A 72,089-nucleotide genomic window follows, 5' to 3' on the forward strand; every position below is an offset into this window, starting at 1 on the left:
CAATTATCAAATGCATAATAAAAGTAAAGAAATGAGCTCCCTGACCTATGGCTCAGGAACATCTTAAAGTTTGGGGAAACTTTCATGGCATGACAAACTAGAGCAGGGAGAATCAGCAGCAGATTTAAGAGAGAGACAAACATCCATGTTAGCATTTCAATGGCCACCAGAGGATCCACCTGAAGTCACAGACACGAACATAACATCCTTCCTCTGAGGACTTCATAGACTGATTACAACCACCTTTGCTGGGAAGTGAAGACAGGGAGATAACAAAAAGTTGGCAATATGACATTTTCATGTCTAGATAAAACTCTTTTTTTTTTTTTTTTTTTTTAAATTTTGTTTTCCTTTGTTTCCTTTTGTGTGTGTGTGATTATTGGAGGATCTTGCTGGCAACTCCTCACCCCATGAACTGTGGTCTGTGGACCATGCTATCACTACAGGAAATTAATGACATTTTAGAGGTGAGAACTGAGAGGCAGGAAAGCTGGGGCCTAGCTAGCTCACCACAGGCATTGTAAAGGAGGGCATGTTTTGAAACAGGAAAGCTTAAGCATCAACATGGATGTTAAGTTTGGCATTGAAAAAGAGTTTGGGTTGGCTGACACCAGTAACTGTGAGCTACCGTGAACTTGTGAATACAGATGGCACTGGATGTCAGAGTATGAGCCCTGCTCTGTCGCCTCATGGTATCCTCAGCTCTGATTTGGGTATGCAGACTTTTTATGGGGGAGTTGGATGTCCTTTTGAGTGACAATGGAAATAAGGTTCGTATGTGCAAGTGCCTATCCAGCTTCTCTAGCCAAAAACAAATACTGCTAAGGGGCTACAGAAACATGCCCACCTACTTGAGGATCATGAACTGACACCTCTTCTTGGAATGAGTTACCTGTTACATCATGCAACATTAAAGTGAAGGGATTTTTCTATCTCTTCTTTCATAGAGATCTTGCCCCACAAAGAGTACAGGGGCTGTTTTAAGGAATTGAAGAGGAATTTGCCTGTCCCAAGAGGCCATGGATGAATCTTGAATGAGGAAATGTTGCTGAAACTCCATTTTATTTTAATCAAAGCTCTTCATCAAGTCTCATGAAACCAAGCCATTCTCTGAGGCTCATCAGGCACTACAGACCATCAGCATAAAGCCATATACACTGCAAAGGTGTTGGAATTGCATATTTGGTTATGTAAAATAAGTACCCCCTATTTTGTGTGCTGTGGTATCACCTTGGAGCATGGAAGAGACGAGACTAATCCATCTCTGTCAAGTTTTAAAGGAACTAATATCAAAATCACTGAATGTAGATGGCTGCCAAGGTTATTTCTGTCTTTCCTGTTGCTGGAATGATGATAGGCAGTTTTGGTTGTTTAGTATGATTACATTAATCCTCGAATGGAGGACCTTCAAAAGGTTTCTATCTATATACACAAGAGAAACTTCATTCCTGGAAGGTTGAAAAGTGAGGCTGGAACAGAAAGACCTACCTGCAGAGCTGCACACTGGAGCATGTCTATCTCCTGCCAGAAGTGGCTTTCACAAAAGAAAGAAAAAAAAGTCACATCAAAGACTCTCAGGATAGAAGAGCAGAAAACATCACCAAGTGTGACTCTCTGCAAAACACAGTGTTTGTTTGACATTATCCTTCTTTTGCTCAGAAGTGGGTTTTGGTTTTGTTGTTGTTTGGTTTGTTAAAAATAAAAATAATAATAAAAAATAATGAAACCCACACAATAAATAGGCAAAAGTCTATTCAAGACCCTTTTAGCTTTCCTTGTGTTCTTTTTAGGATTTGGACTTGATGCGCCTTGTGGCTTCTTTCCAACTTGGAATATTCTATGGTTCTGTGACTTTCATTCCACCCAAGCCTTCGCTGTAGGCTACAACTGTAAAATGGGTGCTGTGATTAATGGGGCTTTCTCCCACCTCTCCTGAGGAAGAAGATGATTAATTGGAGCAAGGTAGAGGGCCTCCTTGGATTTGATTAATACACACATTTTCTCAGCTGGTATTCAGACCCACCTCAGGTGTTCAAACCACCTTTGTCACAACAGCTATGCAATATAAGCTAGCTAAACCCCTAGGCTGTCACCTTTTTTGCTGTGCGAATTAGTTTGGTCTCCAGGGGCCAACAAGGAATCTTAGAAAACCACATACTCAAAGGCCTCACAGGCTATCGAGTAAAGCAACTCATAGACCTGAGCTGTTTCTTCAGATTTTGCATCCATCTGCTATTGACTTTTGATGGATGACCCTTCAGGAGTCAGGCAGGTGAGCATCTGAGGGGGTAGGGAAACAGAAATGTATCTTTTTACCCTTGGGTTTGAATCTGGCCAAGAAATCTGACCCTAAAATGGTCCAGTATAATCCTAAACTCTTTTCAGTCCTGGTTAGTCCTGAGTGAAATTCCCCATACAAATCCCACCATAGGGCTGAGATGGATGAAGAAAGGGAGTGATTCATCTGGGTGGGCTCTGTGCCTCAGGGCCTGGGCTTCCAGAAACAGGACATCATAGTCAGGAAGAAAAACTGTGCTCTTTGCTGATGTATATGAAGACAGGTTGGACAGATCAATGTCACCAGTCATGGCAGAGTCTGAACTCCCACTGCATAATATTCTGGGCTCTTTGGGAAAATTTATTTATAACTTATCCTGGACTCCATCTGTCTTGCTGACTTACTGCAAACCCAGCTTGGAAATCTGGAAAGGATACCTCTGGAAGCTATTTTTTTTCTGATCCCTATGGTAGATTGAAACCCCAGCCCTGGGGAAGGCCAACACTGAAGGCATCATAATATTTTTGTTTTAAAACCAAGGCAGAGAAATTACAATTTTTTAGTTTAAATTCCTGCACAGCACAGGCCAGAGAACGTCATTTGGTAATTTCTGTGGTTGAACCTTGTCCTTGAACAACTGTCCATTTTCAAGCATTGGACCTTCTAAACACTTTTCCTTCTGGTCTGACATTTTACTTGCTTTGTGGAGGGCCAGAAATGGCTAGTTTAGTGTTTGGGCATGCAACACATTGGAGGAAACTTGATTCCATTGACTTCTGCGGTTAGTTTGTTTAGAAGAAATCTACTCACCCTTTTTTGAGTCATCATTTTGACAAATATTTGACCTCTGAAGTACTTCATCTTCTGGATTTGACCTGTGACTAACTGATTTTTGCAGTTAACTGGAAGCTCTAAATAAATAAGGAAATAGTTTTGGATCTACTGAGACACAACGTATTTCAAAATATATGGTAAATCAAAATTGAAAAAATATTTTATTTCAGGTCTCATGGACACCCAAATTTTGAATTTGGGTGCATTTAAAGCTTTAGTTCAGAATGGGAAGAAAATTTAAAACATTTCATTAGAAATATTGAAGTGAAATATCCTGATTGCTTCAAAATATATTTTAATGTACCTCTTTGGGACAAAATAATGGTGAAACTGGAACAATTTCATCAATATTTCACTGATGCCAAAACTGTAGGAAGACTTCAGGTTGCTTCTGACAACAATTTCAGCCAAAAGTGCCTGTGCCTGGCAGCTGCCACAGGGAAACGGCATTACAATATGGGACTCTTCTTGAGCAAGCTCAGAAATATCACCTGGCTTTCATTATTTTATTTTTGTGCCAGCCACGAAATCTGTCTATTTCTGTGCACAATTATGCAATCCCAAAGTGCAAGTCTAAAGGCTCTGGGCTTTATGCTACCGGGCCTGTTAGTGAAGAGAGGTTAAGCATTTCCAGAGTTGCAGATCTCCCTGGCTATGTCTTCAGGCAGAGGAAAATTTCACTTCTTTTTCCCATGGCCTGAGATGAGGCACGGAAAGCAAACTTCATCCAGTTTCCCGGAGTTCATTTTCATCACTTTCAGGACAGAAAGTGATAATGTCCAGTTATGCCAGTGAAGGCAGAAATTCATCCGACCACAATGACCCATAAAACTCCACTACTAACAGTGACCATTTCCAAAACAATGTTACAGAACATCAACTGTATCCCTTATGGTGGCTCGTTTGAATATCTCCATGTTATTTTTGAGTAAAAGGCAAATGACACTTTCTGGCGGAGCACCAGGCTGACCTTTCCTGGAAAGGTGACCCTAGGCAGTGCCGCTGACATTTGCAAAGAACAAACCACCGAAAATCCTGTGGTGAGAGAAGATGAAACAACACTGATTGCTTCTGAAGTTCCCCTCAACTACCTGAGGCCCTTTCCTGTGACAAAAGACTCGTCACCTGTTCACATTGCCTTTATTTTGTCGTTTTTCCCTCCAGATCTGCAGAAAATAGAGAAAGCTTGAAAAACAAGAGTCTGGGGAGGGTGGTGGTGGTGAAATTCTGCCTACATGTCACCTCATTTCTCTTTACTCTTTTTTTTTTTTTTTTTTTTTTTCATTTCTTTTCTCTTCTTTTATGTCAAACACAAAACCTGTAGTGCTTACTTTGTTTGTTTTTTAGGCAAAAGTGCCACCAGAAAAGAAAAGATTTCCAGGTGTGGCTCTCTCTAACTCTGTGGAACCCCATTAATAGAAATCCCTGAACAATCCCCCCACAAAAGATGTGTGCTTGTTTGTTTGTGTTCATTGTACCTAAAAGGAAAACTTTGTTCACACCTAGTTTAACCTGACATGACCACAATTAAGCAAAATACTTGGGAAAAGCACTTTGTTTTAGGCAATGTTCGTTCCTGCCCACTGCCTGCGGGGCAATACAGTGCTTCAAGACCAAGCCCTTGCCCATAATTGCCCTGACAGATGTTTTTCACTCTTGTCCCTTAGATGCAGATGAGGAAAGGCCAGTTAGCCTCTTCCCACAGCTTTTTCTCGGTGGCATTCTCCTCTGAATACCTCTTCTCAGGCCCTCTCTGTCTTGTGGCATTATCCAACATGACTGGGAATTGCTCGACACAACAGGATTATGCAACAGGTAGTTGGCTTTACTCAGAATAAGGATATAAATGGTATCAGAAAAGACATGTAGGCTGTGCCTGGAAAAACAAATGAGATTTTGATTTCAAGAGCACTCAAGAGAATAGGTGGCATGAAAGCCAGTCAGGTGGCTGTGATCGCATCAATACTTTTCCTTATATAAAAGCACTGATAGATGCAAACATTTTCATGAAATTTGGTAAGTGAATATCTGTGAGAACTCTCCTCTGTTTAATCAAATGGGAACTGGCCTGTGGATTCCCAGTTTAGAAGACCAGCACCTAGACATTTATAGGTACAGAAAGACATCCATTCCCTCCACCCTCCTCCTCCCAACCACAGCCTGAAACTCAGTGAAAATAACTTTCTCTCCTTTTTCTTGTGTGTGATCTGACAGAGTTATAAGAAGACAAGGAACGTCTGAAATGCATATTTTTAGGAAAATCTGCTTTCAGTGAAACCATATTTTAACCTAGAAGTCTCCTGAGAGAATGATGGAGATCTTGCCTCATATTAATCTACAGCTTCTTCCCAGAGCTGATCAGGACCTTTCCTCTCCCCTCTCCTGCTCTCCTCACTGGTCCTTTCAGTCTCCACCAATTTCTTGCTGCAACCACCAATTAGGCTCAGATGTTTATCAGCTGTTTAATTAAAATTAAAGTTAAAAAAACGGTAAAATAGTTCATGCCCAGCTCAGAAACCACTGCTCTTTCTCTATTAATATCATATCTCTTTCTTTCCCTTCCTTCCCTGGACAACAGTTTTGCAGGAGATCTCCACCAGCCTGAAGCTTGTTCAGACAGCTTGAACCATGACAGCAGAGCAGCCCTTTTCAGAGAGAAGCAGAAAGTGCTGAAGCAGCAGGGCTTGCTCTTGGAGTTCAGTCCAGCTTGCCAGAAAGCAAAACAAGAGAGGAACATGCACACACACACACACACACACACACACACACACACAAAAAAAAAAAAAAAAAAAAAAAAAGGAGAGAGAAAGGGAGAAAAATGCAGCTTCTGTCTCTGGTGCTGACTCTGCCCACAGTGCAAAGAGCACAGACACAACAAATATCGCTACGAGCCCCTCAGAGAAGGATTTTTGCAAACGCTGTGTCTTTGAAGGTGTTGCTTTTAGCTGCCCTTTCTAACCGTGGGCTTGCAGCCATTCTGCAAAGGGTGCTAGCGTAGCCAGGCAAGCTGTGCACTGCGGGAGACGGAGGGGGAGAGAGCAGAAAAAACAAGTTAGGATGGAGAGAGCTGCACTGGGTATGAGAGCAAGAAGCCCTTTTCCATGTGTGGGACAGTTCTCAGAGCTCAGCAGAAGATTTCAGAGGTGGGTCCTCAGGGGTGGCTGATCCTGCCCATGATGGTCCATGTATGTCCCATGACACACCAAGGTGGGCAATGCAGAGCACAGGCTTTTTAGGGGCAAACAGGGGCAAATATTTATCTTGGTTTGGGCTTTTGGTCTTCCTGAGCCTCTGTCCTATCTAAAATAAGGAGGGCAGCCCCCTGAGGGCAGCACCTTGATGGCACCAAGAGCTCTCTCCCATGCATTGAGCTGTATCTGAGACCTCGACTAGGAAGAGGAGAAGGATGCTGGGATGCTCAGCTGTTGTCTGCGTTGGCAGATCAGCACTGGTACAAAAAACCATACGTCTGTCAACACTTCACTATTCTCAGGGTTGGGCCTTCCTGACTGCCTCAGAAATGAAAGGAGGTGCATGTCAAAACACGGGGCTCAGCCCTGGGGCCACAGCTGCCACAGCTGTGCTAGCCCAGGGCCAGACACCAGCACGAGGACACGACCGCATTCTGGGCGAGCCCTGCTTGCTTTTACTGCCCCTCCCGACCCTCTTCTCACCAGACCTGAAATGCTGAACCTGTGCACGTGGCTCAGGGGTTTGAAGAGCTGCCAAAAGGAAGCAATACCTGGCACGGGCATGCTGCAAACTGTGATGTGTCTGGAGCCCTGCCGGCTGCCAAGCTACTGAGTGAAATGCTTGCAGCAAGAAGTTGGCACTCTCAAAAGAGTGTGGCTGTGCAATGCTAGGTCTGCTGGACAGGCTGCTCTGGCTCTGCTCTCAGGTCCGGTCACTTGGCCAGATTTTCCTGCCTTCAACATGTGAAAGCCTCAAATATCTGAGTGCTGAGTCCTTTGGGACATGCCTTAGCCTGACACCATCTCACACGCAAAAGTAGGTAACAGAGAAGAATGTTCAAGTCCTGCAGCAGCTCAGTGGACCTGATGATGAACTACAGACCCGTGTATCCTCTGGTGTCCCATGGACCAGGATGCTAGCTGCGTTTTACAAGCTTTGCAGGTCTCTTCTTCCTGTGTATCCCCACTGCATGTGAGTCCAAACCTCACAGCAAGAGATGGGCAGACTCCTCTGACACCTGCCACTGCACCCAGACCCACCCTGGTGAACTGGGCAATCCCAAACCTCACCACTGGCATGCAGCATCTCAGCACTGGGAGCCAAGAGCTGCTCGGGTTGCAATTCCCCCGACAAAACCATCACTCAGTTCCAAAGCAATAAAGCAACAATTGCATATTTAGAAATGATTATTGAAAGCAGATTTATTAAGAATTAACGAGAGTAGTGTGGGAGTGATAAAAACACTTGCTAATCTTTGGGTTGGGCTGGTTTTGATAATCATCTAGAATTTGAAATAGCAGCACAGCAAAATCCTTATCTTATAAATCTGATGCAAGGTTTAATATGACAGTTATCATATGTTTATATATCAACGGATTATTAGAAACATATTCATTGAAAATTAACCATGTAATAGATTGTTATCTGTGACACTGCTTGCTTAAATAAATACACATGTTTTCACAACCAATTGAGAGTCTATTTGAAATGAGAGCTTGCTTTATTATTGTAATCTTTTTTGCAATGTTGTAGAGTGCATTTGTTTGCTCCCCATTCCTGACATAACAGAGATGTTTTTCATTCCTAAGCTGTATATGCTTAGCCAGCACTTAATCATAATAACAATAATAATAATAATGCATTTGATTTTTATGGCACCCACCAGCCACAGCTCTCCGGCTGTTTCACAAACAAGAATCCCAATGCCCAGAGAGCACTAAAACATCCATCAGAAAAAAAGCCAAGCAGAGTTCAAAATAAAATGCAGCCTATGTAATTAAAGCAAAATAACAACGCGTGCTTAGGATGATAAGTTTTCCAAGTCTCTTCTGAAAGCAAAACAAGGCTCTGTTTTGTGGTGATCCAGCTGAGAGGCAGAGGGAGATGGGGGGAATTCAGCCTCCACAGGAGGAGTGCCTGCCCATCTCAGTGTGGGATGACTTGGGTGCAAGACAAACTGGCTTGGCACAGCTGTCCCCTTTGGTCTTATCTATATTTTATTGAGGGAGGCCAAATCCCTGAGAAGTTAAATGCACTGGCCAGAATTGCTAAGGAAGCAGTAGTGCTTTAAGTCATATGTGATGTTTTCTACTCCCTCGTCCTTGCAGTGGGAGTGCTGGGACCACCATGGGCTCTCTAAATGCAAGAGGAGGAACCCTAATCTTTGTGGATTAGGAAGAACTGTAATCTTTGTGGATTAGGAAGACTCCTAACCTTTTTTCAAGGTCAGGTTGGATGGGGCTTTGAGCAACTTGATTTAGAGGGAGGTGTCCCGGCCCATGGCAGGGTGTGTGTGTGGTTTTAGATGATCTTTAAGGTGCCTTCCAGCCCAAACCATTCTGTGATTCTATGGCTCCAAGATTGTGCTGTTGCACCATCAGCCATGAGGAACCAGCAGATGAGCAGGCAATCCTTGCCCATTATCTCCCATCCCTGCCCTCATCTTCGCCTCACTCCAATACCTCTCCCTGCTCCACACTTCACCCACACTGAAAGAGAGCATAAAAAACAGCATAAAAACTATCCATACTGAAAGAAAGCATAAAAATGCCCTCTCTCTCTTTGTTATATCTGTTAGCCTTAGTTATCGGAGTCTCCTGACAACTGTGCCAGAACTGGCTGCTGAGTTTTCCCTCCTTTCTCACTGACAGAGTGGAATAAACACTAATGAAAGAGACTCTTCCAATCTTTTTCCAAGAAGGAGTCTTGAGCAGCCAGCTCGGACTAACACACCTAATAGAGTGACACCTAAACTCAGAGCTCCCTGCTAACAAGCCACTCACTGCTATTTCCCCATCTTCTAGTTGTTGTACAATCTGTTGCTTGGCAAAATACCCGATATTTCAAAGCTCCTGCTGTTAACTTTTTCCATGGGTAAAATCTGTTTTCCTGATTTGTTCCTAGCATCTCTGCCAGTTCTGGATCCATGCTGCTACTTTTCCTCTCACCTGAGTCTTGGGGTCCTTCCCCTTCCATCTCTATGCCACTAAACAACTGATCCCAGCTAAAATTTCTAGATGTGGCAAACAAGAATTTATTCCATGCTTGTATTTTTGAGTGTGTGACATGCACAAGGCTGGCCAGACCCAGGTTTAAGGTGAAATTATTGGCAGATCTACAGTAGTTGACATAAAAATCCTACACCACAAATTTCCACTGGAACTGGTGTAAATCAAGTGTTAGCTAGAAGAACCTCCTCTGCTTGGCTCACCCTTACCCACCTAGCTGGGAATCACTAGAAATAGCAGAAAATCTTCCACTCATCTTATCCACCCACCCATTCTCCTTTATCCTTCTATTTATTCATCCATTTCTTTTTTCCCCTCCAACAATGAGAGTTCTCTCTTTCTTCACCAGCCCCAGGGATTCAATTCAGTTTCTTCAGCATAGGCATAAACTAGCACCAGATAGGCCCTGAAATACCTGAGATATGCACAGGACCCCAACACCTGAGCCATGCAAGACGTGTGCCCTCCTGGAACGGCCACCAAAGGACAGGTGGGGTGTCCTACAGCACCTCAAACAGCACCAGACACAGGTTCAAGGAACTGAATCGAGTTGCAGCCATCCATTTAGCTTGCCACGAAGTGCCTCGCTCACAGCAGGCTTGTGAGCTTCGATGACTCAAGGTGGAGTTGAGTCTTCTGGGAGCTATCCTCGGTGAGTGAACCCTGGCTTGCTTTTCAAAAGCTGTTTGTGATGTTTCCCTCCGTGCAGGCCAGCGCAGTGATGATCAACACGTTGCGTGGCAAGCTCAAGGAGGCTTAGCTTGGAGACAGCCTGGGCAGGAGCTTGTTCCAGACTTGTCCACAGGCACAAAAAAACAGATGGAAAAGAAAGAGATAAATTGTTTCCTGGAAACACTTGAATGGTTGTAGTCCTGCCCTTTGAAAAGTGCAAGTAATTAGCAGCTTAGCACGGGATCCTAGGTTAATTGGCCTGGATTGGGTCACTGTTCCCCCATCCTCCTCACATGTGTCACCTCCTTCTCACCCTGCAAGAGGGTGGAGAAAGGAGAGAGCAATGACCATCATGAACATGCACCATTAGCAGAAGGGTCTTAGAGTGAATGGGAGGACACCTGAGCTGGGGGGCAGCAGGATTTGCCCCCAGTTGAGCCAGAAAGCAGCAGTGAGGTTGCTGGTCTGGGGAGGCCAAGAAGAAATGGAAGGGAAAAAGAGATAAAGGCCAGGAATGGACTTTGCCCAGGTTGTGTTACAAGACCTTACAAATATTTGAAGTGTGCGAAATGCAGAGCAGGAAGAAGGGCCCTGATAGCAGGCACTGCTACTTGCAGATGTCCTCACCTCCTGCAGATCCTTCCCATGCACAGTGCGAGGGGGGTACGAGGTCAGCTCCTGGTGGCCAAGCAGCTAAGAATAGCAGGTGCCTGATAGCCCACGTTGGGCCTGCATTAGCAAACCACCTTTGCTGCAGGAGCATTAGTCACTTCGGTTTTACACCACCCCTACCAACGTAGTTGAGGACTGGAAAATAAGGGATTTACTGAGGTCGTATTGGCTGTTGATAGAAGAGCTAGGAATAAAATTGCGATAAACTATTTAAAACACACACATACACGTGTGCACACATTTGCCAGGGAAAGAGTACATGAAAACAGATGAATTAAGAAAATCTCTTTCTGAAAAGACCTCAAAAAGTATCCATCGCCTAGCAACATGTTGCTCTAATTCTTACTAATTGAAATCCTAAAAATAATCCTATAAACCCTTTATTTAGTAGAAAAGATTCCTTGGACCTAGATGAGATATGTTATTTTGAATTTGAACATATTGTAAGTACTTAAAATATTTTACAGCCATTTTTTTCCAACATTAAAAACATTAAAAACAAACAGGCATTTTGACTGGGAAAAATGGGTAAAATCTAAAATAGAAATATAGCAAAATATGATGATTTTTTTTTTTTTTTTTTTTTTTGGCAAAAACACTTTGACAACGCTCAGATGATTTTTACAGAACATTTTGGTGACTATTTTTTTTTAACTTTTTTCACCCTTCTCTAACACTAGGTTCATTCAAAAGATTTGACCATTTCACCAAGTCTAAACAAGATAGATCACAGGTCTCCCTAATCCAGTCCTGTGCCCTAAATTTAGCTTAAAATGACAAATGCTGTAGTTGGCAGTCCCCCAGACCATTTGATTTAGGGAAGATCATTGCATGAAAAATGGGTTGAAACCAAAGGAAAGAAAAGTGCAGGTTGTCTGTCAGGTAAATTATCCTGACAGTGCTATCTCCAAGGCATTGCCCTTGCAGAAGAGAGGGATTCATCGCTTATTCAGAGAGGATATATAAACTATGAATCAGGGATTGCAGTAGGGATCAGTCCTCCAGGAGCTGGGCTGTATTACCAAATGCCACGATGCAGCCTGCCCTGAAGAAATACCATCTGAAAGGATAGCAAGCTGGGACCAGCCACTGCTCAGATGACTTCACGTTCTGCAGGATCCCCTCTGAGAGCATCTCCTTGGGTTTGGCTGGATTTCTAGAAGGTGGGGGTCTCTTCCATGCATGCACCAAACTGGACAGTTCCCAGGGGCAGGAGACAAACTAATTCATGCTCACCTGCAGATTTAGCCATCCATCTGGGAAGATCTCCTTCGTTAGCCTTCAGAATAAAGTTATGCCCAGGATAGAGGGTGGGAGGAGGAAGGGGACAGTCCGGGCAGATGGATGCAGCCCAATTTCTCTGAAATGTAGCAGTGGTGATTTATTCAAGCTGGCGAGATGGCAGGGAGTTTCAGCCTGGGGGAGCCTGGGGCAATGAGTAAGCTTCAATTTCTGAAGGGTGGAGCTCTGATTTAATTTTTTTTTTTTTTATATTATGCAAAATTTAAAAGAGGAAAGAAACTGATTCATTCTTCCCAGCCCCGAGGAAGACATTCCTCAGGTTAACATTAGGTGTGTCAACTGGGAGCATGGTGTAATAGCAGTCAGAAGGCATGTGAGGGATGCAAACATCCATCCCCCAGAGAGCGATGCTCTCCAGGAGACATGAGCACTGCGGGGAGCTCCTGATCAGAACCACAGCTACAAAATCAAAGGATAACCCTGCCTTGAAGTGCTCACAGCCAAACTGAAGAGTGATGATGCGAGGAGGACCACCAGTTGTCCCAAGGAGTGGTGCACATGGGAAAATGCGAGCAGCAGTCAGCTGCCAGGTACTGGCCCCAAAATAGGCTCTTCTCTCAAGCGCTGCAGTCATCTGAGAGCCAAGAACTGTGTTTGACCTGTCACCGTGTTTATCCTGCCCTCCCCACTTGAAGCTGAAGGAGATCCCTGAAAGGGGAAAGTGGAAAGTGTTATTGTAGCCAGCCCCAGTTCACACCCTGCTTTGAAGGGAAAACACATTGTCTGTCTGCCAGCCAAGTTTCCTCCCTTCCTGGGACTGGCTGTGTTGGCAACACAAACAACAGCAACCAGACAGAGACCAAGAGCTTAAACAATGACCGTGGCTCTGGTGGATGGAAGGGCTTGATGGATTTTTGTGACAAAATGTGTGTTGATTTTTTTCTTCCCAATTTTTCTGACCCCTCTCTCCTTTTCTGAGAAAAAGGTCGTTTTGTAGGAACCTCAGCATGGGCACACCGGGTACCCCCACTGTGTCAGCTTCTCTTGCACAGGTGAGCTCTTCAAAACCTTCCTTTCAGCTGCCCAGGGAACAGGTTCCCTCACGTCTGGCCCAGCAGCAGTCCATTATCTCTTCGGCTATCTGATCTGAAGTCTTGTCCTGGTCTTGTCTTGGGTGGTGGCGGCAGGCAGGAGTGATGCTCTTTCAGCACTACACCGCAGCAGGAAGAGATGATCTTGTCTTGCCCATGGGTCTGGTCCCCAGGAGATCAGAGCTGTATTTCTGACTCTGTTATTGAATAAGTCATTTTGCCTCTCTTTCCATTTCTTCAAAGGTCAGGACGGCGTCCCTAAGTACCAGTGCAGTGACTAACAGAGCGGAGTCCTGATCTCAGCCTCCTGCTGCTGTGGCAATACAAGTAAGAGTAATGCCTCTGCTTTCCAACACCCTCCCACCATCCTGCATCAGCTCTGGCACTGTCACACCCTTCTAGTTGCCCTTCTTTCAAAAAGGGAATCACAGAGGAGGCTATTCAGTCATATTCTTTATGAGCCCCTAAAGCTGTTACCAATTTCCAAGTGGAGCTCATTTGCACCAGAGCCATCGTGGCAGCAAAGACACTGAAAAAACTCGGCATGCGCTCAAAAAGCGCCTGGCCAGTTGGTGATGTGAGTCATCTTCATGCTGAGATAGCTTTTAGGCATGCGAGATGGCAACCAAACGCTAAACCTTCCAGAATTGGACTGAAACTACCACTTCAAATTTGGTACAGAGTCCTGTGCACAGTAGTGTTGAGTTATTATTTCTGGGATTGGGGAGGAAGGAAGGATGCTGTGCTGTTCTTTACTTCATCACTGCTCTCGTGTGGAGATGCCTCTGCTCCCTTTCACTGCCCTTTTTCACCTATGAAATGAAGTCATGACTCTATTTAATGAACCATTTGCCGGTGTGTCTGTTCTAGACAAAACAGAACATGCCCTTGGTGGAGATTTTCCAGATCAAAGCGCAAATATTTGGATCCCGTCTCTGTTACCACCACCAATTTTTATGCCACTGTAGGAGGCAACAAGGCAACACATGCAAAGCCCTTCTTTGCTGAGGATTTCCATAAGGATTGTGGCAGAGCTGACCCAATAAATGTCCTTCATGTGCGTGGAAGATTGCAAGTGGAAAGCACTGCAAGGCACAGAGTGGTACAGCTCAGGAAAGGTGTCCAACATCTTCATGAGGGTTGGATCTGGAGCTGTGCAGGTGGCTGGAGCCATGCCTTCTGCCCTGCACCACTCACTGTGCGAGACATCAACATCCATTACGGGCAGCCAAACAGCTTGTCTGCTTTTTTTTCATGGACTTGCCATGCCTGGCCTGAGAGAAGGATTGTCAGACATGTCCCCCCCAAAAAAGAATCTCAATTTAAGAGTGAACAGCATTGGCAGTCTTCAAGAAGAAGACCAATGAGCCCAGCAAGACTCTGTCCTTGGTGTGCTCTAATACAGGGAGCTTCTCTGAACTCCAGACAGTCTGCCATGAAGAATGCTGCCCTGTCCCACCCCCCCGTTTGAAATAACCTATTCTCACCTCTATTGGTTGCTGGCATGTGAAGTATGCTGGGCCCCCAGTGCTCTTCTCTGCCTTCCCAGGGACAGCGAAGGATACAAAGGGCGTGATCTCAATGTTTCCTGTCCCGCTCAGAGTGATAGTGAGAGATTAGAGGTGGAAAGAACACCTATGAGGTCATCTCTGACATCCCTGGGGAGCAATCTGGGATTGTTCCCTTGCATTTTATTATCTGGTGCTCTGTCCAGCTCAGCAGTAACATGACTCAAGCCACGGCTCTTCCCAGTGCTTCCCTAGGGGAGCTGAGTCGCAACCTTGTGTTTCTTACTGTCAGGAAACATTTCCTGAGATTCAGCCTGAATTTTCCTTTCCTTAAGCTCATTCTATTTACACCTATTCTCAGACCTCACCTTGGACAACCTCCCCTCCTCAGTGCTCAAACCCTTTTTGGGCTTTGTAGTTCTGAATGCAGTTGTGAGTTTAGTTTTGCTGCAGCTCCAGTTCATCTTGGGTAGCCCAAATTTCAATATCCAAGAGCTTCAGGCCCATCAGTGCCTTTCTCATTACAGCACTGTTAGAAAACACAAGCTTCCTTAAGGCTCCCATCCTCCCAGGCAACTGGGAAGCCAAAAGCCAAATGTCTTTTGATATCTATAAATGACCATTAATGCCCCAAAGTACCCTGGTTTTGATGAAAGAGCTGTGCACATCAGCTGCAGATAAAACACCTGACTAAGAGAATTCTCTGCTAATTGGGATCACCTGTTAATTGGGATCAACCTGCCTAGAAATGGGTCTCTTTGGTTTTGCTGTGGATGTGGCCTGCTTAATGCTCTTCTGTGTGTTGGTAGCAGCTGCAGGTTGGCTGACCCTTTTCTGCCTCCATACAGCAACCGTGAGAGGAAAAAGGAGTCAAGGGCAGGCTGCTCATCTGGTGACAAAATGAATGGTCCATCTCCACTGATGGAACCCAGGAATGGTTTGTCCTCATGCTCTTTCTTAAATGCACAGATCTGCATATTGCGTCCTTCTAGTAATTTTGGAGCTCTGTCCTCATTGCTTGCTAAGGAGGATTTGCACATGGGACACACGAAATTGGTAGCTTTTCTTGAAATAAGAACGGAACACAGATTCAGATGACAGCAGATGACGAGAAACTGGTGGTAGTGGCTGACTCACCAGAGATCTGTGCCTCCCAGTACAAGATAGACATGGACTTACTGGAAAGAGTCCACCAGCCTGATCAGGGAGCTGGAGCATCTCTCCTATAAGGAGAGGCTGGGAAAGCTGGGATTGCTCAGCCTGGAGAAGAGGTCAGGGAGATCTCATCAATGCCTACAAATATGTGAAGGGAGGTGTGGAGGGGATGGAGCCAGGCTCTTGTCAGTGGTGCCCAGGGCCAGGACAAGAGTCACTGGGAACAAATTGGAACACAAGAGGTATCATCAAATATCAGGAAGCACTTCTTTACTGTGCAGGTAATGGAGCATTGGAAGTGGGTGTCCAGGGGGGATGTGGAGTCTCCCACCTCAGAGATCTTGAACAGCCAAACACTGGGAGCCATTTGGAAATCACTGGTCTCTGAGGGCTGGCAGGTAGAGACAGCTTTAGCAATAAATAAGTGGGACAAGTGCTTCAGCAGGTGGCAGGACCAGGAATACTAGAAAATTATAGGGGATGTTTGTGGTGTTATATTGCAGCTGGTCCTGTGCTAAGAACGCCACATGGCAGTGGTGTGGCAGCATCTTCTTTTCGTGCACAGGAGCAAAAGATTCCCTTTGCCAGGAGAGTCTTCAGATGGGATCCTTCAGTTAATGGGAGCAGCTATAAGAGGCTGAACTGAGAGCTCATTAAGCAGAAAATCTCAATTTTTACCTCTTGACGGCCCAAAATGTGGTCCTGTTGGTGCCTGGTCTGCACCTGGGGCTCCCACATACAAGGGCAATAATAATCAGTCTTACTGAGAATAGGAAGCATTGCCTTGGACTGACACCAGAGGCAGAAATGATAAAAATTCCCTGGGGAGAGCAGAGTCGCAGCAGCCCATGGCTTCAGTGATTCAGAAACGTTAGCCAGGAAAGTCCACACGTGCATGTGTGTGTGTGGATAGAGACCTTCATCAGCTCTCTGGAAGGTGCTTCTAGGGAAACATAAAAGAGTTTTTCCATGGGTGGACAGTGGTTTGAATGCAGAGAGTGCTGCTCTTCTGCATACCTCTATGTTTCTGGCAATTAGCGAAGGGGCCTTCCTTGCAGCCCTGATTGCAAAGTCAGCATGCCGTGAAGGACTCTGGCTGGCAAAGGCTGGGCGTTCCCTGGGCAAACAATGTCCAGCCAGGCTCTCCTGATTACTTCTGATTACTCCAGGGATGCTCATACATTGCCACATTAGGAACAGTTGCTTCATTGTTGGGGAAGCACATGGGCAGCTGTACCAAAATGCTTGCAGGATGGACAAGCTCACAGGGAACACTGAGTTTAGCAGAGTGCTCCGAGCACTTGTAGAGCACTGTGTGCACTCAGCAAGAAAACTGACTCTGGCTGGATTAATGGGCATGCAAGGCAGTGGGGAATATAAACTTGCAAGAGGGCTCAGGAGGTCACCTAGAACATGTCCTCACTCCAAGGGAGGAACAACTACATAATCCTTAACTGATTTTTACCAAATCTGTTGGAAATGACCTCCAGGAATCTCTCTGAATCCATGCTGTGTAGCTCTCTGCTTTGCTGCCCTGTCTAATTAGGAAGCATTTCTTGCCAGCTTGTTTTACTCTTGCTGCAGTTGAAGCCCAGGACTTCTTGTCGGGCACTTATGGATTTGGAGAATGGGTGCTTCCTTCTCCATCTGTAACAGCATTTTATGGGACAGTTCTCATAACATCGCCTCTCCTTGCCTTTATTTTCTTAAAGCTAAAAAAAAAAAAAACACAACACTATTCTTGTGGTTTGTCTCCCCAAGCCATGATTTCTAAACCTCTGAATCTGCTTGACTCCTGGCCAGTCTCCAGTTGGTCCATGGCTTTCTTACAGTGCAGCACCCAAGCCTAGACACGGATATTATTTCCAGTGCAGAACAAAACATGATTATGGTATTATCTTAAAGGCTACCTTATTGTTTACAGACCGAGTATGGAGTTTGCATGCTTTAACATTACAAAATTGTTGACTCGAGTTCAGCTTATGACCTTCATGATTTCCCTAGGTTCCCTTCTGCAGCAGTGCTGCCAAGCCAGACCTCCAAGTTTTTCTGTACGTGGAGAAGTGATTATCCACATTCCTGTTCGTATCCAATTGCATTTGTTTAGTTTTTTCCTCAACATTTTTTCTCCAGTTTGACAAACTCATGTTGTATTCTAAATTTGCATTCCCACATACTTACAGTCTTGAATAACTTCGTTTAGTAAGGCTGGTCTGTTTGCTAACGATGATCATCCTGGTCATTAATGGAAATACTGAATAGCCTCAGACACGGGGCAGCCCTTTGCACAGCGCTGCTCCACACATCCTCCTGGCAGGACCGCGAACCAGTGCTAATTGTGTTCCAAGAACACTCTTCCAAATACTTCTTGAAACCTGCTATCTCACAGTTATGTCATTTGGACCATTTTCTCCACTTTGTTTACAAGAATGTCATGCGCAACAATGCAAAACACAGTGCTAAAGCAGTGATGTGAGCTTTTTTGTATACGGGGCCCATTAGTCTATCAGCAACAGAAATTGGACTGAGATAGCTTGCTCTAGATACATCCGTGTTGGCTGGCAGGCAGCAACTACTTGTCTTCTCTGTTCACAAACTGTTCATTTACTTGCCTGTCCAAGATTTTTTCCAGGAAGTAAAGTGAAATTGGTGGAGCCTTGACAACTGCTCATTGATATATGATGCGCAGGTAGGCGGCGTCTTTGGCATTCCTAGCATGCTACCTGAAATGACACAGAAAATGATGTAACTCCTCAGAAATCAGGAGATGAAAGAAAGAGAAACTGAAAAGAAAGAAAGAGAGGAAGAGAGAAAGTCTGAGAGAAACAAATATGCCTCTTATTTCTTTAAAAAAATAGAGGTGAAGGGGGGTTGAAGCAATTACTACATAGATAATAAAAACAGTCTTCTGGAGCAGCTGAACAAATAAAAGGGGATTTCTAAGGATTTATGTCTCATTTGATTAACTTTTTAATAGAGTTATTGTAAAATGATCTGTCATTTCTGCATGGATCTGTAACATTTCCTTTCTCTGTCTGTACTGGTCTTCCTTCTGCATGGGCCTTCAACGAAAATCACATGGGATGGCGTATATGAGAGCAGAAATTTCCTGCTGACATCCAGGGCAAACAAATTTACGTGTATGAACAAATTTGTGATTGCATGAACTTCACTTCTGGCCATTTATTCCTATAAAACTCATAGGATCTTAATTATCCTAGGTACCTCTTCCCGTGGATAGTGTGTCATTGAAGTCTGGTGACGTTTTCTAACAAAAAAATAAATAAACACACAACCCCCTGCAGTGTAACCAGAAACTGTGTAATTGCAAAAGCCTTATTTACAATGATTTATATGGTAGTATCAGACCTCTCATAACTTTCTTATTGTTTTAAACACTGCTGAAGGCTATCAGACCTCCACAACAGCAGCTGGCTTGCAACTTTGCTGGATAATTTGGACTCTGCTTCATTAATGGAGCAAACTCTCAGCTACAGGATGCTGAGAGTCCTTTGCTCCTGGGTGAGTGTGCAGGGATGCCACGGAGCACAGCACTTCCCAGAAGCAAGCCTTTGCCAATCTTGATACCCCATGGCTGCAGTTCAAGGATACACAGCTAAATCAGGCCTTTGAATGTGAAAATGAATAGACTTCTGCAGCCAACCTCTGTGTTGTGATTGCCATGCGCACCCTGAAAACTGGGGAATACTCTGGGTTAAGGTTTTTATTTAAACATGGTTTTCTTGGCTTTGAACACTCTTGGTGTACTGAAGCTACCCCAACTATTCTCATATCCTTAAATTTTTGGCTTTGCCCTGACTTTGAGGCAACACAACAGGCAACTTGACTCAAAGTGAAAGCAATTAAGCTGTCATTAAAAAAAAATGTGGGAGTGAACTTTACACTGATCCTGTGCTATGAGGTCCTCTGATATAACATAAGCTGCTCAGGGATTTTGGGCTGCTGTTTGCATGTATTGCTACCAGCTGTGAATCCTCAGGTGGAACTGAAGCACCTGGGCCTAAGTCCCTTTCCTCCCGTTTCCTAGTGCCATCATCTCATCATTTCATCTGCAACCTGCAGCCAGCTCTGTCACCAAACTGCCACCAATGTCTTCTCATTCTTCCCCTACTCGTTCCAAAGCAGGCTGCTGGATATAAGCTCTGAGGCTTAAGGAAGCGTGGTGACAATCTGCAGCTCATGGGTCCTCCCAGATTTCACGTGAGGGATGTGTTTATGAAGGAAAATGAGTCAAAACTGTGTTTCCTTGGCTTTGCTTTTGGGGTAGTGCTCGGAGGATGTTTTGATGTGAATACAAAAACAAACCAAGCTTAGTAAAGCTGAGGAAACCTGGTGGCTGAGTTTGGGAAGGTGCCCAGGGACTAAGTTGCAGACAACATTCTTCATTCTTCTGCATTCAAGGGATTTATGCTCCCTTGTTTGCTGCCATGTGAAAGAAACATGACTTACTCATGTTCTCTATCAAGTTTCCTGAATTCCTCTTAGAGTTTCCAGGAAACGAGACAACTCAGATAGCTAAGCAACCTCACGTGTCCTTCCACAGCTCAGGCTGTAAGGTCGCTTGGTGCTTCATGGAAGTTACGTGACTTGTTTCAAAGCACTCCTGTAAAGAGAAAGTCTCCGTCACCAACGAGCCTGTTGCATGGGCCAGCAATGGGATCTCTCTTTTTAAGTCTTGATGGGAGGAAGGGTATGTGAGAGAGAAGGAGGGAACGCTATGAAGTGCATACTTACTGATTCACCAATGCTGCTCAGGGATTTTGAGTGAAATGTATCAGTTTACTGCAGAGACTCAGTAGCCTGTGTTGTCTGGGTGATTAATGGTGGTTTTTAAACCACCTGCTCTCAAGTGCCCAAACTCTTTAGGCCTCCTTTGCTTGAATCCTGAATTCTGCTTCTGGGAAATGCCTGGAGGTGCTAGCTCTGGCTTGATATGACTGGATATCCTGAAGGTTATTTCCTTCCTAAGCCCTGCTATCTTGCCTCTCTCTAACAGCAATACAAAAATATTTTCCTCACTTAGATCCTCTCCTCAAGGCTATTTTGGGCTTTCATAAAAAATAATAAATCCTAATTACTGTATTTGTGTGCAATACAACCTAATAATTTTGTTTGCATTTTGTATTCTTTAGGAAAAAAATAAAATTAAAAAAACCTCCCAGATGAAGTGGATTATCCTTTCCTCCATCCTTTGAGCAGAGGTGTGTCCCATCTACCCAGAAAACCCAGATCCACAAATGAAAACAGAGCACTTTCAGTTACTAGGGTTTACATCTTTTGCCTAGGTTAGTGGCTTGCAGGAAATAAATGCTGAGGGTCTTGGATTTGTCCTTGCTGGCAGCGTATGATTAGACTGGCAGAATGGATGGTAGCATCTGCTGCCAAGACTTCTTCCAAATCCATGAACCAGACATACAAGACCTTCCCCTCCTGTATGTTGTTGACTTCTTTGTCCAGTTCAACAAAATGTGACTCATAAGGGGAAAATCACTCCTTCTCCCCAAGAGACTCTTTTACAGTCTGACAGTTTGTCTCACCATTGAGAAACATTTCCTGGTAATTCCACTGAAAGTTTCCTCTGCTTCGTTTTGGCTCATGTCTCCTAGATAACAATCTCACGTTTATATATAGTGTTGGAGCATTAAAATCCCACCTGACCAGCAGGGTGAGTGCCATTGAATAGTACTGAGATCCTGTAGAAAGACCCCCTCCCTTCCTGCTGTATCAGAGGAACATGTAAGAATAAGGACCTCAGTACCCCTTTTGAAAAAAAAAAAAAAAAAAAAAAAAAAACAAGAAATTAAATTCATTGTAGATTATACCTTCCCTTTGTACTTATGGCTTGCTCATGGCTTATGCCTGTGCTCACTGTTGGAGTGAAGCAGCTGTGCTCTGCTAACATTATGCAGGAATCTAGAGCAAGTTAAAAAAAAATAATTAAAATATTTTTAAAAAGTTTTATATCCCACAGGAATTACTGGTGGGAAGTAGGGCGAAATGTGACATCGATTCAAGGAAAAAGATCATGTTGAGGAAGGCCATTTCCTGTAACTGGCAAAGTATTTCACAGCATTGTCCTTTCTGGTATTGATTATGCATACATTTCTTTGAAGCATTATGCTGCTTTGATTGGAATGACCTTCATTTCTTTTATACTCCATAAGCAGAAAACCAAGAACAAATATGAAATACAACCAATGCCCCCTTCAAGACCATCACCTGTATTGCAAAATTGGATGAGCAGGCTCAGGACTGTAAAATTTGTTTTGTTAGAGGTGGAAAGAGGGACAGGATAGCTTTGGTTTGGGGTTTCTTTGCTTCCTGGCTTCCTTTTGGCTTCTAAGAAAAGTCATCCAAAAGACTGTTCAACAGAACTTGAATCCACCCTGGATTAAGCCGAAGTGCAAACTTTCATTTTGGTTCAATGAAGCAAAACAAAACTGTCTGATTCAGAAATGTCAAAACATTATGTTTTTCTCTGAAGTACTTCAGAGCCAACATGTTTCCCCTCTTTTCCATGAAAAAGTTAAATATTTGCATACAGAGCATATTTCTGTGTAATCTCACATACAAAAGGAGTAAAAGTTTAAATTTTGTCATAACAAAATTTCTTACAGGATAGGAGTTCCTGATTTTGTCCACAGTTGAAACAAACCTTATGATTTCCATACTAATTAATCACCTTCCTTCTAGAAAAGAAAACCTGGTGCTAAAAAAGTAGAGTGACTTTTCCCAAATTCTCAAGATTGGACCTACTTTTTGACTGTGTCAGTTATCTTAGGACTAAAAGCAAAGTCTTTACCTTCTAATGCAATACAAATATATCAATAATGGCTAAAAGCAGTAAGAGAATCCCAGAACATCCCTCCTCTTCTCAAGCCTCTAGTCTAAAGCGATACTGAGCTTTGTCACCCAGATCTCAGTATCTGTTGTTGCTCAGTGACAGCTGGAGGCCCTGGGGACACACATTTGATATCTGGATCCCCAGATATCCCCAATCCAACAGTATATGGCATCTCAACAGGACCAAAGAGTGTCATTAATTCACCAAGAGTAGGACAGGGACTTCAAAATTAGATTCTTATGCACATCACCTTGAATATACATTCAGACAAGACTGACGAAGCTTTTCAAAGCCATGGGTTGGGGCTACCAGTTTGAAGTTACTTGCTTGGATCATAGCAGTTCCAGCAGAGTAAGCTTTTGTTCTGCCTCATGAGAAGGACTGTAAATAGTGTATATATTGTCCTTTCAAATGAGAAGAGTGGTGGCTCATGGATCGCAATGTCTGGACACATGCTGGTAGAATAGAAAGCATTCAGAAGCTATCAGGTTTATTTTTTTAATTTCCTGCCAGCAGTGTTCATCTCTCCCTCTTCACTCCAGTCCTGGAGCAAAGCCTTTGGAGAAGAGGTTGGTTTGTTGGATGGAAACATAGTCAATTGGTTCTGCGAGACTGCACAGGAAGAGTGGTTAAATCTGTGGGAGGTCAAGATAATATGAGGTCAAGATAATATAGCAGAAGCAAGAGTATACAGTGACAGCATCTAATTTGGTTTCACAGTTTTCTAAATAAGTTTTGATGGCATTAGATTGTGTTCCTTGTGAGTTACTACATCCAGTGCCTTGTTGAGTCTACAATGGACTCCCATTCTCTAACCAGTGGCCGTTTTGGAACGTTTTAGACTCAGATACGGCTCAGTGCCCAGGAAAGATACAAATCATGACACCAGAACACAGCTGAGCCCCAGTGGAGTTGTCCCTCAGACAAGAACAAATCATGACTTCATCTTACATCTGTTGCCTTCCATTTGCAAACAACTCGTGCAGCATCATCCTAGAAGTACAGGCCTTACTCAAACCAGAAAAGAGCAAAGTTGGTTCCCTGAGTTCCTACCTGGGCTTGGAGGAGCTTCATTCCAGCAGTCACGGTCATTTGACCAGAAAAGTGTTATACTTCAAGTTATATTTGGGATAGTTCAGGAAATGCCATGCATTTCCGGTGAGAAAATAAATAAATAATAAATTAGAATATATCATTTTTCCCTTTTCTGAAATATTATTCTATCATCTCCCTCAGCATAGTAATTCAACAACACATTTTTACTTAAACAAAGTAAATCAGTAGTTTCTTCCTCTTTTTTTTTTTTTAATGCTACATTTATTTATTTATTTATTTATTCATTTATTTTTCTGCTACCTACAGAGCTATATCATTTGTGATTTTCTAAACCACATATCATCAGGCATGACTGTAAAAGGCGTTGGCGTCAGAAAGTTTGTTTCTTTCTACTCCTTGTGTCCCTTGCTTTGAGGCTATCTCTTGAGACAGAAGTGGTATTCTTTTGCCATCATCACTGAGTAAAACTTGGCTTTTTTTCTAACAACCAAGAAAATCTAGGCTTGGCTTCATTTCACCTTGACTCCTCCCATATAACCATAGGCAGTTAGTAGAGGGTCTGACATAAGGAACCTCACTGACCTTTGGTTGGGATTCAACTCATTGATCTTTTAAGCCAAGTTATTATAGTTGCGTATTTAAACTTCTTACTCCATGTCCTTAGGGTTCTAAGAAGTCCTTAGGGTTCACTGATGAACCACAGGAAATTCGTCTCAAAACAGATCACAATACCTTCTCTCAGCGAGACTGTTTTATTCAAACATATGAAACTGGGAGAGTGAAATTTGAATGTCCACACATGGCACTGGAATTACGTTAACTGGCATTTGACCTACGTACTGACACAGCTGTGATTCCTCGAGTTCTGTCTTGAAAGATCTGGTGACATTTCCTGACAATGAAATGAGGTCAGGAAATGGAATAGATGAGTATATTTTTGGCCATGTTTGGGACAGCAAGAAGAAAATGTAGTGATGATGAATGATGCACAGCTTCAGCCCAATTCCAGAGGGGCTGAATTGCCTGGGCTCTGTCCCAGACCATACCAGTTTCATGGATGTTGCATTCATGCACTTGGAAACCACTACCATAGTCTGGCACCTTGACAGTCTCTACCTCTGTCTCATGGGGTCAAGATACAAAAGAAATGCTAAGATTACATTCAACGTCTTCTTAAAGGCTCCCCTTATGACCAAATTTATACTGCATTTTGTACACCTCATCAGTTGGGAGATATGATGATAAACTGGACAATTGTAGCATGTGGCCTCAATATGACCACCTGCTAGTGGTTCATTCTGACATGAAAGGATGCCCCCAGTATCAAAATCATTATGTATGACTAAGCCACTGCAAATCTGACTTTGATGTAGTGGACTGTGGCTCGGTGTGTCAAGCCAGCGCGTTATAATTCCTGCGTAGTATCCCTGAGCTTCAGCAGGCGAACTGTAAGCATCTGTGAAACGCACTCCCATACCTCTTCAGGACACAGCTGGATATTGTAATGTTCTCAGATATTTGTTGCTCCGATCAGCGCTCAGCGCAGCACAGTGCTACCATGCCTGGACTGCTCTGTGTGTTTTCATGGTGCCGAGCTGCACTGTCAGATGGCTGTTTTGCTCACCAGTCTCCTTCCTCACCTGTTCCTCTGCACGCAGCTGGGACCCATTACAAAAGCTCTTGGTTGGAGGCCAGGAGCCTGTTCGGCATAGAGCTACAGACTCCTGGGCACATTGATTCCCAAGTGAGAGTTTTATTTGAAAAGCTCACAGCACTTCTGTGTTATTAGAAGCATTTTCCTGGCACGGTGCCCTTTATTCTTTATCCACTAGTGCTACTGAGGAGACGAGCTGTTAGTATAATATTAGCATCAAGCAACTCCTATTTTTTTTCACCAATGGGTCTCAAAACTGTTTCCAAATTATTTCATCATTCCCAGTTGACAGTTCAGGAAACTGAGGCAGAGAAATGAAAGGATTTATCAAATGTCTAATGCTCCTCCTGACAAGGAAACCTTGATCTTCAGTGCAGTAGCCTCTGTCTCCCCTCCCAGGTGTATGCATCTCCCAGCTTCACAGCTGTAGGTCTCATCACGATCTCAGCAGACTGCTTTGCTGTGAAAGAAGATAGAAGAGAGGCCCCATTGTGCTCTTATTAAACTCTATGTGCTGCTTCTGCTCTCAGTAAAGTGTTGGCTAAGGCAAGACCTGGTTGACAAGAGCTTTCTCTTTGCTCTCTAGCTAGCTGTAATACACCAGAGATGTGCAGACTTTATTTATTTATTTATTTATTTTTATGACAGATTTTGGGATGTTTTGTTATAAATGAGATGAAAGAAGCAATTAGCAATTCAGGGTTTGCACTGTCAGGGCTTTAGCTCTCCTCCAGGTCAACAGAGAAGGACTGGGTTGTATCAAGATAACTTTCTGTAGGCTCTGGATTTATCCCACCTCATTCAGTTCTTGTCCGCAATGCTTATATTGGTGTTTACTTCCCCTGGAGCCTCCTGATGGCCAGAGCAGAGGATAGGCACCTCCAAGGAACAATTTTGGTATTGGAAGACAGGGAGCACCTGGGACCAACAGAAAGCTGTTAGTAACATCATCTATTTTCTTATGTTTTCACCAGAACAAGGTCAGCCTAGATGTTTAGCTTCAGTTCTGATTTAATGCCAGTACACTGTCATTTTCTGTTTCTTCTGGAGAAAAATGTTAGGAGGGTACTCAAACCCTTCGCATGCTGTGGAAGGAGTTTGGGGACACTTTTTTTTTCCCTGTGTATAGCTTCTGCTATTGCTCTCTCCCTGAGCTGGATTGCTTACTGGTTAACAGGCTGTGGTGGAAGGAAGGCATGGGAGATGGAGCTTGTTCTCCTGGGTCCAGGCAAGCAGTGAGCAAAGCACATGAACACGCACGCTGTGTGTGGCCTCCAGCATCCTATTCTCCAGGAAGAGCGTGGCACAAGGTCCAAGCACGGGGCTCAGCACCAGGAAATTTGGAGTTCACGTTGACCGTGCTTTGGCCTTGGGTGAGCAGCTACAACGTGATTCCTTTCCATTTCCCCATCTGCAAAAAAGTATGAAAAATACTTACCCCATATGGAGGATTAAATGTTTAGGAGGGAATCCAAACTCCACTGAAGTCAATGGCAAGTGTCCCAGCATTTCACCAAGAAAAAAAAATTAAAGTGCTAAGTGTTCTGCAGCTTTGCATATGAAAGGGAAATTCTGTTTTGGAGAGTTTCAGCTACTGCCCAAAATATAAAAGCTCTGGTCACATCAGTCTATCTCCTTCTATCTTGAGAGCAATCTCTCTTCATCTTTCATTTCAGAGTTTGATGTGGACTTAAACCAAAACCACAAATCAGAACATTCCTGAACATTAGGACTGTTTGAACTTCAATCTGGATAGGCATTTGCAAATGTGCTTTATCTTTATAACACTAGCCAAGCAAAATCCCCCATCTGGGTGCTTTCGACGTGGGGAGGGTCTGCACGTAAATTTTGTAGTGTGAGTCCTAATCTAATCTCATCTCATTGATGCATTCTCCTGTTTGGTTCCTTATCTGTCTATCTGCCCAGAACATTAGTTTTAAATGTGCGATCTTCAGTCTTCTGAAGGGGGATAGGTAGGAAAGGTCTGTGGACTACTGCAAACTTTGAAAAATGTAACTAAAAACATGAAGTATTGCTAGAAAGAGGCTTGGATTTACTATATGTAGGTTTGTCCATCCACTGGGAAATTTTAGGGGGTCTCCAGATAATAATAATAAAGGTTATAAACCACTTGCCGAACACTTTTTTTTTTTTTTTTTCCCCCCATTATTTTATGGTTTAGTAACTAGTCAACATCACTAGCTTTCCCTGATTCCTATCTTGTTCGTGGGCATATAGTATCACCCAGTGGTAGAAACCAGCCTGATCAAAAATCCTGCCGACGCTATTCCTTGCAGCTGTACAGAAGGCCGGTGAAGTGACAGATCCGGCTTGAGAAATGTCAAAACCTTCAAAGCCTCTCTGGCTGAAACAACTCGATTTATTTATTTATTTGTTTAAATTATTATTATTTTTTAAAGTGAGGTAAGTGCAACAAAAAGGGAATTTGGCCTTCTGCCTCCCTAGGGTGTTCCAGCTGTAGCTACCTCTGTACCTCGCTCCCATCCATACCCTTTTACACTCACAAAAGCACATGCACACATTTGTGCATATGCATGCATGCACGAACATAGAAGCTCTGTTGTGTAATACACGGGGTAGGTCAAGCAGGAGGATATTTTGGTAGCCAGGGCTGGATGACAAGTTCTAACAAGCCCATCCACATGTGTTAAGATTAGAGTGCAGACATCAGCCATGACTCAACAGGATATGCTGGGCCAAAGCCAGGACCAGAATGCTGTTACTGGCCTTCTGAATCATTAGTGGAAAAAAAAAATAAAAAAAATTAAAAAAAAGAGAAAGAAAAGAGAGTCCTCTGTCGCCAGCATTCTCCATCTGTTTTTAACTTGGTGATGTCCTTTGGAAGGTAGGTGAACTATTTGGTTTGCTTTAACTACACAAACATCTTGGCAGAACAGCATCTGAACATGCACGAGGCTAGCAGCACTGCCCCAGTGGTGAAGCCAGCCTGGGTCTGTGATTTGGGATGTCTGGCTGTGCGAGGACTGCCAGGGCAAGGGAAGAGGCTGATGGTGATGTTGGTAACCCCATGCCTGCTGGGACATGAGGTGGCTGGAAAGCAGGCGAGGACAGATTACTCAGTACCAGCTGCACTTAAGGGTGGTGCGAGTGGGGGAATCTGTTTTCTAGCATGGTGCAATAGGAGCTGCTGTACCTGAGAGGGCTCTGTCTGAAAGGAAAAAGATGTTTCCTTTCTAAGCTGGCAGCTTTATCAGGTTCATCTTGGGAATGCACAAGTCAAACTGGGGTCATTTTTTCTTCAGCAATAACACTTTTCCAAGTCACTCTGGGCAGGCCTGTTCCCTACGGATTTTGCCCTTGGCAACCTTGTGCATCCCCCTAATCTTACATGGTATCCCACATGGGTTTCTTAAGCTTTTCCCTAGCCACATCTTCTCCTGCACCCAGCCTGACACATTATAGCATAGCTGTTCATCACCGTGGGTGTGCCTTTTGTTTGAAGCAGTGGAGACTTCTTGTAGGACACAGTCACTTGTTGGTGAAGGCTGGATCATGCAGGATTCTGAAAGCAAATCTGTATTGATGTTTTTATGGCAAAAACCATTCACACACAGTGAAAGCAAGCTTGGTAATGATGATATTATTCTTACTGAAATATCAATCCTTCACGGGGACTTGATCACTACTCTCAGCTCGACACATAACAGCTTCTTTAATGGAGGCCCCTGAAGCAGGCAAATGTGTGTGCTACTATTATAGCCTGCAGTTTGGACTCTCCTGGCCCAGGCAGCAAATTCATAGCCAAGCAATAAAAGTCTAGATTTAAAAAGCAGATGATATTTAAAGGAGTTATGTGCAAGGACTATATCTGAGCAAGATTAATTGCCTGGATAAATGTCAAATGGAGAATAACTGCACACGTTTCGGTTCTGCAGAGAAGCTTTGATGGAACTGTGATGGATTACAAATCAATCGCAAATCAATAAATTCCTGCTGTTGTAAAAAAAATATATTAGTATTGTACTGAGATGTACTGGCAGGAAAATAGTCTTTCAGTGGAATGAAACATTTCTGCTCCAGTCAGTACTGGCTAATCCATTTCAAGGAAAATATGGACCAACTAGAGAGTCCATTTGGAGCAGGAGGAGGACAATGAGAGAAGGAGAGATCCAACGAGCTTAGTCCAAAAAGAAGAGTCATGGAAGAACCCAATAGCAAAGTAAGGAAGAGACTACAGGGCAAAAGGAAATAATTTATGTGAAAATAAATAAATAAAAAAAATAAAATAAAAATTAAAAAAATAAAAAAGAAAAAAAGAAAGAAAGAAAGAAAGAATGTAAATGTAGTTTAGACATTAGGACCACCTTCCTGATCTGAAGGTTAGCAAAGCACTGGAAAAGATTTTTGGCAGAAAGGTTGATATCTCCATCACTTCCTTTAAGAGAATGCTGAAGCCACATCTACCAAAAAGGGAAGAGAGACAATGGAAGCGGAGGGTAGACTGGAAGATCTCACCTTATCCCTCCCAGGCGTTTGAATCGTATGTCTACAAAGGAATATGAGGGAAGGCTTAAGCAGGGAAACAAATTACTTAGGAAAGGAAAAGAAATTAGGAATAGGAGTCACAGCATGAAGGCAAGTAATGGAAAACAGGTTAGGCAGAAGGAAAAGCGTCTCAACCTAAAGAGATGTGGAACGGTTTGTGGAGGACTGCAGTGGAAGTGCTTGGACTTGAGTCATTCAGAAGAAGTCCTGGGGGAATTATATGGTAGGGAACATCTTTGTATTGGCAAAGGGTGAATAGACAAAATGATCTAATTAGCCTTTTCCAGATCTTTTTATGACTCCATAGAATGACTTGAAGAGGACAGTGGGATGTTAGCTTCCTTAAGGAAGCCAAATCAAACATTACAAGCCACCACATGACAACAACAGTCAGCATGAGAAACAGCCACCTCCCGTGTCAATGGGTTTACATTCTAAGTAATCTCCAGAAATTCAGCTTATTGTTGATGACTCCTGTAAAGAACTGGAAGAACAGTCACGCTGCTCTGAAAATCACTTAAAATGCAGGAGATGCGGGTGTTACTCTCTTGAATCACACCAACCAACCAATTAGTTTCACTGAGTCCCACATACTGTAACAGCTACTTCAGCCAAGGGAGCCAGAGTGGGATATTCTAATACGAAGTATTGCTTCTAATAACTGCACCTCTTTCTCAGAGATTGGCTTCACTTATGAGTTGCAGCAGGGATGCTTCTGAAAATCAGCTTTGCTTCTGGTCAGTGTCTCGATGTTTCTTGGTTCTGGTGTAATTCTGGTGTAACTCTTCATTTAAAACCCTGAATGATAAAGCATCTGAACTTCCAGAAATGTTCTGTCCTCATGTTGCCACTTTTCTTGACACTTGGAAAATATAAAAAAAGCTTCTGCAATGCACATGAAAACAAAAACATACAGAATCTACTGGCATACTCCAGGGTGAAGTTGACCTTAAGTCTAGACTCATAACAGGGCCATGCTACTCCACCTTTATGTCCTGGTGAAACAATAGGAAGCTGCATATAATGTTAACCATGTTGTGTCTTTGTGGGCCATTGGTTATGGAAAACAGCACATCTGGTCTACTAAAATCATAAAATCACAGAATATCCTGAGCTGGAAGCACTAAATCCATGTGCTCTCCATGCTAAAGAAAGCTTTGATTAGGGACATAACTACTGGATTTGGGATGAATTATGGTTCGTGGCATGGAGAAATCTTAATTTGGAGGCTGTGGGCACAAAGTACCAGTATTAATCATCAATTAAGATCAACAGCCCTTGCATCCTTTCAGTACTTATAGGGAGCTTATAAAAAAGACGGAGAGCAACTTTTTAGATGGGCAGATAATGATAGGAAAGGGGGAATGTTTTCAAACTAAAAGAAGGTGGATTTAGATTAGATGTTAGGAGGAAATTCTTCACTCAGAGGGTAGTGAGGCACTGGCACAGGTTGCCTAGAGAGGCTGTGGATGCCCCATCCCTGAAAGTGTCCAAGATCAGGGTGGATGAGGCCCTGGGCAACCTGATCTAGCGGGTGGCATCCCTGCCCATGGTGGGGAGGGGAGAACTGGATGATCTTTAAGGTCCTCAAGCCATTCTGTGATACCAGAATTATGGTTCCTTTTGATATGACATTGCTTCCTATTGATGTGTGGTTTCCTCTTGAACATAGACCTCCATGACCAGGATAACGACAAATGGCCTGGAGATTCCTGAGTCCATGCTAGGGTCAGAGAGAGCAGCACACTGCTGTGGTGATACACAAGCCTGGGCTCCCAAAGCAAAATTGCTGCTTGATATTTGTCCTGGGCACAGTGTGGTGGGAGGGCAGATGTGCTGCTTCCAGCTGAAACATATTTCAGAAGTACCAGGCAGCAGAAAGTATCATGGATAACCAATAAAGTCCAAACATAAGTGTCAGTATGATGTGCCTCTACAGTATCTCTTTCTGTTTTGGCTATTCTTGATGAATGTAGCTGGCCCCAAATGTCAAGATGTTGGATCCAGGCCATCGTATGAAAAAAGGCTGGCACTTCCTGATAGAGAGAGATGTTCCTTTCCAGGCTCATGTGATTAAATAAAGCTAAATCTGCTTTATTTATTTAGGAAAAACAAACAAACAAACAAACAAACAAACAACAACAAAACCAGGACTGAACATGTTCTAACATGTATAGGAACTTCACACCTCTTTGTGATTGACCTTCATTTTCCTGAGCACTCCCATGTAGATACAGGCTTTATAGATAAAACTGAAGTGGTTTCAGAGCACAACTCTCTTTCAAGCTGACTTGTATGCCTATGTCACTTGAAGTTGTGTTTGACCTACCTCTTAAGAGGGCACATTCATAAGATTGAAAGGATTCAGACCACCTACTATCTGAGCCTAATTATCTGTATATCCAGTGGAGAGAGGTAGGGAATGAAAGCACCTCATTTATTACAGATGTTTCAAGCAAGCAACATGACCTTTCCCTTCACTGACTGAACAGGCAGGGAGCCAGACTCTGGCAAACCTGAGCAGGAGTTGCTCTGAACTGCTTGTACTTCTCTTGAGCTTGGACATGTTGGCAGGCATCAGAGCAACGTTGGTGGCTACAGAGTGCCTCTGTAGAGGAACACAGCACCCTGTGCTCCCACTGCAGTCAGCAGAGAAAAGTACACATTACTAGTGCAGGATTCTAAATGTTATCATTTGGATTCGGTAGGGTTAACTGTTTTTAAGAGCTACTTATTTCTTTTCATGTCTTATATACAGGAGTTGAAGATGACTGTCTCTGCTGAGATGTCTATACTGTAGAAACCTGAAGTGAGCTGAATCTTCCACACTCCAACCTCTATTTGTTTTCAACACTGTAATAAACAGTCTAGATACAGCCCATAGACACTTCCTAAAGGTCTACTTTAGACCTTTTCCTGTTGCAAAATTATTGCAAATTCATGGTTTTGTCAGGCAGGCAGGGGGGAAAATGTGATGTATGTCTATCTTGTCTTAGGCAGGCCAATTTTTTTTGTTTCCTGCAGGAACCATAGAGCCACAGAATATCCTGAGCTGGAAGGGACCCACAAGGATCATTGAGTCAAACTCCTGGCTCCACACAGGTCTACCCCAAAATCAGAATTCAGACTGACAGCATAGTCCAGCGCTCCAAATTCAGAAGAGTGAGTGCTCAGTAATCTACACTGCCGCTGCTTCTGAGAACTGAGCACTCAAGAGGAGGCAACAGGAGAGCATGAGCATCTTCTCTTCATCATTACTTAAATTTCCACCAAAAGTTTCCAAAATGAAAAATTTCTGATTTGAAAAAGTGTAAACTTTTACAAAAGGGGACCTGAGGAGGCAACCTGACTGTGTCCTGAGGCTTTCTAAAACCTCTTCCTCACGCCCTGACACAGCCCAAGTGACACCCAGCCAAGGCAGCGATCCTGGACGTCACTGGTGGCTCTCCTCCTGCAGCTTTCCCTAGAAACTTTCCTCATGTGAGGGGGGATGCAACCCAATTCACCACCACTTTAAACTCCTGCTTTTAACTTGGAAGAGCCCTGATGCTCAGCCGCGGCTCCCACAGGGCGACACGCTGCAGGACAGCGCTGCCTCTCTGCGGCCAGGCCGCTCCACCCTGGGCCACCTCCCTGACAAGAGCGACATGGTGGGCGGGGGTCTGCAGGCCGCGAGTGCTGTTGCCCTCCCCCCAAAAATACCTCTCTTCCTAGCTACTGTCCCATACTCTCCTACAACAGGGAAAGAACCAAACAAACCCTGCTCTGTTTTCTTTCGCACTGTGGACTGAGTTTCTAGGGCTTGTGGAAGGTGCCAGAAAGACAGCCCTGCAGATTGAATTACTCTGTGTATGCACAGACCAGGTTATGTGCCAGCAGCCAGAGCGTTAGCTTTTTTTTTTTTTTTTTTTTTTTTTTAAGTCTCCTGCCAAAGGGGTTTGGTTTTGACCTGGAGAAACCAGCTGAGGGACAGAAGGTAGCTTATTCCACTTGATTCCTTAGCCTCTCTGTTGAGACTGGGAAGCCAGTTGCCAATGAAAGGTAGCTGTAGGTTTTCTCCAGACAAGCTCTGGCAACTCACATGGGGGTGATTTAAGAGGTTACCACCTCACACTCTCTGCTGCCAGAGGTTACTGACTATTTAGCAGGGTTGGCAGGAGTGAAGCACCTTCTGAATGGTGGTTTGAGTTATGAAGCTGCTCTGTGAGCTCCACAGCGGTGGAGGCCGCATGGCTGCTGCTCCTGCTGCAGGCCGATAAACCTTCTGCAGAGGGTTTCTTAAATCACACGAGTGTGATTTGCTGCAGGCACCCTCAGACAGTGTTGCAGTGCTAGGATAATAATGCAAGGCAAGGATTATCACTGTCCAAACCCTGTTTCCTTCAGATAAACTATGCATAAATGTTGTGTGTCATGGCTTTCCTCAAACTCCCACATCACAATCTCTTAAACGCAGTCCGTTTGTGGACGTACAAAAAACATGTTCAGCTACGCTGTCTTGCTTGGAAAAGAGCAACTCAAGCAAATACCTGTGGCTCACTTCAGTACAGCTTGTCCCTCCCAAGACAGAATAAAAGAACAGTTTGGGTTGGAAGTGGCCTTTATATATCATCCAGCCTCCTGCCATGGGCCCAGGCTGCCCTCAGCCCCATCCAGCCTGTCCTTGGGCACTGCCAGGCATGGGGCAGCCACAGCTCCTCAGGGCAGCCTGCGACAGGCCTCATCACCCTCTGAGTGAAGAATTTCTGCCTTGTATCTAGCCTAAATATCTTTTGGTTTAAAAAAATGACTCCTCGTCCTGTCACCGCACTCCCTGACAAAGAGTCCCTCCCCAGCTTTCCTGAAGCCCCCCTTTAAGTGCTGAAAGGCTGCTATAAGGTCTTCCAGACTGAACAACCCCAACTCACTCAGCCTTTATATGAAGGAGAGGTATTCCATCCCTCTAATTATTTTTGTGGACTTCCTCAGGATCCGCTTGAACAGATATGTCCTTCTTATGCTGGGGGCTTCAGAGCTGGGTGCCCGATTTGTTGACAGCTCCTGTCTGTGCATAGGATTCCCAGGAGTTTCCTTCATTATGACCAGCTCTGTCTGGGTACCTGGCATATCCCAGGGCTTCTCAGCTGGCACTGGACATGATACAGGTAATTGTATCACACCCGTCACTGTCAGCAGCCTCACATCTCAGCACACCTTCCCATGCACAAATGTGCAGACACCGATTTACTAATTGAACCCTTTCTCATCTTGTCTGGGAAGAAAGACCAAAAGAAAGAGTACCAGTCACTTTCCAAACTATGCGTAGATGTGGTTACCACCCAGCTGGTTTCTCTCTGAAGGTTTGCAGTAATGGGCCCTGCTTTCTGGTCTGTGCTCAGAGGTGTTAAACTCACCACCCCAGCAGGAGGTGGCTAGGGAGATGAAAACCACAGGTCAAGGTAACTCCTAGATAAGCTTCCCTTGGCTGATTTTCTGCTAATACTGATTCACTGGTTTATGAATGCAAACTCTCCTTGGCTGTCAACAAACTTCTTCATGTGGTCTCTGCCATTCCTAGACAGTCCTCGACTGATAAGAAAGCATCTCACCTTTGATTTTTCATCTTTCCCCAGCACTATGAACCAAAGGGTGAGAGAATAAACCAGGCCACAGTCAACTAATGATTTTATACTCTATTCTCCACCTCGTGTCTTTTAATACTCAGTCGTGTACCGAGACTAAGGTCACATCTTCTGCGTTGGTGGGTGTTCTAAACCAGGAGAAAATATACAGTGACCTAGAAGAATTCTAGTAGATACTCCTCATTCCCCAGGACTGCTTTCTGCATCTGTCTGCTGCCTTAAAAAAGCATCTCTGTGTCTCTGACCTTTGAATAACTGTTGCTGGAAATGCTGCAGTCAAGAGGGGTGCTCAGGGACATGATGAGTCAAGCAGGTCCCAGGGCATGTGTGCGTGAGGGTGTGCATTCGTGCAGTTATGTTGGGAGAATGAAGCAGCCACCACACAGCTCCAGATGTTGGCTGAGAAAAATGCATTTGGTATCAGCTCTCGGTGGAAAAGAGGGAAAAGGTACGGAGCAGGAGCTGACTCAAGCTGGACCTAGAAAATAAATAAATTTGCTTCAAAGGCTGGTTTTTGTTGCATTTATATGTGCATGCATTGTCTTGCTTGTACAAATACATTGTAGTGCATCCCTTCAAACAGACGTAGTGTATCTTGGGAACTGCCTGCAGACATCAGCCTTTGTGCCAAATTGTACTGGTCAGGTTCATTGGTAACAACATTCCCTAGGTGTGCTGAGCTGGTAAAACTACAGACGTTTCCTCACTTTTGCTCCCCCCTTGCAGTTTGTTCTGGCTGTTGCTGATTTGATCATGGTTCCTGAGCTCAGCAGTGTCCTGTGAGTAAGGTACAATTTACAGCATGGATATTTGCATGCCAAGGTGCCATTTTGCACTCATCCAGTCTTGCCAGCATGGATCTTTGTTACCAATCTCTGTTGCCTTTCCCCAGTTTACTATGACTTTACAGCAGAAGCATTCACACTGAGCTGTGGTCATCATTCTGTCACTAGTGAATGCCTCTGCATATTCTCTCTCTGTTGGCTGCAAAGCAGCTGGAGCAGCACCATGATGATGAGAATCACTGCCCAGCACAGACGTCTCTGTGGGAGTTTCACCTTCTAGAGGTGCAGAAGCAAGTGTATAAATCTCAACCAGAGATTCCAGGCCCCTCCGTAAAATGATTCTACTCCTCTTTGAGAAAGAAAAAATAAAATAAAATAAAATAAAATAAAATAAAATAAAATAAAATAAAATAAAATAAAATAAAATAAAATAAAATAAAATAAAATAAAATAAAATAAAAATGAAGGGAAGGGAAGGGAAGGGAAGGGAAGGGAAGGGAAGGGAAGGGAAGGGAAGGGAAGGGAAGGGAAGGGAAGGGAAGGGAAGGGAAGGGAAGGGAAGGGAAGGGAAGGGAAGGGAAGGGAAGGGAAGGGAAGGGAAGGGAAGGGAAGGGAAGGGAAGGGAAGGGAAGGGAAGGGAAGGGAAGGGAAGGGAAGGGAAGGGAAGGGAAGGGAAGGGAAGGGAAGGGAAGGGAAAATTGCTCACTAGCACCTCTTCCACATGATCTGAGCCCAGATTCATCCAGGTGAAAGGATGCAGAGCCTGGTGTTCATTTGGGCTAGGTGCTTCAGGCTAGCCAGCAGGAAACATTAGGCACAAGGACTAAAGGGTTATTTAATCCAATTGACTCTGGGCCCAGGGTTGGAGTAGGAAAGAGGCCAAAAAACTTTGCAAAGACAACACGTATTTTTGCTTTGATTTACAGTATTTGCTCATAGTAGCCACATTTCTTGCCCTGCCTCCTGCCAGATTTTGGCCTCAAAAACACAGGTTTTGTGCACGTCTTCTGAGGCTGTGATGATTTGGACCTTGCTGACATTTTTTGTCCTATTTCTCCGTACCTTTTCCTTACTCCACCCTTCAGCTGAGTGCAAGAACTTCTGCTCTTGGCACACTTCAGTCTTCTTTCTTGGTCACCTCTCAGCCCTTTTATTGACCCTGGTATGTGAAGTCAACAAGACAATACATGTAGCCAGCGTAAGACTTGATTTCTGTAAGTAGAGGCAAGAAGCATAACTTCTCAGTGGGCTCAAACACTGTAATTTTTCCTCATCTGAGGGTTCCTAAGAATGTTAGAAGTTAGGACAAAGAATCTTAAAGCAACTTCAGATAAGTTCTCTCCACTCTAATGTGTTTAACCAGCTAGTTGTATAGTGGTATCTCACTGCCTCAAAGCTGTGTCTATGGAGCTGCATTTCAATAACCTAAGTTCAGCCAGGGGCTGTCTGCAAACTCAGAGCTGAGAAGAATTAAAAACTGAAATTGGTAATCTGTCCTTGTTTTGTAACAGCAGAGCTACGTACTTTGGTTATCAAATCCCAATATCGTCATGTTCTCAGAACACCTCACACATGGTCCTTAACAGGCAGCAGTGAGAAACAAAATTCTTTGCCTTGTTTTTGACAGAGCAGGATAAGTGATCACAGTGGTCTGATTTTGCTTTGCAGCCTACAAACATTGTCTGTTGTCAAGGTAAAGTGAAAGTTCAAAGATGTCTTAAATGGTTCAAGGAATTCATGGTTGAAAGATTATGTGATGGAGCTAAAGGATGGATCATACAAGCCCTAAAGGTCTCTTCTTGCCTTATTTTTAGTTGTAAATACATGTAATCTCTTCTGTAAATTCACTCCAGACAATTTTCTCTAAAATTATTTCAGTGTTTTTCTTAAATTAATTTTCAGGACAGAGTTCAGATATCACTATTAGCAAACTTCTAGTTAAGATCTCCCCACCTTCACTGCATATTAGTCTAACTTATCCTCTTGATCTTCATTACGGTATCCAATTTTAACTAAATTAGTCTTGCTATATCCTCATAATTCATCAGCTCCCATAACCTTTTCCACTTTTTCTTGCCTGGCAGTGGTGATAGGTAAAGTAGCTTTTCAATAAATAGTCTGAAAGTAGCTTTTCAGACTATTTTATTTCAGCAATGTAGTGTTTACCTGGCACTCATAGCTTCTAGCTACAGCACCCTTAACTCATTGAAGTCCATCTTCTAAAGAGAAATGATGCTACTTAGCTTCCAAGGGGCAGCACAAGCACTCATGTGTTGTAAAGATATATATAGAGGCCTGTTTCCCAGTAATTTCCTCCATGATGTTATGGGTGACTTCTTGGAGAGTAAGTGATGCTCTTCTGCCTTTCCCAGGGATGGTGCCCACAAAAGCTCTGGTAACAGGTTGTCTCCTCTTTCCTATATTTTTCTGAGCAAGTCCAATGTCTAGTATTGTTCACTCCTGATTTCTGTCTGATTTTCCTGCGTGTTCAAAAAAAAATTCCTCTACAAAGCTCCTAGGGTCCAGGTAAAATGCATCAGTATTTTACCCAGAAACTCCTCTTTGTCTCTTTTAAAGGTTGCTGAACATCAGAGAATCGGGAGACTCACAATCAGCGTTTCACCAACTTGGAAGGAAGGGCAGGATAAAATCCTTATTGTGAAGAGTCTAGTTCCTACATGCCTCTCAATGCTAAGGAAATGATTTATGCCTGCATTCAACCAAGATACCCCCAAGGAGAAAGTGGTGTTAGGAAGTTTTCCTATGATGCTGAACCAAATTGTAGTCTCTGAGGCTGCCGGGAACAGAGTTAGTTTTTCTGTTGATTTTACATGAGTCACAGTGGACTCCTTTCACCATCCATTCTGGCCTGCAAGACCAGGAAGGGTCAGGATGTTGTTTTTGTCTTCATGTCCCTCAGACTTGGTTAGTGCAAATGGGGCCAAATAGTCCCTGGGGTGAGAAAGGAGCTGGTTCACAGCTCATTTTCTGACATGCTGGAGGTATTGGCTAATTCCTCTTGTAAAGGGACAGTCCTTTGCTGGACAAGATGCTTGGGTACTCTTCAGGTCAACATAAAAGTGAAAACCTATCTTGTGGAAATCAGTAGGACCTATGTACTGAGATTTCTTTGGCCATCTGACCTCCAGCCTCTCTGTGGCTTCTGAACTCTCTGAAAATAACATTATAGGGCATTTTTGTGTGTGTGTGTGCTTTTTTTTTTTCTTTTTTTCTTTTTTTTTTTTTTTTTCCTGTTGTCTTATAAGTTCTCTGGAATTTGTACTGTGTTGCCCTGTGTTAGGCTGAGAAATACCGTGGCCTAGGTGTCCCAGGGCTGTGTGGCAACAATGAAATTTTAGGGGATGCTCTATTCTTGAACTTCTGTTTGGAAGAGCAATTTGAATGTCAGAGTGCCAAGTGCCAGTTTAAAAATAGAGGCACAGGACGTATAGAAAGCAGTTCATGACCCTGCTGGGAGGCTTCCAACACTGGGCAGGTTTACTGAAATTGCAGGGAACAGTCTGATTTTTTTACTAGTTTTTGTTGGCATAAAAGCAGTGAGTTATATTTAAAAAGAGAAAAAAAAAAATAGAAGGGAAGAGGAGAAAAAAAGAAAAAGGGAGATGTGGACCTTACTGACGTGTATTTGGTGGAATCTGTCAGTCACACGGTCACATACCAGCCCTGCTCTGGCCCTGGGTGGCGAGGACAGGCTGTGCTGAGGCCGGCTGCCAAGGTCTCCTGGTGGAAATGTGCAGTTACCGGAGGTGGGAATAGACAAGTCCCCTGGCTGTGAGATGCCTGCCAGGCAGCGCAGTTCCTCATGATCCCGTGCTTCCAGATTCCCCTGCAGCAGAGGCAAACACCGCTGACCAGTCAATCCAAGAGGGGCACAATCATCTCACACACCTTACTGTCAAATTCATATTGAACCCTGCTCCTCCTAGTCACCCAGCTGGGAAAACCTTGCCTCCCAGGTCTAAAACTGGTCCTGGTCACCCAGCAGCACTCCTGCCTCCTCTCATCTGTTGGTGACTAGCTGTGATGCCAAGGGTTGACTCATTTTCCCTGACACAGTTGTCCTGGGATGCCAATGCATGGAGCAGAGTACCTGGAATCTGCTTTCAGGTGAGGTAGATCACTCTCCAGGCTCTACTTAGTAGATGTCCATTGGCTATAATGGGATCTTAGATATTTTGTGCAAGGGCAAACACGTATCTTTCAAAATCTGGGTATGTGATAGGCACAGGCTACATCTCAATATAGGGAAATGTTCATTTGTATTTCTGCAAAAACTTCACATTCACCCTCAAACCATTACTATATAATAAGGTGGGCAAGCCTCAACTCTACATTTTGCTGATGCAGAAACGGAGGAATACTTTGATTCTCTTGTGATCCTCTCACTTTCCGCAAAGATGGTAGACAGCTCTACCACTCTGCTCTACCTCTTGGACACAAATTTCTTCAAGAAATGACTGGTCTGAGCAATGAAGGAGGACTCCACCAGTCACATATTTCTGTCAGTGCAATTGTGAGTTAGCTGCTCCGCTCTGTGCCGGAGCTGGCTGCATCCACTGTGACCTGCATTTGGCCCATGACTTTTTCTAGTGCCAGGCCAGCAAGAAGTTCATAAGATATTTGTCATTTCTTTCCGTTCCTTTCAGCATTTGGTGGGATTTCCAGAGCTGTGTGGCTCTGAGTATGGAAAATGTTGCAGTAAGGAGCTGACTTGTTTAGATGAAATGTTCCGCATCCTCTTGAGTCACTTGCAATTTCCTTGAGCTCCTTATATTATAGCCCTGATTGCCTGTAGCCTCTCAAGCAAATAGAAAAAAAAAAAAAAAAAAAAAAAAAGAGAGAGAGAGAGAGAGAAAATAAAATTAAAAAGAAATGTTTCTTATCCTGAGCCAGAAAGACAGAGAGAAAAATTCCTTGGTGAGTGTCAGATTTTGGGTTGCAAAATTAACAGCAAATGAGCATGCTCACTTCAGAGTGCACCTTGCTGTTATCATGCCTCCTGCTTAGAAGAAGTCTCCCAGGCAGGATGTCAAGAACCGATGGCATTCAGTTACCTGGGGAGTCAGCTCTCCTTTCATTCATGATGGGCAGGCTTTGGACTGACCCTCTGACTCAGCAGTGCTGAGCATCCTCCTCTGGGATTCTTCCTGCTGAGAAAATAAGACTAATGGGGACCTGCCTTGTGAGGCTGGGAGCATAACTTGGAGGTGTCCACCACCTTGGGGACTGGAGACAGCTGCATTGCGTTCCTGCGTTTTGCTTTTTTTCCTTTTTATGCCACTTCCTGATGATAAATTCTGACACTGTTCCGTGTAGCTCTGGGGATGAGGCTGAGGCAAAAAGAGCAGTGAAAGGTGGCAAAACTTTCTTCTCCACTCTTGAACTTGGCTATGGTCCGATGAGTCACTGGAGTGAGTCACAGTAAATGGTTCAGCTGTAAAGACCATGGCTTTTTCTCCCTATCCCTGGGACTTATGCCATGGACTCCTCTAGGCTTCGTGCACTTGGTTTCATTTTTACTGGGAGGAGGAAATGGTATCTCCAAATTCCACCCATGTTCAGCATTGTGAGAGTTGTCTGCTGGTAGCAGAGGTAACTCTGAGATAAAAGGGTGCATCCTTATTGTCAATCATAGAGTCATAGAATGGTGTTATAGAATATCCTGAGTTAGAAAAGACTCACAAGGATCATTGAGTCCACTTCCTGGCTCCACAAAAGACAAACCCAAAATCAAACCATATGTCTGAGAGTGTTGTCCAAATGCTTCTTGAACTCCAATTTGGTTCCTTTCTCTTTGTCACCAATATCTTGCCCCAAGGATCACCTACACCACATGTTTTCCTGTATTATGGACTGAACAGTTTGGTTTCCTTTTTGAGGAAACCTGGGTGTGGAAAGGAAAACAGTTCCCTCAGGGTTAACAGGATTTAGATAGCATGAATGCAGGCCTGGTAGCAGCACATGGCTATGGGTTCAGGTCTCACTCCCTGAACTGCAGAAGAGGCAGCATAGGTGAAGAACTGGATTAACACAAGCAGTGTGGTCTTCCGTACTTAGTGTAAAAAGAGCCAACACTGAAATAATATATTGCATAATTTGAGGGAAAAGGTTTCCTCCTTTAGGTGGGGAAGACAGAGATGCTGGGTGTTACCTGACTCCAGGATGACTACCACACGAAAGTGAGACCTCATTGTGACCAAACCGTGCGTGCTTTGAGTGAAGGACTTCCCATTCCTTTAGGAAAACTCTTGGGCTAATTTGGCACAAGAAAATAATGTCTGACGAGGGTAAGCTTGTGTAACATAATGATAGAGACCAAGCAGCAGTTTTCCAATAAAGGTAGCAGGGTAAGGGCTGCAACTAGCTTAGATGGAGCAAGATAACCTTTTAAAAGGAGTTCTCTGCACAAAGGGCCCCTCTAGCCTGGTGTTCCTATTAGTGGCATCTTACAAAGCCACTGGACGCCAAGGTTCAATTTTAGTTTGTTGTGTTTAAAGAGGATGAATTCAACCTGGAACAGGTGCAGAGAAGGGCAACAAGCACCATCAGAGGAAGGGTGTGCCCTGTTTAGGAAAGTCAAAGAGCTGGACTTGTTTAGTTCAGCAAAATGCAGGCTTGGAGCAGTTAGGATCATATTCTAAAATAGAATGGAAGCTAAACACTGGAGAGGGAGAAAAGCTATTTAAACTTAAAGACATCGTTGGCACTGGAACAGATGGGGATAAACTGGTCATGAATAAATTTAGGTTGGAAAGTGGAAGATGTTTTTAACAACTGAAGCAGTGAGATTCTGGACCAGTCTTCCAGAGGGAGAAAATAAATGAATTCCTAGAACTTGCTAAGTTTATGAGGTGGTGAATACAACAGCAGAGAGCTGGCCTTGAAGACCATAGACTTTAAAATCACCATCACTGGAATGAATGGCCCACCCAGAACTACAGGTTATTGTTCTTGGGTTTTCTTACTCATATCTGTGTCTGCACCACTTTGCTTGCATTTTAAGGGATTCCTGACAATGCTAACAACAAACAGTGCCCTTTTGGTTTAGGACAGAAACCTGAGTTGCTGGAAAGTATGGGGATATGGAAACAACTCTCCCCTTCCAGTGAAGGAGCAAGGGTGACTTTGCATCTTCATTAAGGCAGGTACATGCATGGTTTACCCTCATGCGTAGGCATAGCATGCACAAAGAAAATGGTTACTAATACCTCTGCTGTAAGAGATAGCAGATGTAGGTCTTAACTCCACAGTGCAGGTGCCTGACCTCAGCCATAGTTTTGCTTTTTAAAGTTTAAATTATGTAAGATTTAAAGTGATTTGGTAATGACAGCATTATGCAGAAGATGATTTGGTTTGACAAGCAGGATTAATTACTTTGGTTTTCATAGACAGCCTCAAGCTAAGTGGAATTAAACTAACCTCAGTTTAGTAAAACCAGTGTAATTTATGTATGATTGTGTAAGCACAGGGAATGTGGATGTGGACAAGGTAAAATCTCTAGGGAATTAGTTGCTGTGGTCACTCCTAGCTGATAGTGCCTGATGTTAAATAATGTGAGGGTGCTTACTCTTCCCTCAGTAAAAAGGACCTCACATATACAGCATGGTAGGAACACATAGACAGAATTTAATTGCAGATGCCTGAAATGCTGTACATCAAGACTTGGTTCACTACAAAATGAGACTGCCTTGTTTAGTGGATATCCTGCTTAGCTGAATGGGCATAAGCCATACTGTTCTGTGTTTCTTTAGGGACAGACAGTGGTCCCTGGATTGACTTATTAGCTCGTACAGCTGTAAATACTTCCCTTGGAGCATAGTCTTGAATTTTGCTAAGGACTCTGGTCCTGATTCACGGGAGAGCTCAGCTATTGCCTTCAACAGGTTTGAAGCTAGTCATGTCCCGGGCTTGACAGGGGCATCTAGTTTGACTGAGTTCTGAAACCAAAGTGATACAGCAGAATTCAGCTACAAGCAATAAAATAAAATCAAATCACCCCTCATTCCAGCATCCATGTGAAATAAGCCTCTCTTCACTTATGATCCAAATCACTTCAAGATGTATGAGGACAACAGGACCAGGAGTCCAGGCTGTACTCTACAATGCAAGTCTGTGGCTGAGAAAAGAGCAAAACTCCTTACATTTTTTCTTATGCCAAGTTGGTTGGTGAAATTACAGCCTAGCCAGCCATGCGAGACTTGAAAAACAAGAAGGAAACCAAGGAAGGAATTCGTAAGGAGCTGAGCTTCTCTGATTCATGGACCTGAGTTAGGCATTTAAACATGTGCAGGTCATGTGGAGAATATATCTCCTAATGAGTTTTTAATACCTCCTAACATACCTGTGTCTTGTCACTCAGGGCACTAAGTGTCCCATCTCTCCCAGGCATTAGGGAAAAAAAAAAAAAAAAAAAAGTGTCTAGAAATAGGGAGATTTGGTTTTGATCTCCTTTAAGGTCAAGAAAAGTCTTGAATCTACATCTTCTATTTCTTGGGTATAATGAGGTCAAGGCTATAATGTAAAAGGGATGTGATGATTCTTCTTCCATTACACAGAGAATATAAATTTACATTTTCTGTTTAACTCCTGTTTGCTCCAGAGCCCTGGTCCAATGATTGTCTACACTGCAGGCGCACTTGATGATTCCCAGGCTCTCTTGTGAAGTAAGCTATCTATTTCACTAAAAGAAATTCAGTTACAGTCAACAGGGTAATTCGCTCATGGGTCCACACCAGACAGACGGTGTGGATGCATATTGCATCAAGTTTCCTTACTATCCCAGGGCAACCCTCCAACACAATCCATCTGGACTGCCCCAGCCTGCCTCCTACTTTTCAGCAAGCTCTGTAAGTTTATACCTTTGTTCCAGGATGTTTTATGCCCACATAGCTGCAGAAACATCATTTGGTAGAGTACAACACAGCCTCATCATTATTTTGGGGGCATTCTGAACTGAGTTGACCCTCTCTCTTCAGAAAAACCACAAGTTATGATTCAAGGTTACTAGGTTCCAGCAAAGGCCCAGACCAAGGTCTCTGTGGAGGTGATAATGTCCATCCACCCCTGAAAGTGAACCCTGAGCACCGTCTGCACCACACAGTGCAGGGATGAGTGTTCTTCCCCTCCTGAAATCAACAAAGACCCAACCCAAAATCTGAGCTCCCCTCTCAGGGCCAGTCACTACTGCTAGAACCAGCCCTGAGTGCAACGACACCTCATTTCTCCTGGTGAATCTTGTCCTTGTCACTTAGCCAGGGTTGCTCAACAAGCTTTTAGCAAGCAAAAGGCTTGAATCCAAGGTATCTATGTCCCAAACCAATATTCAAATGGCTGGACCAGATTTCCTCTTACAGCTAGCTGTTCCTCAGATATTTCACAGTTGGTCCAGTGAGTCTCACCCTGGTCATGCCAAATGAAACAAAGATGGGGCAACTTCAGGGAGAGAAAGTGGCCCTAGAACCACAAAGAAGCTGTTTCTGGGGTGGTGCATGTCATCCAAAGAGGGTCCATGGTGCAGAGACCAAATTGGCAGGAATGAACCCTAGAGCCAGCAGCAGTGGTGTACCAGGTGCTCTGAAAACTGATATGGCCATGCTAAAGCAGATAAGGCAGACAGGCCACACGACTGTGCTGCACCCTCTCAGAAAGCTTTGCTCTTCGTAGATTCAGGTTGTTACATGGGCCTGGGACTGCACCACGTTTCTTTCCTGTGCTGGATCAGGAGGCTCAAACATACCTCACCCCATGTGAAAGACCCTAATCCGAAGGGGGAAGGCCCCCCATTTGTGCCCTCTGGAAGCTGTTCCTCAGCTCACGTGCTTGAACAGGTAGGGAATATTTCCCACTTTTTACCTGGCCTGTATTTTCTTCCCGTGATATTGTGCCTCTCTTTCTGTGCCCTCCAACCTTCTTTGCTGGTTTTTAGCCCCCTCAAATTCTTGTGGATAATTAGCATATCCCCATCTCTGCCATCTGATCCTCTCCCTTGGTCTGCTCAGGGCCTCCCCAATCAAGAGCCATCCTGGTAGTATTGTGATGTCTCGTGCTGGCCTCCTAAGAACCCAATCCCTCAGTAAACACAGAACAAATGAGGTAATTAGGAAAATGTAAACAGGACGAGGGAGGCCCTTTCCCCCTTATGAGAGCGGGACCTGGAGAAATTAGCACGAGTTTAGATTTACATTGTATAGAGACACAGATATCCACAGTCCCCATGTAAAGCCAAATTCCTCATCTAATTTCATTATGGAATAATTTCTTCTGTCAGGAATATAAGCCTGCCACCAAGCTGCTCCTGGGATACATCAAGTGTCATCTGATGACAGCAACGGGGATGGCAGTGCAGCCTCTCTTCAATCTACCTTGGATAAGCTTCATAATTTAAAACACATAGGCAAGAGAGATAGACAGTCAGAGCCTCAGCATACCTCACGCAATAGCATTCTGTCTTGCTCTGTGTTCTCAAAATATGCTGTGTGTCCAGGGTAAGGTTGCCTCCTTTTTCTTTGATCCATTTCAGATGCTAAGGATAAGTTGATGCTAACAAATTAAATGTAGCTGGGACCATTCCCTGGCCTGGATCCATTGTCACATCTGTGTGATTAAACTCTCTTACTTTCTAAGACAAGGTGGCTGTCTACAGATTGCTTAATGAGCATGGTCTCTGGTCTGTGCCAGCTTCCAAAATGTGCCCAGAAACTGTCTGTGAGAAAGCTGGGTGGCTTTGGTTGGAGGTAGCTAGAAACTGCTTGGGCAACTTATGTCCCAATGACCCAGTTTGTGCCCTAGGACTGCCTATTTCACTGTAATAGGTGCAGAATAAGGTGATCAGAAACCTTAGGCTTTTTCTTCCTAATGAAATGGAAAAAAATAAATAAAGAAAGAAAACAAACAAACAAAAAATCATGAGATGGAGTCTGGGGTAATTTAGTTTAATTTAGTCCTTATACTTGAACCCTGGTGTTGAAAAAGTGATGATCTAGATCAGGCTGCTGCTAAGGAAATGCCAGCCTGCACACCAAATTTGTTTTTTTTTTTTTTCTCAATAATTTACTTTCAAAGACTAAAATGGGGAACACATTCTGTGCTTCCAGCCACTGCTTCTCTCTAAAGACTGATCCACAACAAATTCTGGAACAAAATGGTATTTCTTCATCCTGAAACAAAATAAAACAACTTGCATCCACTGGCCAAAGTATCTTGCCCTGGTGAGCATGGGTAACATTGCCATCTAGTGACTCCTCCCATAACAGTTAATTAACCATAGTCTGGATTTACCTAAATTCAGGAACGCATTTCAGTGGGAGCTACAAGTAGGAATTGGACACAAAGAACGGTTGAGATCAAGGTTTCCTAATATGTTTTGTAGTATTTCCTAATAATGAATTTGTCCTTGAAGTCAATGAGTTGTGTGCCCAGACTTTAAGAAATCAGCCTGTCCATTTTGGTAGCAAAATAAGAATGTGGGGACTTAATTTTAATTCTATGCTTCAGGAAATCTCAGGGTCATGCCAAAGATATTCACCCATCTGTGCTGCAAGACAGCTATATGCAGGCATCGGAAAGGATGACGGGCAAATGCTGACGTCTCTAAAGGTTTAATCTTTCCCTACAATGCAGATATGGTCAATACTACTCCTCTCCTATGGCTCCTTCAGTATTATTTTAGCTCTTGTCCCTCTAAACTTCCCTGGCAACATCAAATGGCTTCTGATTTCCAGCCAAAGTGAACTGAAGGTAATTAATAGAAGGACATGAATTCACAGAAATAGCTTAAGCAATATTCCATGTACTTGCTGAATGCCACATTCCCGAAGTCACAGTATCTGACAGGTCACGCATTGTTTCCATCCCTTCTCTCTCTTTTTTTTTTTTTTCCAGACCAGGTAGTCCACATTCAAACTCTATTTGTGCTTGGTGCCCCATTACTGGTTGAAGCTGGCAATCCTCATCTTGGTTGCACCATGTGTCAAGAATTTAACTTAGACTTGGGTTATCTTTGGGCAGTCCTTCAAATCTGATTATTATTAGTAAACAGGACAATCTGCCTGCATTCTGTTCTGTTTGATTGCTGCCCCAAGAATAACCCTGCATATAAATAGCAGCATTTATAGAAATACTTCAAATAGGTTGGAGGAACAAAGATTCAAGCTCTAGTCCCTGATCAAGGTGGTAGGAATCTGCTCTGCTGATTTACAGATACATGTTTGGGGATGGGATATTAAAGTTCTGCTCACTTGTTCTCAGTGCCTAACTTAATGGTTGTTATTGCTGCAATGTTCAAGCACAAAGAACATCTCTTTCTCTCTTTCTTTCTCTCTTTCTTTCTTTCTTTCTTTCTTTCTTTCTTTCTTTCTTTCTTTCTTTCTTTCTTTCTCTCTTTCTCTCTTTCTCTCTTTCTCTCTTTCTCTCTTTCTCTCTTTCTCTCTAGGTGTCAACATATTTTGTTAAAAATGCCTCAGAGAAGAGTGTTTAGTATGGAGTGAGAATGTGGTTTGGAGTGTCAGGAAGAAAATTCTAAAATTTCTGTGTACAGTCTGATTTTTGAGTGATGAGAGGAGGAAGCTCTTCTTGCCACTATTAAAAGAGAGCCAGGCAGACAAACCAAAGGAAAGTTAATATCTGTCTATCACTGTGGTCTAGGATCATAGGATAATTCAGATTGGCATGAATGTCAGGAATACAACTGGTTTTCCAGATAGGTGTGTATGGTGGTAGACAGACAAATGTGTTCATGTGGAAAAAGGAAAGAGAGAGAGGTTAATTGGTGAAAAGTGTGGACATGAGACCCTTGAAAATCAATGTGCTTTAACTACAGGACTGCTAAACAGGTTGCCAATGGGCTTTTCAGCTGGTTGCCTTAAGATACACTTCAATGACCTGCAGACCTCACTACCTCTTCTCTGGTCCCACATGACCATTGCAGAAACACCAGCCTTCAGCAGCTCTCACACAGAGCTTCCAAGCACCGTGGCAGAGCTTTCTCCCTTTGCTTTCAGGTCCCATGATGGAGCTGGGCTCTCTGGCCTGGGTGTTGAGACAAGCAACATTCAGAGACCATGTCCAGCTCCTGCAAGGAAATGAGTCTTGTCTGCCGATGGGGTGGTTAAGATCCTATGGGGCTGGTTTACCCCTGCCTAATGTCCCTTTTGGAACTGGGGAGAAAGTCAAGACTCAAGTTGGTGGGGGGAGGATAGATATGGGGGTAGGGGAGATTGATGCAGCCAAGTCATTAGGACTGAGAGAAATAAATGGAAGTCATGCTGTACAGAGTTGCTAAATAGGGTCTGGCTCCCTGCTGCTCATTTTCATTGACAAGAAACAATTGAAATCAAGTAAAATGATCCTTACTCTTGCCAAAGTCATCTCTAGTGCCTCCTCTTTGCAGCACAGCCATTGGAGTTGGTGTGTGTGTGTGCAGGACGGGACAAATGGGGTCCTGGGCAGAATCTGGCACTTCCAAAGCAGGTGAGCTGCCAAGGGAAACCAAGCATCTCACTGCTGGCAGAGTAATGTCGGTAGATTCCTGGTGTCAACTGTTTGTTCCCAGCTCCCAGTGAAGGTGTCAGTCCCTCCCTGCTATGCTAGATGCTGAATCATTTCTTTGTGTTGCTATGTTGTGTTGTGTTGTTGTGTTATGTCGTATGGGAAACCTCTGGAGCGGAATGGTAGGAAACAGGAAAAAATGGGAATTGTTTTCAAAGAGATTATTTGTTGTGCTTACAACTTAAAATCTTTGTCTTGAATGGACTAAAACTGGCTACTTGATAGATCGCAGAAAATATCTGTGCACGGGGACTCATAATCTGCCTGGAGTACAGCTAGAGGGGGTCCCACAGCAATCCAACCTGACTCAATGCTATCCAACACCTTTATCAACATCCTTTATTGATCCAAGAAAAGCAGAAAATTATTGCTGGCACAATCTGTAAATGTTGCAGACTACAGAAAAGCGATGAAAATCATCAGAAACAGGTCAGTAACACCCAAGTGGTCTGGATCATTTGCTAGGGCAGCTCATTTGCACGGTGTATGATTTTAACGCAGCCAAATTCATGGCCAGTAATTGGGAAGGGAAGAATGCAAGTCACACGAGATTGGAGACAGCGTCCTGGAAAGCAGCAGCCCTGACCAGCTTGGGATTGTGGTGCTGGAACAGCTCTCCAGCGCTGCGGGTGGCGACTAATGAAGCCCTTGGACGTGTATGCATGGGCCTTGATGGATACAGCATTCGTATTCTCTCTAGTATTTCTGAGACCACTGCTACAATACCGGGCCACAGTCGTGATGTCCACACTTGAGATATTAAAAACCTAAATGGATTGATTTTTGTCCCAGGGTGAACTTGTGGTCTGAAATCTTTTCCTCTAAAGTCGCTTTGAGCCAAACAGGGGAAGTTTGGTGTGAAGATTATTAGAGGAAATTCTTAGTTTTAACTGGGATTCCTGTAAAAGGGAGATGTTGTAACACCAGGGGATTTTCACTCAGAAACGACTGGGCATGAGGTAATTTTCCCTCAGTCAAGTGAAGGGTGACTAGGAGTTCATTCATTTCTAATTTTATCAGGAGGGGAAAGTTAACACTGTTTGTGAAAGTGTTTACCCATTTACCCATGGCTTGCAATGGAAGGAAAGAGACAACAGATTATTTAAAAAAAAAAAAAAAAAAAAAAAAAAAAAGGAAAAAAAGTCAACCAATGCTCTGGCTATCACTTCAGTGGTGGAAACAGAGGCGCAGTTTTAGGCTACAGGTCTTGGTTTTATCTCTTCCCTAGGGCTAAATAAAGGTTTTCTAGGAAAGCAGGCATTGGAACAAGGACAAGTAGCTATGCCCAACCTCAGTGAAATCCTTGTCAGAATGCATGGAATAGTCCTGGCACGTGCTACAAGTAAAAAGCCTTTAGTGAAGGTACCAGATCGCTAATTCCCAAACCTTTTGGAAGAACTCTGCCAACCCTCAAATTTTCTCGCAAACCACTGCACACCCAATCAAGCTTAGGAAATGCAGACTTGGTAGCTCATATGTCTTTAGGCTTAATATGCTTCTATGACCCAGATGCAGCCCACTCACCACAGGCGCACGGACCACCAGCAGTTACTAAACCACAGCTGGAGTTCTCCTGGGCTCAGAGGATAAAACTGAGCCTTTGAGGTCAATGGGAGTCTTTCCACTGACTTCATCAGGCTTTAGATCATGGCCTTCCCACGCTTGCTTAGAGGCAATACTGCTGACAAGATTTTAACAAGGGATTGCAGGCAGCATTGTTCTGGTAGCTGTATGAGTCCCAACTTTTTTTGTTTTGTTTTGTTTTTTAATTTTTCAGGTGAATCCCCTCCTCTGCATTGTTCAGCATCTCTGGAAATCCAGCTGCTGAGCTGGGTGAGTATATTCAGCCATAAAACTTTTCAGAGTTTGTCCTCAGCCTTTTAGAACTATTTTGGTATTTGTAATTAGAAAATGTCTTCAGGATCCCTGGAATTTGTAGGGTGCAGAAGCAGCCAGCAGACCTGGTCATCATTTGATTCTCTTTCTTCATTGCAAGAAAGATTCATTTTATCTTGCATTTTCACCAAGGAAAAAATCTGAGATGAGAATTGCGAGCATCTTCCAGTGTGATGGACTGCCCATCTCTTCACTAAGGATCAATCCATCCCATCCTACGGTTTAAAGCAAGCTGGTTTATTTACATCAAAATGCCCATTTGATGATTTATCCCCCACCTCTAGGAATGTTTTTTGTCTGATTAAATGAAAATGTTCATAGCAAAAAGGTGACATTCAACTCTTACATATTTTGTTGTTTTAATTTGAAGTTGCATCTTACCCCTACAGCTTCTCCAGGTTAATTTCCCCTAGATATCCCCAAAGTAGATGCCAACATTCAGTTTGGTCATCTCAATCATTCCTTACAGACAAGGGTGTGAGGTCCTTTCAGAGTTTGAGCTATCTGATCAAATATGAGTACCAATTACATGAGTTGAGCTATACATTAGAGAGTCTGTTTCTCTACATTGACTTTGAGGAATCTGCAGTAACTAACTCAGACATTAAATATTTGGTCTTGGTCAGAAAAACAGCACCAGTGCTTTCTCAGCTTTGTGTCTTGGTGCCCTATGAAGAGAGGAGTCCCTACTAAACTATGCCACCACCAGAAGAATTTACTAAAGATTCTTGTAACTAAGGTAAATGATGTGATATCTTTCTCAGTTTTTTAGTGCATCATTCTTCACATATGGCTTCAGTCTCCCATTGAACTGTTCTTCTTGCTGCAAGCAATTACTCTGGATAAATTAATGTAATTTTTGCTTATATGGATGGCTTATCATTTACATGTTCTGTTTCTTCTGTGCTCAGGTGCCATATTTCTTCTGAAATTAATCTTGTTATAGGTAAGGCATTTTTTTAAGTGTCATGTTATAATTTCTTGCGCTAGTTATTTAAGATAATCTTCCCTGGCACCTTCTGTGTAATGAATTGAGCTGTTCTTTAGCCAGTATAAAGAAGACACCAAAGCATTATTGTATCAGTAATATCTGTTGGACCCCTTTTTCTTGGAAGATGTTAATAGGAACAGTTCATCAGCTGAATGGTAACACTTGTCCCTATTGCTGCTTCTCTTGACATTGCTTTCATTTGTATGTTTACATTCAGAATACGTGTTCAAAATTCATGGTGATTTTCTCTTACAATAAGAAAAACACATCCAAGTAATAGAAAAAATGAATTACACATCTGAAGTATATTTACTTCCACTATAAAAAATATCTCCCTTACAAATGATACAGATTTCCACTAATGTGAACAAGAATCCACAGGTCAATATTTCTAAAGTCATTTTTTGAATCAGAATTTCCAGTCACAGGCAATAATGAAGGAAAGAATTTTATTTTCTTAGTCAGAATAAAAGCAAATTTCCAAATGCCAAAATTTCTCATGAATTAGAAATCCTGAAATTTGGCTGGCTTAATTTCCTAACCCTGGTATCTGCAGTTGTGCCAGAACTACAGAATAAATAGGATTTCCACAGTCTGACTCACAGTAAATAAAGGAGCTAGTGTATGCAAGCCAAAAGTGATGAGATCTGGCCTTTACTGATAAATTGTTAAGTATGAGAATATTACCTGGGAGGAGTTTGATTTTTCAATTTCTTTTCCTAATGGTTACTTTACAGTACCTTCTCTTTATATCTTGTATTCACACCTTCTAATGAGGTATTAATGAGCTGTTGGTGGTTTCTTTAATTTAGGGCAAGACCATTAAGGGAACATGAAGTCTTTACTAGGTTCCAGATTCTTAATAAAAAGAAGTGATGCATTATTAGATAGGTCATGCCTGAAAGCTTCCAGCACAGAGCAGTGACTATTGCTTTTGGGGCGGTTGTGTAGGCTGTGTGGCTGTGTAGGCTGTTATCTGGTGTTAAGATTTCCTGCAATGGGTTATACTTGCAGAGTAGCCTGGTCTGTTTTTTGGCTCTTATACCAAAATACCATTTTCTCAGTAATTTTACTTGTGCTCTTTGTCCCCTAATGATTAAAGATGTAGGCTCGAATAGACAAAGATGAACTCAATAATGGCAAAATAGATGTAGATTTGCATTACTTGGTAGTAAATGTGTATCTTTGTACACCAACCACCCAGATTTATTTCCAAGCTTCACCAGGATCCATGTATAGCCTTGAGAACACCATTTAATCTTCCCAGGCATTAACATCCCCCCATATAAAAAGGTGGTAACGTGACTTTCAGTCTCCTGTCATTTGTGTTTTGCCATTTCTCTGGAATGTCAGTGACAATTAGGTAGGTCTGTTAACTGGTTTACCAATAGGTGTATTTTTTTTTATATATATATTTTTTTTCTTTGAAACAAAGAATGGGAAGAGCCAGTTTTGGACCAGTTTTGAAGTTGTATGTGACGTGACTGGACACCTCCAGAAATACCTTCTGACCTTAATTTCTCATGATTGTAACAGCCATGTCTTTATTTAGCCATAAAGTCCCATTCTGCAAAGCACCAAGCTCCATCCTGGAACCACACAGATTTCTAATCTACACTGCCAGCTTCTTATCTTGGCAGAGATTTTGTATATACAAATAACTAACAACAGTAAAAAAGACTTCACAAAGATATGGTAGTGGGGCTGCAAAAAGCCAGCTGCCTTCCAGCTTCCTTGTTTAATCCTTAGCATATTTTGTGTCTAGGCAGCTCCAGTCCTCTCTCACTCTGCCAGCCACTGTGAGGCCCCCAGGTCCTACAGTTTTCTTTTCCTTTTTTTTTTTTGGTTTTCAGCTTTACTGTAATTTTATCCATATCAGACAAGTGAGAAAGCTTAATGCTGTTGAAAGATGCTGGCTACTTCCTCTGTTGTATAACCTGTCTAGCTCATTGCCTACATTTGCTTCCCACCAATACCACCTGTGACGTGAGGAAATGCCGTGACACCATCTAAAATATTAGAACTTACAAGTGCAAAACATTTATTAGAGGAACTAGCAAAAAAAGGCATCTTAGAAAAGTTTTACACAGAGCATTTCTGGTTTTGCAAGGTCCTAGAAGAAGTCCTAGAAGAATCTATGGAATAGGCAGATATAAAAAGGGAGATAAAGTCTTATGTTTCTGGCTCAAAGATGATTTTGTGCTGACTTTTTAAACTTATTTTTCTGAGAAAATAATTTGTGTATACTACTGGGTTTTACAGTAATGATCTTCTTCCTATTCTTGGGATAGATTCTCTTAAGCTCTTTCACCTGTCCTGTGAATGATATTAACCTATGTAAACACTTTATTATGCCTAAACCAACTGAACTGAGCTTAGAATGAGTTAACTGCCATTCCCTTTCATTTTATATTAGTTTTTATTCCTTAAGAAAATGGCAGACTGGTGGGATTTTTTTCTCTCAGATTCATTTTTGGAGCCATGTTGGCACAAAGAGTGGGGGTATGCTTTGTTTTCCCATTTACCTGCTGCAAGGCAAACAGCAAAGTCACTTGGGTCTTGGCCTCTCTTTTCTCTGATGGCTCATGTAAAATCAAGCTTTAAATAACTGTGAAATGGAGATAATTGTTGAATAGCAATATTTTCTTTTGGGTTGGACCAGTAATTTTGGGAAGACCATTGGCCTTGATCATCCTAAAAGGCAGTCTACCATCACATGTAGCAGTCCAAGCCTCGTGAGCTTAGACATTAAGGGCTGTGATGAGACACTTCAAATCCCTGCCTTTGTAGAATAGAGTGATATGGTTGGCCTTTTAGAAATGCTGTAAAGTTGTTCTTTTTCCTGTTTCTTTGTTTCAGTCACAGAGCAGAGCAGCTGTGATACCCAAACATGATCCAAGCCCAGATGAACTTCTGTAGCCATTTAAAGGTGACTTGGCATTTGCATTGCTGATAAGTAGTTTACAGTCTTGGTGGACAGGAGCAACGGATAGAGACAAAATGGGGCTGAGCTACAGAAACCAAATATAAAGCACAAAAAGGAGGGAAAAAAAAGCCTTGAGGAGCCACAGAGAAAGGTGTGGTATCCAACATCTATAAAAATGTGGTTTTCCAGTGTAGGCAGCTAAATATAAAAACCCTACGGAGAACTATAAATTCCTAATAAATATGATTGAACTAGTGGAGAAAATCAGGCAGACTAGGCTCAAGAAAACAGAAGCAAAGCTGAGAGCAAGCTGGGGCCAGGGATACGTCTATTTATGATGTGTATTTTACGTTACTCCGGAACTTGAGGATTTGTGACCTGGGTCAGGATCTGGTGAGTGCCGTTCGAGGGCATGCACCCCGGGGAGCCATGAAAAATGAAGGTTGTTCTGCGGCACGGAGAGGGAACGGTGTTGACGGCACATCTCCCGGAGGATAGCCAAGGGCACTGTGCCTCTGAGGGACACAGACCAACTACCTTTCTCACCCAGTGGCATCTGGAATAAGTATTTAAATCTGGCCTAGACCAGCTGAAAATTTTTTTCGCCCTTTTCTAGTTCAGCTAGTCTGGTCAATGAATCGTGGGCGTGAAAACCACTTTCTGTTTCTACCTGCTTAGGTTTCAAGGACAGAATAAACAGTTACACATCTGATTATCTCAATGCTCTTGGACTTGAAATTAAAGCAGTTATCAGCACAGCAGAGAGAAAACAACCTTCATTTCAGGCATTGGCCTAGCATACAAGCCCTGATCCACAATTTCACAGCCTATAACTTTCTCTTTTATTATTACTTGTACTGTTTTCAAAAGGTTCTAATAGTTATTTGCTAAAGAAGACCTTAAGATCATGTCATGGAGTGTGGATTGATCTTATTCTTCAGTGAATATTGCCAAAACTAGCAGAGAAAATTGTCTCGCCAAAGAGGCTGGAGGGAGTAAATGGCTGAAATCAGCATGGCCTTCATTTTACCTGAGTGTGACAGCAGACATCCAAGGCAGCTGTTTAGATTTGTATTGAAGGCACATACTAAACAGTAGTGGAGAGAAGTGGTTGGAGAGAGGAGGGATGGCTCCAAATCCTTTTTTTTTTTTTTTTTTTTTTTCTCCCCCATGAAGCTTCAAAACACTTTGGCCAAAGAAAACAAAGCAGGGCGTACTCATGGTTGGAAATGCTAAGCTGCTGGAGAGAGTGCAGCCAAGGTGTTGAGGGCAAACTCTGCCCCTTTCCCCTGCTATAAGAACATCTATAAGAAGGCTTTATCCAAAGCACACTGCAAGGAAGCTATTTTTTGTGGCACAGCTTTTTTGGGATCATCTTAATGGTGAAGTTCTTGCTTGGGTTTTGGGATGTTCTTAATGTGGCTCAGAGCAATTCAGGTCTGTCCTGACCTCTGGGACTGGCGTTGAAACCTTCTTCAAAACTTCTTCTGGCTCAGTTTTTTCCCTTTGGACAACTTTTGTTCCTGCCAATTATTCAACAAAACCTTCCTTGTCTTTCTGTAACAGGGTGGCTGTGTGGGAACCACTCAGTTTTATTTGCTAGGAAATGCCATGATTCTGAAATCTGGTTTTGTTCTGAAGTGGAAGAATATACAAACAAATACAAAATTATTTTTTCCCCAAAGTTTCCTGCAAATCACAATCACAATGATCTGTTTCAAAAACTGAGCCATTTCATCCCGGCTGCGACCTTTCCAAATTTGATAGGAACATTTTAAGAGTTGGTAAACAGAAGCTAATGCCTGCCATTTCAACAAGGTCAACTGATTTTTTTTTTTTTAAATCTGTAAATAAGATGATTCCAGAATTGACAGCTTCCCAGGACAAGGTTTGATGTTGAAAAAAAGGGCACTTTGGGATAAAGAACATTCTCTTTTGTTTTTCTGTAGCTGTGACTTATGGAGAATTGTGAATCTTCTTCAAATGCAAAGCATAGGTTTTTTTTAAACGCTGCAGCACTGTTATCTCAAAACCTCCTAAAATTCTTTACAGGACACAGATAATACATGAAACATAGGCACCTTAGAGCCATATTTAACAGGTCATGTACAAAGCCCAGGAATACCTTGCAGTGCCAGGGGAGACAGAATGGAGCAGGCTCTCCTACATAACAAGGGAAGTTTAGGGGAAGAAGGAGAATGGGAGGGTGGGTTGCTGTCTGGAGGATAAAGTTTAGCCCATTGATCTGCCAGGACAGTGATTCAGTGGCTGTTAACAAAACACATTTCCACTCACCAAGTTACAATTACAGCTGGGCAGCATTGCCTAATGGATAAAACGCTGTGCTAGGACTCACAAGACTTTGATTCTGCTCTGAGTGCTACCCTTGAACTTCTGCCTGATGCTGGGTGAGCTGTGCTGTGCCTTCAAGTCCCCATTTTCTCTCTGTTGGCCTTTGCTAAGATGAAATGTTCTCTCATAGGTCTCACAGGGTGTTGACTGAAGCTTCCTTTGGCTATCGACTCATCCCTGCCTGTTCCACCAGTAGGATTTAAGGATGCAGACAAGACTTTGTAACCTTGCTGTTCTTCAGCTAACGGAGCTGTTGAGTTTCAGGTCTGAGCCTGGACAGAGCAGCCTCCCATGCCAGCTATCCCTGCTGAGGAGCTTTTCTGTGGGACCTGGGTGAGAAGTGCTGGCTCCTTCTCTCTGTGCTTTCTGAAGTCACAGCCAATAAACAAGGCTGAAGCGGGAAGCTGTGATTAGCAGGGGCTTCTATCTGCCAAGAATTCATTAAAAAAATAATTGTTAGCTTCCCACCCTACCGCTGCCCGGGCTTTGCATAAACATGACCTGTATGGAAGAAAGGAAGGGGACAGCACGGAGGGTTCGTCACGTATGTGCCCCCAGTTTTTGTAGGGCAGCTTTGTTGGTGGTGCTGAGATCAGCCTGACTCCTCCTGAGGACAACTGCCTGGGTGCATTCAGCGAGACCTGACATCATGTGCCCCGGCCATTGCAGGGATGAGGTTTTGTCCTCAATTGACATCAAAATAGTAAGGGCCGTGACTTCCATGACGGGGCAGAAGTCTAATGGACTCACATACACCTGATTCCCAAAGCAAGGCCTGACCACCCAGGACTCACACCACCTGGGAGTCTGCATCCCTAAAAGCTGCATTAGATGTGAAAAAGAAAGGAGCGGATTTCTAAGCATGCCCTAGTCTTGTAGGCTGTGGTCTGTCTTGCCAGTATTGTGGGACTACTATCAATATCTTTGTTCTTAATATGTATTAATATATATATTATATATATGTGTATATATATATATATATATATATATATATATATATATTTTTTTTTTTTCCTTCAGTGGGAGTAAAATCCTATCACAGCTTGTTCTTCTTCATATGAAGCATCAACAGTGCCCTGCCGGGATACTCCCAAGTCTTGACTTGGAAACTCCTGGCTGGTGCAGTCAAGACAGCATGAGCAGATGGGTCTGAGCTGGTTGGAGCCCAGCCAGCGAGGGAGGGAAGCTTAATGTGGATGGGGAGGCAGCAATGAGGACAGGGTGAAGAATAACTCCAGGGTGGCGAGGTTGTTATTATGTGATCACGGGATCATATCAATGCTTGCTTTTAATGGTTGCATTTTTCCTTTTCAATTAATGGTGTGGTTTTACACTCTAAGTAATGGTTCATTCTACTACCTCCTAGTGATCTAGTTTTCACTAGATTATTGTAGCCCTCTAATGTACGCATATATATTTGTGGCATATATTTCCAATAGACACATCAGAAAGTGCCTAGAAATCTATAAAAGGGAGAGAGTATGTATCTTGGCACAATGTTTAGCTCCATGTAATATCTTATAATTGGCTCTGCAAAACTCTGTTCTCAGCTTTTCTTTTTTTTCTTTTTTCTTTTTTCTTTTTTATTTTTTATTTTTTCTTTTTTCTTTTTTCTTTTTTTTTTTTTCCTGTCTTCTATGGAGAATGGAGATAGCTTAGCTTGTGATAAATATACTTTCATGTGATTCAGCTCTATACTTATATAGTTCACCCAGTGACCCAGGGTACCTGTGCACACCCATTACATAAACCAGTAAGCACCAAGTACTTGTCACTGGCTCTCATGCTTTGGTTATGTGGGTAGGCAACAGGGGCAAGCTGTCTCCTCCAGGACCCACTCTAACCACAGCAAGGGGCTCTTAGGAAAGGTAAGCAGGGAAACAGGTTATGAGCCTGCTTTTTTTTTGTATGCCAAACCCAGAACATGGTTATCCACCACTGGCAGATGAATGGTGACGGGACCTGGGCTTGGAGCCGACGAAACCAGAAGAGGAGGCTGGGGGAGCTGCAAGCATCAGCAGTTGGCAGATGGTCTGTGCAAAGGCAGGGCCTGGCTCTGTGTTGGCAGTGATTTTTCTACTATGTTGGAGTGAATATAAATACCAACACAGCTGCTGTTGTTCTTGTGTGGGGCGGGAATGGGGCCTGTGCGGGGAGGGAGGGGACAGAGGAGAAGGCGGATGCAGGCGGGCATATCATCATTGGTTCATTTCCACAGCAAGCTAAGATCATGTCTGAGAGCCTGTGAAACTCATATTTCCTCGGTTAATTATAGCACTGATGCTGAGGGCAACAGCTCCCACTGACATTTGTCATGTTGGTTGAACTCTGCTGCTCTGTTTTGGGCAGGGTAGACGAGGCTGGAGTCAGTGAACATTGCAGGGTGGGCTCCAGGAAGGATCTCTTTAATTCTTCTTTTCCCATTTCCTCTGTCTTCTTTTTCTTACTCCCTTTCCTATCCTTCTTACTGTCTCTCTCCCTGTCTTTCCTAGTGTTGATTTTAGCCAGCTCAAACATTAGCTTGCTGAGGGTGATTAATTGCCAGCCTTGGAAGGCAGCTTGGCAATGCAGGTCATTTAGTTGGTGACTTAGCAAGCTCTCTGGGTGGCGTTTAGTGGAAATACAGCCTTACCCACCTCAGCCAAAACATGAGTGCTGATGCCCTGTGCGGAAAGCCAGAGCTAGAAGTGGGAGGGCAGAAGGGCAGATCAGTCCCAGAAACCGGGCAGCACTGGGAGCTTCATGACCTGATCCATATTTCAGAGGGACATCTGTAACTCGGCTCCCATTTCCACCTGTAAAATGAAATCTACTTGCAGAAATTTCAGTGCAGAATTAAGTACTACTAAGGATTTGACACATCTTATTGTGCAGTGTTAATGAGCTTGGTCCTAGGAAGTGACCACAAGGTAGTTGAATGAGCCATTTTGGTAGTAGCAGACCCCTTGCCCACGGGGACTGGAAAAAGCCAGGGGTCTGCATGTGATGATATGGGCATGGTATGAGATGTAGCACTACAGCCATTCACCTTTGGAGGCCACATGCCTATAGAGTTTCACACAGGCCACCTCTTCTTTAACTGTCAAGGTCTTTGTTGAGCATCAATAAATTGATGCATCCTGGGCCACAATTTGTGACCTCTTCCCTTTGTTTACAAGTGCTTGGGAAGCCTTCCTCAAAGATACTGAAAATTTAACAATTGTTGATGATACAACCTTAAAATTGGAAAACAAACAAACAAAAAAAAACCACAGAGATAGGATTTGACTCTGGTGCTGGATTGAAGATGACATTAAGGTTAGGAGGAATGTCTTTGACACTACGAACAAATAAATTGAGCAATGCCTCTGATGCAGCAGAAAAAGAAACATCATGGGAAAGATGCATAGAAACAGGTGAGGGGAATGACCTTGCAGAAGCAGTAGAGGAATTTCATAATGGTCAAAGCCAGGGAGAAGGACATAGTAAGAATAGATATCTAAAATGAGAGTTTTAGAAACCTTATATTAACTTCCAGGCTAAATTTATTCCCAGTTTGTTTACACCCATTTGTTTTTGTTCCAGCACTGTCCTTTAACTTGAATAACTTGTCACCCTCTGTGATATCTACATCACCAATGTATTAACACAGACCAACACATCTTTGTTTTTATCTAGGGTAAACAAAACAAGCTCTCCTAGTCTCCTCACATTTGATGGGCTTTCTGTCCACCTGATCACCGCAGAAGCCCTTTACTTTATCTGCTCCACTTCAAATTCACCTTTTTTGGATTTGGAGTGCCAGAACAGTTTCTGTTATGCCAAGGGAGATCTTGTCCTATGCTATTAACACTTCACTAACTTAAATGTAAATAGACGTTGTACTGCATATGGCTACTGCATGCTGCTTTTCCATGACTGCATCACATCAGCAGTGCCTGATCGTGCTATGATGAAGGCATGGACCCACTTTCTTCTCCTGCAACTTCATTGTTTCCAGTGGATGAGCACCCTGTTTAAAGCAGCTATTCTTGTTATTAGTCTCTAAGTGCTTGGCTCTGTAATATTAGATTTCATTCTATTTCCAATTCTCCTGCGCTTAAGGTCATCCAATTTTTCTTGTGTATTTATACCAAGTACCTTGTAAATATGTAGGTTGATAGAGTGACTGACTTCTAACCATCATACCTCTGGATTATGGGATAGTCTTGTTGTATGCCAGCCCCTCCATCTAAGGCAGAGTTTTAGCAGAGTAAAGATCAGTTGTGCAATGTAATTTTCCTCACCTTCTTCAGAAATGTCTGGCATTAGCTGGTAGAAGATAAGTAACAACAGGTGAGGGGCCTTTTTGCTCTGGAGCAACAGTTCTCCTGCTCCAAACCTGAATATAATCAGGCAGAACAAATTCAGAAAGTGCTGAAGTGATGAAAGGGTGGCCACTGGATAAGGGCAGAACTCAATGGAAAGAATCTATTTCATATTCAGGACCCAAATACATCACATATTGGTAAAATCACCAGGTCTATGTCTAGCCTTTCTGATAAACCTGTCTTCCGTGGAGTAAACATGGACCCAAACAAACTAGAAATCTTAGTTCTTTTAATCTAGTTCTATTATTCTAGTGAGCTTTAGTTTATCCACATTATGTCATTCTCCTTGTTGTGTTCTCCCCCTGCTTCATGGTTCCTCAGTTACTTTAAAAATTTTACCTGTTGGGCAATGCTCAGAGGCAGCATTTGCAGTTTGTTCTGAGGTTTTGGGTATCCCAGGACCCAGGTTAGCATTTTCTTAAAAGATGCTTACCACTTAAGAAATAAAAGAACTGGAGATATTGGCACCTTCAAAGTGGTGGAAATTACATCTCAAAGATGCCAAAAAAATGGAGCATAAACAATCTTGCCACCACGGTTTGATGCAGCATTGTTGAAGCCAGTTCCAGGGGCACTACTGCAAGTGACCAAGTTGTTGTCCTTGGGATGCCATGGGAGGGTGAGCTTCAATGAGAAGTAGACTCAAGGAGAACTCTGCAGGGAAAGATAAAACACCTCTGTACAAAACCAATGTGAAGAAGACTGTCCTAATATCCAAATTCCATTTTCCCAAACTCTCTTGTGCATCAGCTGAAGCAATTATTCCACCTTTCCTCCCTTTACTGATGATGCATCTGCACCTGATGGGAAATTACTGCCATGTCCTTCTCCAGAGGTAGCTGTAGTTCAGCTTTGGCAAATGATCACTCTGTGTGATCCTTCAGAATGAGAAAAAAAAATCACCCCCCAAAACAAAACAAAGCAAAGCAAAGCAAACCAAACCAAAACCAAAAACTACACCTCGTTCCAGCCGCTTTACTGACAGACTGTGTGAGTAGCAAGCTAATGGGGCTGGGAGAAGCTGCTAGCAATTCTCAGCTCTGCAGCTTTCCACTTGAATGCTCTGCAGCTGAGCTAATAGTCAGCAAAACCCTTCGATGGATACAGAAACCATTTGCACAAGATGAGGGGATGGAAAAGAGAATGCCACTGCTTTCTCTCTCTCTCTCTCTTTTTTTTTTTTTTTTTTTTCCTTCCTGCTTCTGCTTTTCTGTGTTTAAAATGGGGACTGGAATCCAGTGACCTTTGCTTGCTGGTCTCTACCCTGTTCTGAGCATGCCTCAGTCTTGTGAAAACTACTTTGCTTTGCTCTCTGCTTATACTTCCCTCAAGAAATAGTAATAATAATAATAATAATAACAACAATAATAAAATCCAAGCCTCAAAACTTTTCATGTACTCTGCCTATTTTGGACAATTCAGGTAAAATAGAAAAATAATTTAACCAGAGAACATGCATTTCTTCCACAGTACAAATATTTCAAAGTAACAGGCAATTGGACAAGCTGATTTTGAAATGCTGGGAGGGGTTTTCCACCTGGTAGAAATCAGGTGATTAGTCAGAGAGTAGAGCCTCCAAAACCTTGAGACAGGCTATTTAGGCTGACCTAAGGCTTAGGAATCTGATATCCAGTTTCTATGACATACCACTGAGATCCTGGAGCCTTCTGAGAGCACTGGACTCCCCAAGGCATGGGTGCTCTCCATTGTCAGGCATGGAATCTGAAGTTTTCCCATTGGAGCTCTCAGAGGCATTAGGCTTTCAACCCCAGGCACATCTCTATCTCATTTGTCTACCAAAATTCTGAAACGAAAAAATGATTACTTTTTTTTTTTTTCCCAGTGAAAATTTTTCAGAGCATCTTCGCTTAGGAAAATGAAGTAGTCACTTTTTTTTTTTTTTTTTTTTTTTTTAAATTTCATTTGGAACTAAGTTTTTAAAAATAAAAATGTTGATCTATGTAGCTTTGCTCCCTGTCTTAAGGCATTGTTGTTACACTGTTTTACTACATAAATTAAATTAACACCAGGAAGTTCTGGGTGAAAAAGAGATTTCAATTTTGGATTGATATACATATATAATGATGAACAGTCTTTTCCCCAGACAGCTCAATATATAAAGAGATTTATTGTCTGGGAGGCTGCAGCTGTATCAGAATGCAAAGCACCCTGAAAGAGTTTCAAAGGTTAAGATCCTCTTGCCTTACTACATCTGCAACTGTAACATCCAGATCACTGAAGTTATTTGGAAAATAAAGATAGTAGTAATTAAATCACTGTAATGTCCTGGTCCAACTCTCATTGACTGCCCACTGGATTCAGTGAAGATTTAGTGACTGTAAAAAGAAATAAAATGAAGTACATTATCACAGAACAACATTTCCTGCTAGCTCTGAGAAGAAGCAGTTGACCCTTTAACATTTTTACAATGAATTAATCAAAATTGTCCCATCTCAAGGCAAGCTCATTCCACTTACCCCTCTGTCCATTCATTTCCAGTTAGTCCATGGCTGGGGATTATGATGGTGTTATTGCTATGGTGCTGCTATTTTGGGATTGGGATTTTGGCTGTCTGTTGGAGGCAGGAGAGGCTTTAAGCAGCAAGAGTTCAGTCTTCACCAGCTCAGCCGGTGGTGATATATTAATGTTTACGATGACCGTTGGACACGTAATTGGGGTTCTGGCCTGCCCTTTGGATTAAGCTTTGATTACCTGTCAAACCAGGACGCTTGACAAGTTCTCAGCTGGTGTCAGTGAAATGCTCGGCACATTCCCACCCCAACAGTGACCCTGTGAATTTACATGTGAGGTAGCTATGGACAAAAGATAAGGCCCTGTATTTTTTTTTCCACTGTTTTCTTAGAAGAAATATATTAATATATTATGAAACATTGACTTCGTTTTTTACCGAGTTCTTTCCAACCACAAGATTTGCCTCAGTTCTCTTTGTTTTTGGTTTCTTCTTATCCAGCTTATTTTTTCTTTTTCATTTCTTCATTTTTATTTTTATTTTTTTCGTTTTAACTATCACTCTTCCTTACTCCTCTCTCATTTCCTCTCCCAAACAGAAAGGGAATTTAAATTGCAACTGGTCGCAGATGTAAAACCGGCAAGAGCGTGCTCCAAAGACACTCTCTTTTATTGGGTTCATCCAGAGGTCAAAGAGGTTGGCTGCGGGACAAGACAGAGCAAAAACCTACCCAAGCCCTACTGTGTCATCATCATCCTACTTGGCTGCCAGCAGGATGTGACAGGAGAGGTGGAGGAATGCTGCTCCGTCGCTGCGCATGCAGAGAGTTGGGATAATGAAGATACATTGCCAAGCCTTGGCATGGGCCACCACACTTTTGGGGTGGCCCAGGAGAGAGGCAGGTGGCCAGGTTGGCGAGGGAACGGGGAGGGCAGCCAGGAAGGGTGGAAGGGGGAACGCGGAGGAGACGCCAGCCAGCTGTCCTGCTTGTGCTCAGCAGTTGCAGCTGTGCTGGAGGGGTGCTGGGAGGAGGCCCAGCTGCTGCTGCTGTTTGTGTTGTGGGGCTGAGCTGCCTGCCAGCTGGTAGGGTGGGAGAAAGAGAACGGGAACAGGAGGAGAGGAAGAGGCCAGCCTGTGGAGATGGGCACCAAGGTGCTCTTTAAGGTGGGGTGATGGAGGGAAAGCTTGTAGGAACAAGACATTGGGAGTCAGAGGTACGTGCAGATGTGAGTAATTCCCTTGAATTCTCTCATCAAAGGCAGCTCTGCCTGACATAGTGCTTGGAGTGATAGGTCAAAGACATTGACATGCCTAGTTTTCATCAGCTTGCCCATAACTTGAAGAATAGGTAGCACAATGAGCCAGGTACTGTCTCTGAGGAGCTGAAAAACACAGAGAGAATCTGGAAGAAGCCAACTGCTCAAGGAAGGCTGGCAATGTCTTGCCCCAAAGAAATACTCAAGAAATCCAAATTACCAGTCACATCAGGAAATGAAGATGAGGCTGGTCACCTGCCTAAGCAGCTTGATGACACCATGGAAAGGTGGCAACAGATTTGGGAAGGGCATCTCCAACACTCACTGATTGCAGTGGCATCAAATTTACGTGAGAAAGAGCATCCAGCTCAGATTTGATCTCATTGCTTACTTATAAGAGTGGGAGAGCTCCCAGAGCATCATGTGAGAAATGAATACCCTTCAGAAAAAATGCCTATAGGGAATCCCAGGCATTGAGCAGAAATACATCATCACCAGGGAAAAATGGAAAAGCCATTCCCTGGCAAACCCTTCTCAGTCTGGAAGAGTTCCCCAAGGAGGCCATAAAATAAACAATGACCAGTTAGAGGAAGTGCTAGAGTCCTCAGGAAACCCCAGGAAGATCAGAGGACACTGAAGCAAAAAAACTGCAGAGCAAGAAAATTAAAAGTTAGGAAGAATAAGAAGCAAGCGAAATGACTCAGAAGAGAACCGACTGTATGTCAGAGTTGGCACACAAAGAGTGAAAGAATAAAGGTCATAACTAAAGCCCATCATAAAAAGGAGGTTATTAGTCTATAAATCTCATGGCGAGACCCTCAGGTTGTTCTATAAAACTTCTGGTAAAAGCCCATGAATGCTCTCTGATCACTGTGCTTGTCATGCTGTCACCTCTTAAATTCAGAAAACATCCTAAGCCATCTGCCCTGCCTGACAAAAAAAAAAAAAAAAATACAACTGTGGCATTTTCAATTCATTTCAATAGCACTTTCTCTTTCGATATGTCCATGTAAAGCAAAGCACCACAGTGATCCTGAGGTGCTCCTCACAGTGGGACATCAGCTCGGTTCCTGTTTCTCGTCATTAAATCAAGAGATCAGAAAAATCTACCCTCACCGTATAAATCCCAGCAACCTTCGATGTCATCAAATCAATTCCTCCAGTCCCAGATGGCTCCAAAGAAAGTGTTGGCTGCCTTGCCCAAGCCAGTCTTGAACAGTTCACGTACCAGAGTTTCCTTTGAAGAGACAGTCATACAAACAGGCTGTACTTTGTGCTTGCCTTCATTATCACATTTTCCTTAGCTCGGTTTCATCCCATTACTCTGTGTTATCAGCTCTAATATCACCCTGATCTCTTTGAGATCCACAACATCCTCATTTACAAAAATAGCTATCTGGCTTTCAGCAAATTGCGTATGGCAAGAGTCCGTGAAAGTCCGTGAAACAAGACTCAAAGACCCAAGGGCCTATAGAGACTTTGAGGGTAAGGACACTGGCTTTCGCTATGTCTTTGTAGCACTAAGATATTTGTGCTAGATAAGATCACCAGACAAGCAATAAATGATAATGTGTCTCTTTTGGAAACAAAGAATTTATTAGAACTGGATGGAATTCATTTCATTTAAAATAAAATAGAATTAACAGTTCAAATAATATGAACAATTTCAAAAGGCCTACAGTTATTGAAGACTATCTCTCTGTTTTGCTAGCTGAAGGTCTGCCTGGAATTTCCCAGCTTAAAAAAAAATAATAATCAGAATATGCTTTTCTCCCTGTACTTCAAAAATTAACAGCGTGAATTCCATCTGATTTTTTTTTCTGAAACTTGATACTCTTTTTAAATTGCACTTTCATTCTATTCCAATTCATCTGTTAGCCTGAAGATATTTATTTTCTATAGCATTTGTTGCACAAAGCTGTGAGGCCCAGACTTGGTGACCTATCTCCAACTAGTGGTGAGAAGAATCATGGAATTAAATAGAAGGAATAATAGAAGAAATGAGCTGCTCCTATCAGGATTTTCCACAGGGACAAAGATTTACAAAGTCTTGATAAAGTAAATGTCTTAGATTTGCAGAACATAGTTAGAATAAGTGAGCAACTTAGAAACTAAAAGATTCAATACCTAGGCAGGGGTCTTTTCCATAGGCTCAGTCATAAAAAGGAGGATGTTTACATGATTTAAAGAGCACATGATGGATGTAAGGAAATAGTATTCATTATGGGAAATAGCAAAGCCAGATAGGTAAATGTGAATAATTACTTATCTCAAGACACTAAGTAAAACAGGTTTCTGTTTGCACAAAAGAAACATGAGGGGGAAGAAGACAATGAAAACTGGATTGTGGAATCTTTCATCAAGAACCAAAATGAATAAAGTTAATGTAGAATGAGGTCTGTGAAGTCCTGAGTAACAGCCTCTTTACTGGGACTTCATGGACCTTGGATAATCCATCTGAGGAGTGATCTTGGATGCTTTTGTATAGTTATCCTCCAAGTTGACAAGCCCTTTGTGAGGCGGGGAAAGAGAGAAGAGCTGCTTTTCAAGAGGGAAAAGATTAAAAATAGTATGTCCTAGATGATACAAAGAAAACTGAAAACAAACAAATGAACAACAACAACAAAACAAAAACAAACAAACAAACAAACAAAAACCTTCATTAGCTAGGAATAATGCCAAATCAGTGAGGCACATGTGTAGGGTGTCCTACACTACTGAATCAAGGTGTGGGATTTAAAGACAAGCAAAGAGCCACATGTTCTGTGGGGCTGACCCTCTGGTGCAGGTGTTGCCAGAGGCACTACCAAGATCTTCATCCTACAGAAGCATGGAAAATTTTTTTTTCCTGATTCAGGGGAATCAAGGGAAGCAGAAATTTTGGATTCTGGTGTTGGGTGAGTGGAGTCAGAGTGGAAATAAGTCCTGGTAGGAGGTACTCTGGCTTTTCTATATAGATGTTAAATCTCATTCTATGTGTTTGGGAAAAATTTCCCTCCAGACAATTAATATTGCAATTTCACCCCCTCAAGTAACATTTTTCCTTCCCTGGTTCTTTATCCTAATGCAAAGGCCTTATCAGGCCTAATGGCATGAGATGAGGAAGGGAAAGAAAATCACACATAAAGTAGAACACTTCCACGACATGAAAGGTGCAGTGTCTGAACTCATATGCCTGGAATTGCAACCATGAGGTTTGCAGTCCAGGAGCCCTTTACTTTACACATTGGAAACTAGATTGGGGAGGAACAGGAATTCACCCCTGTTAGATATATCTGTTCCTCCAGATGTCAGTTTAACTGTTTCTGAGCAGCAATCACCTGTCCTGAGAAAGGACAGGGACCAATAGATACTGAAATGCCAGAGATGTTCATCCTGGCTGCTGGAAGGAAGACACTGAGTTGGAAGGAGAAAAGCTGTGTCCTTCCAAAAGCCCTCAGGTTGCCCTGGCTCTGCAGCAAGTTGCAGGGCTGCTCAGAAGAGCTGGGCAGTGGAATTGCTGCCAGGACATGTGTGGGGCGTATGACTGTTTGCTGATGTGTTAAAGAGGTCAAATGGCAGAAGGGGGAGGAAAGGCTAAAGGGGGGAGCTTCTAGGAAATTCTCATGTCATCCATAATGCTGCTTTCCAGCCCAAAGAGCCAAAGAATAGATATGGGAGAGATGTTCTGTATTTTTTCCAAGCATTGATTTTCCATAGTGCAGGCACAAAGAACGCAGAAGTGTTGCTCTTCAGGATAAAGTGTTGGGATCCTTCTGCCCTTGCCTGTCTTCATTTACACCATCTCTTTGCAAAAGGAACAAAAATGAGCACAGAAACATTAGATTGCCTCCCCATTCCCTCACTGTGCAGCAACAACAGCAAAAAACCCTAAGCCAGGGAAGATTTTAGCTAGTAATCTATCCCCTTGGTTTGCAACAGGACTTCAGTTCATAAGTGCTTATCCTGTGTCTGCAAAAGATGAACTTTATTGCTACTTCAGAGAAGAGGTCACTGCTCCATAGAAAAGGGGACTAACTCCCCCAAAAGTTTTGGCAGAGCCAAGAAGAGGCAAAGCAATTATGCCTCCCACTTCAGGTCTGTTTTGAACATCCTCCTTTCAGTCTGTGAACCTTTTTTTTCTTTTTGGCTGGATTTGGCCAGTTTCAGTCTGGGTGGCTGCCAGGCCAACCTGCAATTTTCCTATCCTCTGCTACCCAGCATTCACCCACCACCCGTCTCCTGCCTTGTTCTTTGGCTGAAAAAAGTGGGGTGAGAGCTGGAAGCCAAAAAGACTTGGCTTTGAAAAAGTTTTTGAAAGAGGATATAGATCTTGCACAACAAAGAAGATGGGGGAGATAATTCCAGGCATTGTTATCAGGATTGAGCAGGCCTAGAAAAGAAATATGAATGGAAGGAGAAGAGCCAGGGTGCAGGGCCAGAGAGAGGACTGTGATTTCTCTTCCCTGTCACCACTGGAGGTGATGCTCTTGACTGCAGAACAACACATCTCTTCCACATGTTCACCCCTCCCTCAGCCTTTTGCAGAAAGAATGCGTCCACTGCTATTCTTCCCTCAAAACATCACTGTAGAAAGCCATAAAGAACAGAGCATCACTGAAGGTGGAGGGCCATAGATGGTCCTGATAGGAGGACCTAACACATCTCATTGTGTTCCTTGGTAGCCACTGGATGCTGGAAAACTTTCAGTTCCTCTACACAAAAGACAAAGTTGTGAATGGCTTTCATATTAATCACTCCTTCCTGGGACAAACAGTACTCTGGCCAGAGAACAAAACCTTGGTCTCCAGTGGCTTGGATAGTTCCCCTCTTACTCAAAGTTCAGATGCCAGAAGCATACCCTAAGCACAATCAATAAGTGAAATTCACTTTGACAACATTGCCCTACCCGATGTGCAGCCCAACTTCCCAATATCATTCTGCTCTCTTGTTGCCTCAGGTGCAGCCATGCCATCTCACCAGTTTTCCCACTTCTTGTTTATTCAGTACACTCATTTCTGTGCTTTCTTTCACAGTGCCTCTCCCATCTGATATCCTCTGTTGGCTCCATTTAATAAAATTCCAGACTGTCTTTTTTTTAAGAGACGTTGCCATTAACAAAAACATACAACTATATATACAAATACACCTACATGCCCATCTGCGTGGAGGCACAGGTATAGAGATGACTCCCCAGACAAATTCACTCACTCTGGTGATCCAAACTCATATTGTTACCTCCTGACTCCACAGTTTCTCTCCCTCTTATATTTCCTCACGTACTTTTCCTTCTAACATATTCATTCTACTCTTGTTTCTGCAGGATGCCACTTGCACCCAGTTAGTAACGTATCCAAGGAAAATATCATGTTTGCATATTGTCTCCTTTTTCAAACTCATTGCACTTCATATTTGCGTGTGATGAGCTATTCCTTCTTCATCCGAGAGCATGTGTTCTCTTTGTGGACACTCCCTTCCCCAAGTCCTGATTTAAACAAGACGATCTACGTGGCCGTAACATCCAGCACTCTAAGATCTGCTAACAATTTATCTCTGTTTTTCCATCCAGATTTTTCATAGTTGTTCAGGACACCTGTTAGTTTCATCAGGAGATGTTTGTCTGGCTGACAATGCTCATCCTCCTGAAACGCCAGCCTGAGGACACTCTCCTGAAAGTTCAGACTGTTTATCTTTTAAGGGAACTGCTTATTCAGAGCAAGCTAAGAGAGGTGATCCAAACTTAGGTCTGGTATGAATTTAGAAAAGCAGGATACTTCTGTTTGGGCTATCTGAAATTCAAGATCTTCTCAGTCTTGAACTTGTGATTGTTTGACATCCAGAAGTGGATTTAAGTCTAGACTGCTTGATCACCTCAGAATGATAGGTGATCACATCTCTTGTCTTTTGATCTGATCCCCATTCAAGAGCTCTGCACATGGGAACAGCAGCTTGTAAATCAATAACAAGGAGGAATAAAGAGAGGCACACACTTTGTCATTCCTCCCTAAACCCACTCTCCTTATTAAGCATGGAAAAGTTCTTGGACTTCTTGCAATACATGAGGGAAGCTCCGTGGAGACTCTTGGATTTATACTAAAAGAGCAAGAAGGGAAAGTCCTGAAGTTTTGGAATTTTTCTGCATGC

Source organism: Aythya marila (genome assembly GCF_965140915.1).
Source record: "Aythya marila genome assembly, chromosome: 4".
Taxonomy (NCBI): domain Eukaryota; kingdom Metazoa; phylum Chordata; class Aves; order Anseriformes; family Anatidae; genus Aythya; species Aythya marila.